The 53,001-nt window shown below is 41.6% G+C and overlaps 1 protein-coding gene across 1 annotated transcript; it reads right to left on the bottom strand.

The window, feature by feature from the left end:
* Window positions 1-26,711: 26,711 nt before the first annotated feature.
* Window positions 26,712-52,170, bottom strand: LOC146568500 (G protein-activated inward rectifier potassium channel 1-like). The gene is made up of 3 exons (XM_085284574.1): window positions 51,029-52,170; window positions 30,170-30,386; window positions 26,712-29,760 (listed from the first exon to the last, which is right to left on the bottom strand). Exons 1-3 carry the CDS (start codon window positions 51,695-51,697, stop codon window positions 29,087-29,089), a joined length of 1,560 nt encoding a protein of 519 aa, XP_085140700.1. The 5' UTR covers window positions 51,698-52,170; the 3' UTR covers window positions 26,712-29,086.
* Between the last annotated feature and the right edge of the window lie 831 nt (window positions 52,171-53,001).

Raw genomic sequence — 53,001 nt, 5'->3', positions numbered from 1 at the left:
CACAAATGGGTTCTTTCACCTGTGTTCATTTGCAATGCTTTGCAAGTCTGCCAACAGAGAACTAGATGGTGAATCTCTCTTTGAACTTATCTATTCTCTTCCCGTCCATTAGGAAAAATGTAGTGGTAGAAAAAAAAGACATGCTTTAGGGTTTCAGAAGGGTTTACGATGAAGATGCACCTATGTTGCAGAATCATAAATTCACCATTAGCCCTGTGATTGACTGTCATGGCTGGGTGGCCGGTGTGTGGCGTGGACCCAAAATGCACACAAACTAAGGCAAGACTGAACTTAACAAAAAAATCAGGCTTTTTTGGTGCTTGATACACAAACATAAACCAAACGAGGGGAGCAACTAGAGGAAAAACTAACATAAAACCTAAACTGGAAAAAAACCAAATGCATGAAGCCTAGAATACCTGGAATGTCTGGAAATACCTGAATGCATGAGACAAGGAGACACAAGATGATCTGACAACGATCACAGGGAAACAGGCACAATCAAATCAAATCAAATCAAATCACTTTTATTGTCACATCACATGTGCAGGTACATTGGTACAGCACATGTGAGTGAAATTCTTGTGTGCGAGCTTCACAAGCAACAGAGTTGTGCAAATACAATAATGTAAACAAGCAAAATACAAGAATGGCTAAATCTGAAACGAATAAATATATGTACAATATATAATAGTATATGCATTTCTGGATGTGTATACTAATATTTTTCTACGTGTGTGTGTGTGTGTGTGTGTGTGTGTGTGTGTACACATATTTTACAAATTAAATAGAGTAAACAATAAATAAAATATATAAAAATATACAGAGTTGAGACATGTGCAAAACAGTGGCATTACTGTACAGTATGGAGTGCATAATGTTAAAGTTCCAGTAGTGAAGGTGCACAGCAAATTCAAAAGTGTTAAATGTTTTGGTGTTAATAGTCTTCTTGCAAAAGTAGAGTTAATTTTACTCTAAGCAGAGTCACATTCTTTTAATGTAACTCTGAGGTGCAAAATGATAGTAGTTAAAATCGAGTGTTAAAAATGAGTGTTTCTCTGTCAAATCTGGAGGTGTTACAATGGAAACATTAACTCTTGACCTCTTAACTCTGAACTCCTAGAGGGGCTATGACACCAACAGAGTAAATTCACAGACTCCGCCCCCAGCACGGCTCCAATCGAAGCTGAAGTGAAGCCGTTTCAGAACATTTTGCTCTACATATTTGAGTTGTTTGCCATGCTTGGTAAGTCATTTTTTTCAAAGATTGTTTCAATTATTATTATGAGCTTTTACTTCTGTGGCTCTTTGGAGTTGAGACAAAGCTGTGTGGAAGGCATTAGCCATGTTGCTCGCTGATAGCATAATATTCTGTTTTAGCTAGCTGAAAGGTGTTGTTTGCGGGCAAATACCACAGCCTTGAAAAAAAGCTTGCATGTGAATTTTCAGTCAAACTTTTGGTCAAATACACCTAAAACAATGTCTAGAATGTGAAATGTTGGTATAATGGTGCTACTTGAAGCCTGAAAACGATCGCCCATAAAAATAAAAAAAAAACGAGCAAACAGCAGTAGCAGACGTCCTGACTGGGTTCTACGTTAGCATTTAGATCCCTCCAGAGTTTTGTGCACACGGTTTAGGTAAAAATTAAAAAGGTTGAGGTTTTACATTTAGTTCAGTATTACCTGGTGCCTGTGTCTTTTGGGAAAATACTTTACACAAGTAATGGCTCAAAGAGGATTCCTTTTTTTTTTTTTTTTTTTTTACTGTGCTGCAATTGTTTACTGGATTATTTGTGCCATTAATTAGTGTCAACTAATTTTTATTCAATCTCCGCACAGGATATGCTTGTGAAGATGGAATACGGGGGGGGGGCAGAAGTGCGTTGAAGTTCCACAAAGGGATGAATGAAGGACATGCATATTGTATTGAAGAAATAAGTGATGAGATGCTGTTATTTGCATTTACCATGTCAGACCTTTTGATAAACAAAATTCTAATGAAAGTGAGAACATGTATACTGTTACATCTTTCAGAAAATGTTTTGAAATTGTGGTGCACAGTTCAGAATAAATGTTTTTCAAAAACCATTGCATCTTTTTAGTAAATGTTTATTTCCAAAAGAAATTTCTAGAAGTTCAGAACAGTAAAATTCCCACTTTTTAGAATGAATTAGAAGATAACTCTTACGTAGTTAAACTAAAATACTCTTTGAGAGTTAATATATAAACTCTTAACACCAAGTGTTAAATTATCAACTCCAGACAGATTTGGTGTTTAACACTAAATCAGAGTTAACGTACCAAAAAGAGTTAAATTAACACTCTCTGGTGTGGACCCATATAGACACTTTAATAGTGTTGAAATCAAATCCGACAGTGTTAATTTGGACATGCTGGATTTGCTGTGTGAGGTGTCTATGACGTGTTCAGCAGTCTGATGGCCTGGTGGAAGAAGCGGTCTCTCAGTCTGCTGGTTCGGGACCGGATGCTGCAGAACCTCCTTCCTGAGGGAAGTAGTCTGAACAGTTTATGGCTGGGGTGACTGGAGTCCTTGATGATCCTCCCCGCTTTCCTCAGGCACCGCTTCCTGTAGATGTCTTGGAGGGAGGGAAGCTCACCTCCAATTATCCGTTCAGAGCACCGCACTACTCGCTGGAGAGCTTTGCAGTTATACACACGAAGGTGACAAGGGAAGTGGAAGCACACGGGAAACACAGCAGGAACGAGTTAAACATGACAAGACATGAGGAAGCAACACCTGAACACACTGAACACTGGACACGAGACTGCCAAAGTAAAACAGGAAGTACACAAAGACTCAAACTTGACACATTAGCGGGGATAAACAAACAGGGAGGCAAAAGGTGAAACACACGGAGAGGAAGAGGAAAACCGGTAAGGAAGACAAAACAGTGACAAGATTTAGACACAGAGGGCGGGGGAGAGGGAACGAGAGACATGGAGGGAAACGGAGAGAGAGGGGTCTAGGAGAACACACCTGGATGTACGAGCATGGAAACCGAAGAGGGAGACGAAACACAAAGACATGACTAAGACATGTGTAAACACAAACGACAAGACAGAGTCTCATAGGAGACACAAAGAAAAAGGCACAAAAGGGAACCTAGCAGACAAGAAGCTAAACTGGGAGCACAAGAAAACTCAGAAGCAACTTGAAAGGTGTTATGCAAAGAAATCTAAAGGTGAATGCTTTTCAAATTACCTTAAGCAGTTAAACATAGCACCAAACCAATTGCGTGAAGGAGTACATCCTTCTTTCTTTTGCTTTCCGTAGTACAACAGACACTGCAGTAGCAACTTCAGCGCTGGTGGTTGACTCATGTTGTTGTTTCAGTTCAAGTCACTCGCTTTATCAGACGGAAGTATTAGAGCTTCTCAAAGGCAGTGACCCCGACTACACTGACACATCCTACTCTACACCTCACCTTAGGACCTCGCAGAAATCTGGCAATGAGCTTACAAATAGATTTTCTTGACAGAAAGAGACAAAACCAGTGTCAGCTGAAATGGTGCTGTACCCGCTGATTCGCCTGAGCAATCTTCTGTTATCTCCTACAGGGCCAGAGCAGCACCGCTGGCTCTAAGCTCTCAGCAAAACACGTTTTCTTTCTCGGGGCCAAAGCTACAAAGGAACATGTCTTTATGGGTAATCCATTTTTAAACAGCACTTCTTGTATTTAGTATAAATGTCTCCATTTTTAATATCTCTGGTTTAATCTGTTTCCCGTGGCCTCAGCTGTTTCAGGCCTTAAGGGTAGAAGAGTGGAGACGTCTTGTGTTACACCTCTCACCCAGCGTTGTGTAAGAAGCATATATGTGCCTTTTTAAATATTTATATGCTACAGCACATGCACTGTGCTTATGCTTTTTCTCTTATAGTTTGGTTTTCCAGATTCTTGGGTATATGAATACCTCACCTTTAAAGAGGATAAATTGCTGTGCATCTATACTTAAGGAATTAATCAGTAAAATCTAATATTTTAATATTCTGATTGCAAATAAGCCAGTACAAACCTGAGGTTAAGCATGCTAGCTTCTCGGCTCAAGGGGATGCAGAAATTTGTAACTGAAATACTGCTAGGATTTCTAACAATCCAACAAATGAATTTTGAAAGCATTGTAAGTGTTTCTAGTCTTCCCCGTCTGTGCCTCTGCTTCTTGTTTTTCAATTCTCGTAATGGCAATTACCTCATCACTTCTAAACATGTTCCCAAACTAAATCTTACCCTACAAAGGAATCAGCAACTCTCTGAAACTCTCTGTTTCAAATCTAATAAATAAATTAAAAATCTATAAATGAAATAAAAAAAATATATATATATATATAATTACATTGTGTTTATATTTCAGAGTCTTCCGATCTTCTCCTGCCTTGTCCTGTCTGCCAAAGCAGCTTTTCTCAAGGATGTCATAAGGTCTGCTTGCTCCCTGGTATAACGATGAAGTTATTAGCATGCTGCAGCACATCAGCTTATGGGACATGAATATTGACCAGAAATCACCAACTGTCTCCGAGCCTACGGGTAAGACGACCTTTCATTCTTTTCGCTGAACCGGGGGATTTTTACCTTGAAATACTAATGGAAATATGCTATGTGAGCACATCTAGAAGGTCAAGCTGAGGCACAAATTCACTGCAACCAAAATTCTAGAAATTTCCCCATACGATCGGCAGACTGTGGTTTTTATTTAGCAAAGGTTGTTTGTGCAATGAGACAGTAAAGAAGTGTTTAATGTTTTGGCTGCTGTGACAGCATAATCTCCCTATTTTTGCAATAAATAAAATATATCTTTAAATCTTATCTCACATTCGCTTCACAAGAAAACAGATGGGTTTTTTCATCACAAAAAACATACAAAAGCCTTTGGAACTGTGGCTAAATCAGTCAAATCATGTGTGACTTGTCGACCTTGAAGAAGAGTGCTTGAATGAGTCAAGATTAAGTAGTGCTCCTTCAGTTTTAGGAGCAAGTCGTGCTTTTTCTTCGGAAAACTACTTCCAGACTGGCCTCCGAGTCTGACCCCATGTTATTCATTAAGCCTCTCAGATTCTCATTTTTCCTGGGTTGTGGCTTCATTTGACCCGTTCTCACATCTCTGTAAAAAACAAAGTTGTTGTGAAAAGATTGTTATAGCTCACCCAGCATAGGAAAAAAAAAACCATCTGAATAAAGGTGGAAATCACAAATAACCTTGCACTGTTTCAGTTCACTTAATACGTGTAATCACTCATTTCTGTCCCTCTGGCATGAACTTTCTCAACTTCTAGATGGATTGAAACCCTGGCATCATCTCCCTGGTCAAAACTATGAGACTATAAAAGCTGCAATATAGACGGATGCACATCAGCACTGTTTCTACCTACAATAGAAGTCTAGTCAGACTGTCTCTTACCACCTGAGAAGTACAGCTCGGTCTTTGTCCGTCTTTGTTTCTTTTTTCTTTTGAAGAATGTGGTTAGACATGCTTATGAACAGATGGCCCTGCAACATCTTCCCCTCATACAAAGACTTATTTTACAGTTGTTTTTTTGTTTTCTTTTGTTTTCTTTTTTTATTGAAAATACACAACACTTTGTCATGTTCCCAGGTTTTTCTGGATTGTTTGTTGTTGTTTCTCCTTTAATCCTCACCGCCAGGGCAGAGTCTGGCCCTGGTCCCCACCTCAGTGTTCACCTGTGCAGCCTCTTCACCTGTCACCTATGATGAATAATTACTCACCTGCTGTCCATTATCAGTGACTGCTCCCACACTTGGCCTGAGTGAGTGAGCGTGAGTTTGGACTGGATTAGTGTGTAGACTGTCGTGAGTCACAGACTGTGTGAAGAGGAGTTTGGACCTTCCCCTGGTTGCCCTGGTCCTCCCCCCAGCACTGTATATATGTATATATCTCACCTGGTGACACCTGTTTAAATAAACCACCTTTTGACTTTTCATTCAGAGTCCTGCATTTGAGTCCTGCACTTGTAATAGTGATAACTTTCATCAAATCTGAATATTTTACCAGTAAAGATGATGACAGACATATAACTGCCAGAAGAAAAAAGCTTTTAACAGGTTAACAAAGGCTTAAAGGGTTAATGCAATGTTTCAAGGCCAATATTTTAAGTGATTATTGCATTTAGATTTCTCTTCAAATAACTTTTGAACTAAGTGCCCAGAAATAGCAGGACCTGGAGGAATCAGTTTGTATGTAGGCTGATGATCTCCTATGGTAACATCCTTATACTAGTTGAATCCTGGCTAGTTGTTGCAGAGCAGTCCTTATATATCATTTCATATATCACATAATGTAGTTGGCTTAATGCACAGGGAGCAGTAACCTCAGAAGCAACATAGGAGAGCTATGTGACTTATTACTAAATGAGCAAATTCCCCATGGTGCACTGCTATCTTAAGAATCTTGCTTTTGTGCACTGCATGTTGTTTGATTTTCAATAATGCTACACTACCATAATTCATTTTTTCTATACATGATTACCCATGCTGCATCACGCTGTCTCAAATAATCACTTGCTCATTGTGTCTGTAATCTTCCCATATTCTTTTGTTCACACATGAAATAATTACATAGAATTTAACACTTCTTACTGATTAAGAAAACAAAACATACAAAAAACATGCACCAGGTTTTATATATATATATATATATATATATATATATATATATTTTTTAGCAGGCATAATTTTCTAATGCCGCGATTTATTGGAATGTGTATATGTATAGTATGTAATGCAAAATAGAGTTTGTATAGTTCTAATGAACTCAAAGTCAATATTTAACATGGCCATCCTTATTCTTCAAGACAACTTGAACTCTCTTAGTTACGCGTTCTTGTGAGTTCTTTAAGCGGCCTTCAGGAATGGCTCTCCAGGCTTCTTGAAAAACGTTCAAAGCCCTCCTTTTTCTGATCTCACACTGATCCAATAATGTTGAAGTCCTCACTCAGGGGAGGCCAATCCATGACTAAGAGTGTTTTTCTATCCAGGCACTGGTAGTGTGATTGGGATCGCTATTATGCTCAAAAATGAAGTTGTTCCCAATCACATGCTTTCCAGATGGTACTGCAGTGTTGATCAAAATCTGCCGGTAATTCTGTGCCTTTATGATTTCATTAATTTTAAGATTTTCAACACCACTGGCAGAAATGCAGCCCCCACAATATGCAGAAATGACATTTTTTCATCCCTTGATTAGAGTCGGCTTTTTATGAGGGTTTGACTAAAAATAAGTCTGAAGAACTATTTATCGAAACCACTTTTGAAATATGACGGGAAAGTCTTGCTGCTTGGAAAACAAATTTAAAGAAACTTTTGCGCAGTACTGCATTACTATGAATTTGTGATTCTGAGGTTGATTTCAGGTCATCATAGAAATGTAATTTTTGATCAGATTTGAAACACACACAAAAAACTTGTGTCTTTGAACAGTTTTACAGTAAATAGACTCGAGGTCACCTGAGGACAAGACGATCAACAACAATCAAATTATCCCGCTCGTGAAAACATCCTTAAATCTCTCCTTCTGCTTTTCACTTTGTGAACAGTTCATTGTCAAAGAATTTTAATAAATCTGTTTAGTTTTTGGTCTTTGAAGGTGATCAAATATCAAGAATTGGCAATAAATATGAAAAGACGTGATTTTTTTTTTGCTTTTTAAAAAAACCACTTTCATAAATTTCCTTCTGTTACCTGCCCTAGTCAAGGACAGTCTTAACAAGCTGCAGCAATTTTCTTAGTAGTTACTCTGTTGATTAAATCAGAGTAATCAAATCAATCAAGTAATCAAATCTAAAAATTTCACCCAGCTGATGGAACACAAGGTTGTATAAGAAACCACAGACTTCCACAGAACACACAATCTGATTAAGTCCCTCCCAAACGTAATTTGTCCGTTCTTAATGAAAATGAATGTAACCTGTCTACACACACAGTCTCAGCAGTCAGAAAGTGAGGATGCAGAGCGGTGTAGTTGGTCTGGTCGCTTTTACTTCCATTTAAACGCATATCTTTACTCTCAGCAAAGTGCTTCAAGTGTCAGTATGAATTTATTTTCATTTTTGTCTTTAAGAATTAAGCGTCTCATCTTGACACGCAGTTGGACTTAGGTAGGAGACTGAGTGTGCAACACATCTGGAAACAAAATAAAAACCTCTGGTTATTGTAGAGACGTTTGATATTAGACTTATATGATTTTTAATGTAAAGTTTCCCTTAAATAGTTTAATTTTAGTGTGTTAGAACTGGAGGCACCAAAAAACTCCAAAAAGGTTCATCCTTAATGTGTGCAAAAAACCAGGGACTCACAAAACTGTCACAGTGTTGATGACACACTTGCTAAACACGAGTAACAACACCACAGGACGAAGTCATAGACTTAGCAAACTGTGATGTTTGCTAAGGCTACGTCCACACTAGCCCAGATAGATTTGAAAACGAAAACGCCGTTTTCGTTAGAAAACGCTCCGCGTCCACACTAGCGTTTTCAGGCGTTTTCACAGAGTTGCGCGTCCACATTGAAATGGTTACGTTCCAGTACTGCGCATGCGTGAAACGCAAGAAGATTCAACCCGCCTCATTTCTGTCTGCCGTTTATTTACAAAATGTAGAGGAAAGCACTGAGTTTTTTAAATGGACTAACAATGAGGTGGAGTTGTTGCTGCGAGTAACCCAAAAGTACAAAGTTGCAAAAGTGAGTGAGAATTAAAGAATTTGAAGAAAAGCTATCTGGAGCACATACAGACTGATATTAATCTTTAATAGGACTGTCATAAATCAGAGCAAACAAAACAACTGCTGCATAATGCCCTCCACTATCCTAGTTTTATTGGTCACATGACTGCATCATATGACTGACATGCGTCATCGTTTTAGAAGGTCTGCGTTTTCGCTGTCCACACTGCGACACGAAAGCACCATTTTCAAATGTATGCGTTTTCGAAAGCGTTTTGTAAATGCTGTGTTTTCAATGAGTGAAAACGCCGTCTCAGTGTGGACGGGAGGCCAAAACGGAGAGAAAACGAAATTTTTTTAATTTGTGTGGATGTAGATAAGTCAGTCAGCAAACATCACAGGTCTTGACTGTCACAGATTTCGCTGACACTGTCCTGAGCTCTGAAGGAACCTTTGACATGAGTGATTACCTCAGTCGTGAAAGGCGGCCTGAAATATGAGTTGAGAACACAAACCAATAAAAAACATGATACTCATTCAATCTTCGTTTTTGTACAGCTTGCACTCTCTGTGAAACAACACTTTACACCCTTAGGAGAGGACAAAGGTGTAAAAACACGGCTTATTTCATGCATATACTATAATGTTTCTGCAGTGGCTTTATCACAGAGAAGGATGCTATGGATTTCATAAAAAGCACTGTGAATTCAGCAATTATGTAGATGTGATCTTTCATTATTATTTTTTGTTAGAGGAAATACTTGCTATAAACTAAAGTCATAAGCTGCTGATCATGTGGAACAAATTAAACACAACCCTAAAACCAAAAGGCTCTTTAAAACTGCAGCAATTTCTGAATTAAACACTGAAAAACTCGTAAACAGCCTCTTAGCCAGTGTGCTGCACTTGAGCACTTTATTTCTTTGTGCATCCAAACAGGTTTCACATCTTTTTTGTTAAAAGTTCAAAAGGTCAATCTTGGAAAGAAAGAAAAAAATCAAAGTACCAGGCTTTTTCTTGGAATATTGATTTGTCATGGGAATGATATTCTGAGGAGCAATTTCGTTTGCCTGTTTCCCCTCTATGGTAAATTAGAGCGTGGCAAGTCTTATCAAGTGCATTTCAGGACACAGGAGACGCTGTGAATACTGATGAGAGCGAAGGAGTTGCAGCGTCTCCGTGCAAAACTGGAAGTGAGTCAGTTAAAGAGTAAATCCACTTAGTGTTGGAAATCATCAAATGACAGCGAATGTCTGCTTAGTATCTCCTGTGTAGATATTTCGTGTCACATTAGCCACTGTTTTCACTTCCTGTGCCTCTGTTGGATCTCATTTTGAGATCAATGCATTTAAAAGTTCTTCTCTTGCTTACGTGTACCTATAAATATGTACCTATTAAAGTTTGTGTGTGTGGAGCGGTGTTGGAGAGTTTTCAGAGCCCACCCATCATCAAACTTGATTTTTATTTTGATGTCTCTAGGACTGGGTTTTGCAATTGTGATACACAGAGAGACTCGGGTTAAAGGGGAAACCAACACCAGGTGGTAGAAATCTGAAGTACAGTCCGCAGGTAATGAACAAGAGCTCATTGTGCCACTTAAAAGCCTGTCTGTGTAATGCACAAAAATGCTTGGCTGTTGAGGGGATTTCATTGTAAAGTAAATTAGTGCTTTAGCCTACCCTGTCAGGCAATGCTTCTTTCAAACAAGCACACATGACATTAAAGTCAAGTTTTATGTTCGTATCTCCATGGTGATGAGAGTGGTTATGAAAGATTTGTGTTTTTATGAGTTGTACCTTGAATGTTTGCTTGTATATGGTTGCAAAAGTCACATTTTATAGCCTAAAAACATCACATCTGCCATTCTGTCATAGCATAAACCGTAAATGCATGCTGTGCATTTTAACATGCGAGCCATCCATGTCCACTGTGAATGATCCTCTTTGAACAGAGGCGGTGGCTTACAACACCAACTGTCTGCCATCTATAATGCAGTGTAGAGATCCCTTCCCAGACACCTTAATGCCCATTCACATCCTGGGACTTTTGACCTCAAGACATCACATGATAGGGTGGGGCAAAGTCTCACAATGGGGTCACCTGAAACCTTGGCTGATTGTGACCTACACCCGTTTTCACACCTTGGCTCGTGTGATTAGGTTGAGGATCATTAGGGGGTCCATGTCCCTCTTGGGGGCACACTCCCATAGAGCTTATATTAGGTAAAATAAATAAAAAGGGGGTAGTTGGGTCATTTAGTTATCTTTGACAGTCTTTGAAAATGGATCTTGTCACGACTAAAAGCCTTTGATTGCAAAACTGGGAACAGATTTGCTATTTGTGCTGCAGAATAATAACCAATACAACACTGTCTCACACATTTGCCAGTTTCAAGGGAAAAAATGCCCAAAAAGCAGCTGAGCAAACAGGCTCTCCAGTCTGCCAAACGCATAAACGTTGAGTGCACATGTCCCAGACTGGCCACAATGCCAGTCTGTCTTCTGGGAAATGATGCAGCACTAGCAGACGCTGCATACGTATGCACCCTGAGCCTTAAACGCCTGCCAGTCTGATTTACAGCCTCTGGGTGAGGTTAATCACTGCATGGTTTGGGGACAAATTGGTGAGGCAGGAAAATGAGTCACTTGCACCATGAATGCTGACCTCACCTCTCACCATACTTCACAAGCAGATTATTCTGGTTTCAGGGTAATAGCTGCGAGCAGAGCAGCAGCACTGCACAGCCAGCAGCATTTGAGGGGGGAAAAAACCTCATATGAATCTGGACCACAGTCACGGTTTAAATTAACCTGAGAGAGAATGGCACATTAGGCCTATATATATGTCTAATATAGTTTTTGAAAAGATGCAACAGCTTCTATTAAATGTCTTCTTCTCACATGGCAATGGCAGTGACCTCTGCAGTGTTTTACACTGGCACTGGCATCCCCAATCAGTTGGGAGTAGCTCAGTCAATTAGTTCTGCATTATTTACCTTGCAAGTCCCTGTGGTGATCACTCAGAAAACAGCAGATACAGTAGTGCTTATTGACTCTCCAGTGCTCTGGCTGGAAAGCTGATTTCAAGCTAACAGATACTGTACATGTCTCCCACTAGTTACAACTGATTTATATAATTATTATGGCATCACTTTATAATACAGCCCATGACTAAGGGTGTAACTCCACTATTTACTGACTGATATTTCTTATAATACTATTATGAAGAGATAATGAGTTTTTATTGGACAGAAGAAATTATAAATTATGCATACTAAGTAATGAGTAATTTCCAGGTAAAACCAAATGTCCCCGTCTTAAGCGGCATACATGCTGTAGTTTTAGGGGTACGGGCTTATCCTTGTCTTTTCCATTTTTATTATGCATTATATAAGTGTGCATCATTCATCCACTATTGAACTCTCCTCTTAGATTATTATATAAACCACTGTTCTTCTTTTCTTAAAAATAAACAGCAAACAGTGCAGCAGAATTTTTAAAGGAACTATAAGAAAAGTACAAAATAATTGGATTAATGTGAATGAAGAAAGACTGCTATAGAGTAATTAGTTTTTTTTATTTATATGCAAAACCACAACTATAGAAACTGTTCCTAATTGCTATACTACCAATACTTTTATTGGTACAGTTTAGTTTTTTTGTTTTCTTTTTCATCAGAGAGAATTCATTCGTCAAAGAAAAAGGCCAGAGAACCTTCCTCTTCCTCCTCACGTTCATTTTCACACAAAAGGTAAACATATGACAAAAAGCAAAAATAAAAAAAATACAAATAAAAAAATAAATATCTAACAATTTCAGATAAAATACATGGAAATTCTCTTTAATTACACCCTTAGTCATTGACTAAATGTAACAGTACTCCTTTTGTCCAGATGCAGATGTTAAACTAAAAAAAATGAATTAAATTGCCTCCTTTAAAAAAAATGTTAAAAATTTTATTGAATATATTTGCTTTAATTTTGATTCTTACCATTTATCATTTACATAATCCTCCTCTACACTTTACATTGACCATCTGTGACTAGAGTGCCAGCAGCTGATGGGCATGCTAAAACAGCTAATGCACTGACAAGACTTGCACTTGGGGGAATATCATTAGTCTCCAGTTAGTGAGGGAGATGGCCATCCGTGATTACAAAGCAAACCCGAGTGTTCCTTGTCTTCTGGTGTAAAGGAACATTTGTTACAAAATTATTTGTGGGCATAATTTGGAGTAGTTTTTGCTCTTCACTTTTTACTTTTATGAAAACTATGGCACAAAAGAGTGACTTCTTACCTCTCCAATTAGCACAACTACTGCATTTGGTCAGTATACTTCAAACTAGTCACAGAGCCATGATAGATAATAAGATCGAAAAACAGTGTAATAATATTGGGAAATCTACAGCGTATGCCATTTTCCTTCACCGTGTACCTACCACCAAGGTCAAGCAAAGTCTCTTACAGGGCTTAAATGAAATGAAATGAGCATTAAAGGTATCCACCATGGGAGGTTTGGTGACCTAGTGCAGTGTCTCAAATCGTGTGCCTTTGATATGGGTCAAGAGACCTGTTCACACCAGGATTTGTCAAAAAGTCTTTTCTCTCCTCCTTTCTTTTGTCAGTGTTACATCAACGTAGACGTTCAAGGTAACTATCATTCGAGTAGAAGGGTGGCTTCTAGTCTAAGGATCTTGGAAAGACAAGCATCTGGACTTTAAATTGCTTGAAGACGTTTCACCTCTCATCCGAGAAGCTTCTTCAGTTCTAAGGTCAAATGGTGGAGAGTCCCAGATTTAATCTTCCTGTCGTGATTCGGTCAAATCGCCCCGATTTACAACTTATAACACTCATAAATATTGTGTTTTACATCTGATTGCCTCAAGGCCTTATGGGATCCTCTACACTATGCACTTGAACATATAAAAGTGATGAGCATCTCTTTCATTGAACTTTGAGTATTTTAATCAACCTTGTTACATCTGTGGTGTGGTGTTGCCTCCATAGGAAATGAATGGGAATTCACTCAACCCACGACCCACTGAACAATCCACTGATCGACCCACTGAATTATGTGCCTATCCCCATGTGAACCACACCTTCCATCATCTTCACACAGACCCCATATATATAGGGGTCTGTTTGGAGTGTTTGCCTTGCACTCCTTTTACTCTGACCACAATGAGTAGGCGTCTGACCAAGTGGTTATCTGTCAAAGAGGTTCTGGTCCGGTTTCTGGACATGAAGAGGGCCCTGAAATTAAAGTAGAGATAAAGAAGGATGGATGGACCCAACCTTCAAATCACAGATAGCATTTCAGTACGAGACTTTTCCTAGCAGAGCTGGGGAAAGCTTTGGTGACTCCTCTTATTCAACGGCGCCAGCACATTCCCCCCACACCAGCCTCTGCTAGCCTGGTTAAAAGGGTGCAAGCCCCAGCCCCAGCCACTGCTCTGGCTCTCCCCCAACAAGGACATGAACAGGAAGTGGTGTGAGCTCTGTGCCCGTAGAGACAACAAAACAAGCCTGAGATGCTGCAAATGTGATGCCTATGTTTGCAAAGGCCACTCTCATCTGAGTGTCACATGCCACTCATGTGGATGAACACACACACATGTTGAGTTTGGTCTTTGGTTTTCCATTTATTTCCATTTAGTTTTTTACATTACATGTTCATTTTGTAATACATTCTCAGTGTCTATTTGTATTTTCACTGCAGTTATTTTATGTCTAATTCTATTAATTCATGTGAAACACCACTTGGAGACATTGTTCACAGCTAAAGAATATTGAATAAAAATTTGGTGGTGATAAATGGGTATTGTGCTAATTTAAGAGCAGTTAAAACGGACTGGTCGATTCTGACCGGGAACAGTAAAGTAGGGGCACAACAGGCCTTAATATAAGACTGTGGAAAAAACATTGATTGTGTAATATAATCACTGGAATAATGATGCTCCTCACACTGCAACAGTGCCTGTCATGAATGTCCACAGAAACATGACAACTTCAGGCCTCAGTCACACAGATTTAATGAATAGTAGTCAGTGAACCCCCAGTAGGTATATGGCGCTGGACTGGTTTGCACCAAATGTATGTGATTGCTTTAGTCACTAGCAAACTGCTGTGGGTGGCTGTAGTGGGTGCCAAGTTGTCTGCAAATACCCTCTATCTACTTTCTAAGTTGTTAACTTTTAAAAATAAAAGTTGCAGCTTTTGAAAGATGCCGATTTCCGCAGTAATGGACAAATTTCCCTTGAAGGTGAGCAGTCGGTTTCTGGTTTGCATTACAGTATTTTCAAGAGTCACTACTGCTCGGTGATTACCTCTGTGACAGAGGTACATGTGAGAACACAAATATCAGACACAGCTGAATCAGGTATTAGCCGGTCTTTAACAAGTTCTGTGATGTATGCACATATACTCCTGCTGCTACTATGCAACTGTGTAAAATTGCACTTAAAAAGCATCAATAGAAAGTTTAGACTATGGCCTGTTTTAATTACCTTGGTGTAACCCGTATCTGCAGTGATCTCAAGAGATTGGGGTTATGTGTAACGGAGAAAAGCAGAAAAATCTCTCGCTTGGATGGTTTTATTTTTTGTTTATAATTTGAATATAAATAAATGACTTTCAACCGCCTGTCAAAACAGTGATAATTTATTCATTTCACTAATTAGTTTTTTGGGAGTTTTTTGTCAGGTTAGTTCAATAAAATGTGATTTGAATGTATTTCACACAATATCTCCTGTCTTAAAACTGCACAGTGTGTATCTCATAATTATCAGACTAGCAGGGGAGGATGTTGTGTGCTCTTTTTGAACCAAGTCATGCTTCCCAGGGCACCCCTGACTAAAATCTGCTCGCAGGGAACACTCACCGTGTGCCCGACTTATTACCAGTCCTGTCACTCTATTACAGGGTGGCAGAATCTGATTACATGCCCCTTCTTGGCAGTCTAATTGGGTTTTCCCACCAAGACTTTTTCAAACCCTTTGAATTACAATCCCACCACTGTGAATGCAAAATCACTCAGCGCACATTAGCAGATGATGCACCTCAGGAGCAAATACAGTTCTGAATGAATAATTGTCCTTCAGTTTTTCATGGGTTTTTTTTTTCCTGTTGAATGACGGACTATTAAATCTTTTACAAAATTCAGGGAAGAGTTAGTGAAGCAGACAGAATCATTTATGGTCTTTGTCAAACTAGTTCAAGGCTGAAAATTCGTGAGCACTTTCAACTCTCTTGTGTAACGCGCGCGCTTGTCTAATAAATATTTGATTGATCTTTTAATAAGTGAGAAGCACTGCTTGGGGAAGACCCTCTTGTTAAATGTGTGACTTCATCCGGATATGAAGAGCACTAAATAAAAAACAATTACCTAAATATTTTAGGTTAAAAGCTACGCCTGGGAGCCATTTCATTACAAGCTTCAGAGGCTTGGTTTTTTATCATGTTTCTTGTGACAAATTCAGTAACTCAGAGGAGTGGATCTTCATTTGCTTTTGATCCATGCAAGGCTGAAAACTCAATTTGTTTCAAGGTGCACATTGTTCTACTGTTATTCAAATCAAATTAAAGTCCTCTGTGCTTCTCCCCCACACACTGCTCCTTCATTTAGATGAGACCTTCAGCGAGTGACAAAGACATCACTGCCTGTCTGTTTTGGCTTTGATATGGGAGAAAAGACACAAAAAAATCCCACTCCGCCATCCCAGTCCGAGGAACACTAAAACCTTTGATCTAAAAAGGCCTTGTACTACTCACACAATTTGCAGTCTTCGTCATTATAATTTATCTTCCCCCTCTGGATTACCTAAGTAACACATCCAGTAAATACCATATGGGCTAATTTAGTAATCTTCAAAGAGAGGCTCGAGAAAGATTTGTTCACGACCCAGAAAATTTGCATATTTCCAGAAGAATTTGCATATTTTCTGACGTCTCAGATCCTCTTCTTGATTTCCATCAACCTCACATCTTTTAGATTGGAAGATTATCTCCAAACTGCAACACATGAGATGTGTTCCATGTGAAACGTTTCTTTTCAACTCTAATAATTTCAATCCACTACAGGATATTGGCTTTATTATTCTCTATTGGGTCAGTATTTTCAAGCTTTGTTCAAGTGGATCCTATCAAATAAAACTGCTTCCAACGCAATTAAATCTGATGAGCTGAGCACACAGAGTTAGTCTGTGACAACTCTGTGTGACAGAAAGTGCTGTGGTGGCTGATTGAGTGATAAATAATTCAAATGTTTATTACATGCAGATGCTAGGGCGCAATTCCCAGAGAAGCTCAGACGCCACCCAAAAAGTTGATTCTGTTCATTTGGACGTAGCGTTTTCAGTGGGAGATACGTTTCATCACTCATCCAAGTGACTTCTTCAGTTTCAGCTCACTGTAGGTTTCCCAACCTTAGTGTTTAGAGAAAATCCATCTCAGCTGTTCCGATACCCTTGACACAAAAGGAATCCCTGGTTTCACGTAAACACCAGTTGTCCTTCTTCTCTCCTCGATCGGCTGGAGCTTTCTTTAGGTGCCTAACCACATTTACTCAGGGCCTTCTTGATGTGATGTTCTTCTGCTTCCCTGGCCACTCTGTCTGTGGGGATGGTGTTCGCTCTGTGTTGTAGCGTCCTGATGACACCCAGTTTCTGCTCCAGTGGATGATGGTGTCAAACCTTAAATACTCACTCGTATGCGTTGATTTATGGTACACATCAGCTTTTACAGTGGCTTGCAAAAGTATTCGGCCCCCTTGAACTTTTCCACATTTTGTCACATTACAGCCACAAGCATGAAGCAATTTTATTGGAATTCCACGTGAAAGACCAACACAAAGTGGTGGACACGTGAGAAGTGGAACGAAAATCATACATGATTCCAAACATTTTTTACAAATAAATAACTGAAAAGTGGGGTGTGCGTAATTATTCAGCCCCCTGAGTCAATACTTTGTAGAACCACCTTTTGCTGCAATTACAGTCTCAAGTCTTTTGCAGACTCCAAGAGGTTTTATATCAAAAAAGGGTTTATATCAAAATCTTAGATTAGTTTAGATGAAACTTTATTAATCCCTCGGGTGGGTTCCTCCGGGAAATTCGGTTTCCAATAGCACAGCACCGACAGAATATACAGAATGTGAGCAGAAATATACCATATATACACATCTATAAATACAGAGTATACAAAAGGGATAAATAGAATAAATAGGAATACGAATACATGGGCAGCATGGTGGTTAGCACTGTTGCCGCACAGCAAGAAGGTCCTGAGTTCAATTCCACCATCAGGCTGGGGTCTTTCTGTGTGGAGTTTGCATGTTCTCCCCGTGTTTGCGTGGGTTCCATCCGGGTATTCCGGCTTCCTCCCACCATCCAAAGACATGCAGCTTGTGGGGATAGGTTAATTGGATAATCCATATTGCCACTAGGAGTGAATGTGAGTGCGAATGGTTGTCTGTCTCTGTGTGTTGGCCCTGCGACAGACTGGCGACCTGTCCAGGGTGTACCCTGCCTTTCGCCCTGTGACAGCTGGGATAGGCTCCAGCGCCCCCCGTGACCCTTAAAAGGATAAGCGGAAGCGAATGGATGGATGGATGGAAGAATACAAGGGAATTGCACATTTCAAGTATGTGAGTCGCCGTTGGATATTATCTGAGGATATTAAGGCAAAATCTTGCCTATTCCTCATTTTCTCAGTAAAGTGGTCCCTTCAGATCTGATGTTTTCACAGTCCTGGTCATTAAATACAAGAGATTTCAGTCTTTGTGTTTTTTCTTATCACTTCTCAATGATTTGAAACATTACTGTATCTGCACACTTTCATTCACAGTTTTAAAGAGTTTGAATAGAAAACCTGACGCATTAGAATCAAATGTAATCAAGCTGCAATCATATAGTCTCATCAAGGCAGATTATTTCCTTTCCTAATTTCAAATAATTACGTAAAAATAACCAAAGCTGCTATTTTCCACTGATAATAGCAGCTTTAATGTTACTGAGAAAAACCAGTGATTTGAAGTTTTACAGACTTTCCAAAAAATAATATTCTTAAAGACAAATTTCATTTTAAATAATTACAACTGAAAAACTAAACAACTAAAAATATGTATTCATTTGCCTCTTCTCTATAACAGTTTGACTTATCAGCAAAATGGTGCATTAACTTGACGTGGAGTCATTCTATTCATGTGGTTCCTTACAGCATAAGTCTGATGAATAGAGACCTATGAAATTACATTTCTGTAGTGTGTAGTGAAGGGGAAACCTTCAAGGGAAAAATTACCTTGAGACAGTCATTTTTCAGGTGGACGCTTTCTTGAGTTACAGAAACAAGTAAATTTTCTTCCTTCCCTCTTCTGGAATCACAGTAGATAGGACACCATGGCAATAAAATGCACTCGAATTGTGAGTCATGGAAAAAGTAAAGAAAGAAAAGCAATTGAGATTCTGCAAGGGAGAGCTGAGCACTATTTACCTATGCTGCCCAGAGTGAGCCTGTGGGCACATTATACAGATGGCAGCACAAATAAATGATGCCTTATATTGATCAAAAGGAAATGTTTTAAAAAATCTGCTTGATTTCCTCATTGCTATTCAGGCATAATTTCTGTTGTGCAAAATATTTTGGAATTGTAAGGTTTTGTCTTTGATATTTTCATGAAATTCTGAATTACATTATATATGTCTATATATAGGTTTTTTACTTGTGGTATTTTTTCTTTCTTTTTCAAAACCGAGTCAGTTTATTTGTGCATTTTAGTGGAGTTTGAATCATCTGGATAGTACAAGAAACTCCCAGTTAACATTATACTTTCAAAGCAGTAGTAGCCCCAAGGTGCAGATTTATTAATAGTTCATGCATGTAAATGGCTGTATTTGTGTCAAGAGGCCAAAACGCAGTTGAGCTGTACCACCACATCCCAGATGATCTCTTATTTCACATGATCATCCAGTTCATGAAGTTAACAGTGTAGAGAAGCAGCGATTTTTGTACTCATTGACTATGCATGAGCATCTGGTCAATGTGGATGTGTGATCATGGTGCTCCAACCGAGAGCTTCTCGCTGTGTTTCCCTACGCAAAAGAAAAACATGCAGATATATGGGGCTCGTGGAGTCACGTCCTACTTTCACTTCTGCCTTTGTGGTTGCATAAAAATGCTATTTGAGACAGACATGACAATGATTCAAAATGAAATCTAAATTGGTACAAAAAGGACTACAGTCTACAGTCAAACTTTAGAAGCCTTACTGTCTAGGACTGGTAAGATTTGTGAAAATGTCTCTTTTGGGGGTTTAAAAAAGCAATGAAGCTGGAAGTAATACAGCTGCATATCTTTGTTTGCTTTACTTTCGTAATAAAGTTCCCTTTTCACTGAGTACATACTGTGGAAATTGAGTTTTATTAAAGGATAATCATAGTGGAAACCTTTCTTAATCACTGTAACTAGATACAGTGCTGATATACTTGTTTTGTACTCCACTACAATTCAATACAAAAACAGTGCTTCTTAGCAATAACTATTTGCTTTTTAGATTACTTTTAGATGACTTGATATGTCTGTAAAATATTAAAAACCCAAATGTATACACTCACATTTAAACTTGTAAAAGTAATGAAAATAACCAGTTTAAGTTCAAACCAAGCACCAGAAAGGGGAAGAAAGGTGATTTAAATGACATACTATGTGGCATGGTTTCTGGTGCCACACACAGTGGCCTGACATCTCTGGGGTTTACAGAGAATGGCCCATACGAGAAAATATCTAGAGAGTGGTAATTTAAAAAATACCTTGTATACCAGAGGTTTGAGGAGAATGGTCAGATTGCTAAAAGCTGACAGGAAGGCGACGGTAACCAAAGAAAGAAAGACACTTGTTGAAGTCAAGGTATGCAGAAGATCATCTCTGAATGCACAGCACGTCAAACCTTAAAGCAGATGGGCTACAGCAGCAGAAGACCACACCAGGTGCTGCGCCTGTCACCTAAGAACGAAGAACTGAGGTTACGGTTCGCAGGGTCTTACCAAAATTAAACATTAGAAGGCTGAAAAAATGTGGCCTGGTTTGATGAATTTTGATTTCCGCTGCCACATTCAGGGTCAAAATTTGATGTAAACATGAAAACATGGATCGATTATGCATTGTATCAACAGTTCAGGGTGACAGTGATGGTGTTTACTGGTGTAATCTTATTGGCACAGATTGGCACCCTTATACCAATTGAGTACGGTTTAAACACCACAACCAACCTGAGTATTCCTAATGAACATTCCCATCCCTTTATAACCACAGGGTACTCAGGGTCATCATTGAGATGCAATAGAATGGGAGATTCACATGGATGTTTGTTCTAACAAATCTGCACCAAATGTGTGATGTTATCATCTCAACATGGTCCAAAATCTCAGAGGAATCTTTCCACCAAATTGTAAATATTTTGGATTCAAAAGGGGGGTCATGGCCATGAGTGTATAACAATTTATACACCCAACTCTTCCTCTTTGATATACAGAATCAAAATATGACATGCTTAATATGACAGCATTGAATGTTGATGTGATAAAACACATATTACTATTAAAGTAACATTTCTGTTTTTGTTTACTTTTTAGGTGGTTTTCACCTGCAGGGCCATTTTCAGTATGTGCATATAATCTACAAACTACAAAAAATAAACCATTTATGCACAATGAGTCAAAATAATATGATAACTATCAACACATAAACACTACTTTAATGTTACAGCTAGGTGAGAGCTTTTAATTCCTTGAGATAGTCAAATTAAGTGATAAAGCGCAGTAAATGTATAAAGTTTCCTAGTAAGTTTCCAAGTAATGCTGTTCTAGAAGAATTAAATGCACTTAAAACAGTCTCAGTTATATTTATTTAGTTGATCAAGTTTGGGAAGCCTTCTTCACACATTAGTTAGTTATGGAGTTCCACAGGGTTCTGTACTAGGACCAATACTTCTTACATTATACATGCTTCTCTTCAGTAATGTTATTAGAAAACACTTTATACTTTTTCATTCACATACAGATGATACCAAATTATGTAATCATCTTTGATGCCAGATTACACAAATTGATTACTACAATTACAGGGATGTGTTAAAGACATGAATGGCTGGATGACCTGTAATTTCCTGTTTCTGAATTTAGACATAACTGAGGGTATTATAATTGGCCCTAAACAAATTTTCAAAACATGGTACCTAACTTACTCTGGATGACATCGCATTGGCCTCCAGTAACACTGTGAGAATTCTTGGTGGGTTTTTGTGATTAGCATATGTCCTTCAGCACATATACTAAACAAGTATGTAGGACCATTTGATCAGAAACGCTCTTTCTAACAGTTATATTGAAAAGCTAATTCACACACATTACATCTAGGCTGGACTATTGCAATTCTTTGTTATCAGGCAGTTCTGAAAGCTCCCTGAAAAGCTTTTACTTATCCAGAAATACTGCTGTGAGAGTGGTAACAGACGGGAGAAAGATCATATTCTCCCATATTAGTTTATCTTCCCTGGCTGTCTGTTAAATCCTAAATAGAATATAAAATCCATCTTACAATAATCAGGCCCCATCACATCTTAAAGACCTCCTAGTATTATATTACCCTAATAGAACGTTTCAGTCTCAGATTGTAGGTTTAAGTAGAATGGGAGGCATAGCTAATCAGACACTGTCCTATAGAACCAGCTCTCAGTTTGCTTTCCATTTTAATAATCATTATATTTAGGGCTGGATAAGTCACTATATATTACTCCTCCACTACCCCGTTTTTATTCCCCATATATACAGTGGGGCAAAAAAGTATTTAGTCAGCCACCGATTGTGCAAGTTCCCCCACTTAAAATGATGACAGAGGTCAGTAATTTGCACCAGAGGTACACTTCAACTGTGAGAGACAGAATGTGAAAAAAAAATCCATGAATCCACTTGGTAGGATTTGTAAAGAATTTATTCGTAAATTAGGGTGGAAAATAAGTATTTGGTCACCTCAAACAAGGAAAATCTCTGGCTCTCACAGACCTGTAACGTCTTCTGTAAGAAGCTTTTCTGTCCCCCACTCGTTACCTGTATGAATGGCACCTGCTTGAACTCATCATCTGTATAAAAGACACCTGTCCACAGCCTCAAACAGTCAGACTCCAAACTCCGCCATGGCCAAGACCAAAGAGCTTTCGAAGGACACCAGGAAAAGTATTGTAGACCTGCACCAGACTGGGAAGAGTGAATCTACAATAGGCAAGCAGCTTGGTGTGAAAAAATCAACTGTGGGAGCAATCATCAGAAAATGGAAGACATACAAGACCACTGATAATCTCCCTCGATCTGGGGCTCCACGCAAGATCTCATCCCGTGGGGTCAAAATGATCATGAGAACGGTGAGCAAAGATCCCAGAACCACACGGGGGGACCTGGTGAATGACCTGCAGAGAGCTGGGACCAAAGTAACAAAGGTCACCATCAGTAACACACTACAACGGCAGGGAATCAAATCCCGCAGTGCCAGACGTGTTCCGCTGCTGAAGCCAGTGCATGTCCAGGCCCGTCTGAAGTTTGCCAGAGAGCACATGGATGATACAGCAGAGGATTGGGAGAATGTCATGTGGTCAGATGAAACCAAAGTAGAACTTTTTGGTATAAACTCAACTCGTCGTGTTTGGAGGAAGAAGAATACTGAGTTGCATCCCAAGAACACCATACCTACTGTGAAGCATGGGGGTGGAAACATATTGCTATGGGGCTGTTTTTCTGCCAAGGGGACAGGACGACTGATCCGTGTTAAGGACAGAATGAATGGGGCCATGTATCGTGAGATTTTGAGCCAAAACCTCCTTCCATCAGTGAGAACTTTGAAGATGAAACGAGGCTGGGTCTTCCAACATGACAATGATCCAAAACACACCGCCCGGGCAACAAAGGAGTGGCTCCGTAAGAAGCATTTGAAAGTCCTGGAGTGGCCTAGCCAGTCTCCAGACCTCAACCCCATAGAAAATCTGTGGCGGGAGTTGAAAGTCCGTGTTGCTCGGCGACAGCCCCAAAACATCACTGCTCTCGAGAAGATCTGCATGGAGGAATGGGCCAAAATACCAGCTACTGTGTGTGCAAACCTGGTAAAGACCTATAGTAAACGTTTGACCTCTGTTATTGCCAACAAAGGTTATGTTACAAAGTATTGAGTTGTATTTTTGTTATTGACCAAATACTTATTTTCCACCCTGATTTACGAATAAATTCTTTACAAATCCTACCATGTGGATTCATGGATTTTTTTTTCACATTCTGTCTCTCACAGTTGAAGTGTACCTCTGGTGCAAATTACTGACCTCTGTCATCATTTTAGGTGGGGGAACTTGCACAATCGGTGGCTGACTAAATACTTTTTTGCCCCACTGTGTATATATATATATATATATATATATATATATATATATATAAAACACCCAGCACGCCCCTGCGGGCGGTTTATCCTTCAAGCTTGGGTCCTCTACCAGAGGCCTGGGAGCTTGAGGGTCCTGCGCAGTATCTTAGCTGTTCCCAGGACTGCGCTCTTCTGGACAGAGATCTCCGATGTTGTTCCCGGGATCTGCTGGAGCCACTCGCCTAGCTTGGGAGTCACCGCACCTAGTGCTCCGATTACCACGGGGACCACCGTTACCTTCACCCTCCACATCCTCTCGAGCTCTTCTCTGAGCCCTTGGTATTTCTCCAGCTTCTCGTGTTCCTTCTTCCTGATATTGCTGTCATTCGGAACCGCTACATCGATCACTACGGCCGTCTTCTTCTGTTTGTCTACCACCACTATGTCCGGTTGGTTAGCCACCACCATTTTGTCCGTCTGTATCTGGAAGTCCCACAGGATCTTAGCTCGGTCATTCTCCACCACCCTTGGGGGCATCTCCCATTTTGACCTCGGGACTTCCAGGTTATACTCGGCACAGATGTTCCTGTACACTATGCCGGCCACTTGGTTATGGCGTTCCATGTATGCCTTGCCTGCTAGCATCTTGCACCCTGCTGTTATGTGCTGGATTGTCTCTGGGGCATCTTTACACAGCCTGCACCTGGGGTCTTGCCTGGTGTGATAGACCCCAGCCTCTATGGATCTTGTACTCAGAGCTTGTTCTTGTGCTGCCATGATTAGTGCTATATATATATATATATATATATATATATATATATATATATATATATATATATATATATATATATGTGCTGGATTGTCTCTGCAATCCAGCAGAGACAATCCAGCACATAACAGCAGGGTGCAAGATGCTAGCAGGCAAGGCATACATGGAACGCCATAACCAAGTGGCCGGCATAGTGTACAGGAACATCTGTGCCGAGTATAACCTGGAAGTCCCGAGGTCAAAATGGGAGATGCCCCCAAGGGTGGTGGAGAATGACCGAGCTAAGATCCTGTGGGACTTCCAGATACAGACGGACAAAATGGTGGTGGCTAACCAACCGGACATAGTGGTGGTAGACAAACAGAAGAAGACGGCCGTAGTGATCGATGTAGCGGTTCCGAATGACAGCAATATCAGGAAGAAGGAACACGAGAAGCTGGAGAAATACCAAGGGCTCAGAGAAGAGCTCGAGAGGATGTGGAGGGTGAAGGTAACGGTGGTCCCCGTGGTAATCGGAGCACTAGGTGCGGTGACTCCCAAGCTAGGCGAGTGGCTCCAGCAGATCCCGGGAATAACATCGGAGATCTCTGTCCAGAAGAGCGCAGTCCTGGGAACAGCTAAGATACTGCGCAGGACCCTCAAGCTCCCAGGCCTCTGGTAGAGGACCCGAGCTTGAAGGATAAACCGCCCGCAGGGGCGTGCTGGGTGTTTTTTTTTTTTTATATATTTACACTGCAGCCATGAAATTGAATTTTATCTTCTTTCTCACATACTACGTGTTTTGTCCTCTCTATGATCTGTTTTTTTTTCTCTTTTATTTTCCCTCAATCCCTAAGTGATCAAGGCCTATGTCTGTCTTCAGTTTTGATGGAGGTTTCTTTCTACTAAAAGGATGTTTTTTCCTCCCTGCTGCTCCAGTAAATCTACCAATTTTAAATTAAAATTTTCCTGTTGAAGGTTTTTTCTTCTTATGATATTCAAGGTAATGATAAGCACTTATTGTGTGTTTTATTTTTGCTTGATTAAATGCAATTTCATTAGTTTTTTAGCATAACCCAAATATGAAATAAGTCAGTGAATACAAATGATGCAAACTGTTTATATATATAAAATTTTTATCAAGGAGGTGCCTTTGAATGAAAATTACACTAATCTTTTTTCCCCAAGCACATTTGAATGATCACTGAATAATGAATGCATATTTCAGTTGGTCCATCATTATACAGCATTATGTCTTTGATTTATTCTTTCCCACCACCATTTATCTGAGTTAATTTTATCTTAAGCTGGACGGAGGTCATTTCTTACTCTCAACTAGTTACATAATCACATTTCATTCTTCTGCTATTCTTTGCAGCATGACTAATAAACGCTTGACATCCTCTGATGTTTAAGTCTTATCTCTGCAAGATTTTCTGCGTATGGAGTACATGTGTCAGCAGCAATTATGCCACTTACCAAGCTCCTTTAACCTGTGATTTTTGGCAGCTTGAAAACTAAAATATAAGTAAATATATATAATATAAGTTGCAGCCAGAGGAGAAGGTTGAGGGCCTAGATTTAACTCGGTTAACCTTCCAGCCAGGGGTAACTACCTGAAGATTTTGTCTGAAGGATCTTGCTTGTCGTTCTAAAATTTGCTTCAAAACAGAACAAACTCACGCTCACGTTTAAGGCTTTAATATTTGATGAATGCTGATTTAGCCATCACAGCAGGTGACACATGAGCCGCTGATAGGTTCTGCAGGATGAAACTGCTCTGGATGTTGAGTACAGTGTGCAAATATACAAGCTGAGTCAAACAGAAAAGGCAATACAGCTTTTTTTTCATAGGGAAAAATCAGTGCTAACAGGCACAGTTGTGTTTTCAAAGAATTTATTATTTAGCAGTTGCAATATGAAGTAATCTTTCCTTTATATTGGCAATAATACACAGATCCTCTGACGTCATCTTCCCTGCATTCCTACATTGTTTTTTTTTTGTTGCTGTTGTTTTTTTACATTTTGATAAACCAGTTAATAATGACAGAAAATCTGCAGTCTAAAATTGATTTGTGATTGCATTTGGCACCCCATGTGTAATGGTCCAATGCAAACAGTGCACCAAGAGGTAAAAATTGTTAAAATTGCACAATAGGTAATGCAGTTGCTCATGTGAGCATCCAAATAAATAGTAGTCCCTAAAACATATTAATGTAACATGTGTATCAGGGATCCACTTCAGGTTAAATTGTGTAAAGTTAAACCCTGTCCCCCTGTTGCTTTCTTGTATGGCACTCATGCAGTTTTTCTACTAAATTGTAGATAAGCCATTGATTTTTTGTTAGCTTTATGTTAACTAGCTAATTAGGCTAATGTAAGCTGTGGATGTGGGATGAAAGGTCAATGTTAGCAAAAAAAAAAAAAACAATGCCTAATCTTGAAAAAATTATCTAAATATGCACTGGATGTCTTCAGACATGATACTGTGCAAAAAGACTGAAGCTAAAGCTGCTGGATTTTACGTAAAAATAAATGTAATTAATTAAAGATGATATAGTCTTAGAACCTTACTCTCTTTTTCCATCCTCTGATTAGTGTTTGTGATGTCAGGCAAAAAACCAAATAAAAACTCAAATCATTGTTAGGCAATAGGTGATAGTTATCTGATGTGTTTTAGCTAATGCATATTCCTCTATTGTTCTACAAAATGACTATCAACCAAAGTTAGTCAATAATAGGGACACACCAATCCTGCTTTTACCAATTCTGATCCAATACTGAGATCTTGGCATTGAGTATCTGTTGATCCGGTACCAGAGATAAATCAGTAAACTGTAATCCTCACTGTGAGGAAGAGTATCATTCCTTATGCTTTAGCTAGCACCAGGCTCAACTTAAATCATGCTTTCCTAACAAATACATGCATCCAAGAATAGAAATGTACTTGATTTTATATTTATTAATAAAATAATAAACAACAACAGGAAAAATTAATTTTATTATTTGTCTAATTTATTTGCATTAGTCCGAGCTCAGTGCAAGCCTACTGCACACTGCTTTCATTGACAGTCATGCAAGTGTCTCCTTTACTTCCTCTCAATCTGAGTTCACCTGCTTTTACTGCTCCTCAATATATTGGTGTGAAGTTGAGCTGGCACAAGCACATTATGTAACCAAGAGTGTAATAAAGAGTAATAAAAGCTTTCAAACAAATGAAGGACCAAGAAAGAGAAAGCATCAACTGCTGCTTTGCTGTTAGCTTACTTAGTACTTTGTTAGCTTGGCCAATAGCAACCACTGTTGCTGCTGAGTGAATCAAATACAGTAAAAATGAATAGATTGGTCATAGATCATCTCGTTTTAAACAATATCCAATCCAGCCTTTACAATTAGGCTCGGACCAAAATCTGATCCAAATATCATATCGGCGCATTGCTAGTAAAGTGCACCTGGACTACAAAAAGACTACAAAAAGAAACCAGAGTGTGCCTGGTACAGAAATGTTGTGTCTTGCCTACAGATTGTACATATTCATATGCAAAATCTGTTTTTAGAGATTAGGTAGTATTTGACTACTACAGTAGGTTGTCCCGTAGCAAACAGCATCTGCTACAGATAAATTTTACATTGATACAAATGAGCAAACCTCTAAAACACTTTCTTATATTTTTGAACATTGTTTTATGTTTGGTAAAGGCTTAATTTAAACACCACTGCACACTTATTATATGAGAAATCAAGAATAATAAGTGAATCCAAAGCTTGACAGACTTGCCGTGCCTGGTTATCTTTGCTAAGAAGCCACTGGACAGTCACTGTTTTAAGGGAGCTGGTTTAGCAAATGATCAGTCTGATTTATAACTGCCACTTTGGTGCTTGTTCAATTTTTAAAAGTGGATACAGCAGTTTGAGGGCATAAGAAAGTCTTTGATGCAACTTCTGGGAAAAGAAATGAAAGGAACAAGCACAAGGACATAAATGTTAAAAGTCAGTGGGGGGCACAGATGGTGATATATCAAAACTGAGTCACAGTATGAGCGGATGGATGGCTTATTGGTGTTGTCCTTCTATTTGTGGCAATGGACAACTTAGTAAAGAGCCTGATAAGAAATACTGAAAACTGGAGAGAATCTGCAGAAATTACAAAAAAACAAACAAAATTAGATCACAGTAGACTTTACTTATATGCAATGCCCATCAAGCCTGATAAATTTTTCAAATTAGTTTTAGTCCTGAAGGTAGTTTGCAGATGTCAGCGGTCAGCATTCATTCTGCGCAGTTTGGGAGGCAGGTTGTCCTCTGGCCGACTCCCTACCAAGGAGATCTGGACTGGTGCTGGGGTTGGAGCAGCAATGGTGCTAATGGCTGTGGGCAATCTGTGCTTCTCCAGCTCACTCTCCTCAGCTTCTCCATCCAAAGACAACAGCTGGACCTGCTCCTCCGGATGTCCTTGCCTCACTACAGGGATGGAGCTGGACCTCAGCCTCTGAATACTAAGCGGCAGATCTCCTGTGCTGGAGGCCTTCCCCCCAGGCAAGGCTGACCCAGTCTTCAGCCCCCTCCAGAGATGCTCCTCCCTGCTGGAGCTCATGCGCTGGAGTTTGCTGGGCAGCCTGGAGACTTGATCGTCTACATGGTCTGCATTGTCAGCTGACAGGAGCCTCTCCCTGCGGCCTACTCGGCTGCTGTTCTTCAGCAGAGGCGAAGGGGGAGTAGGCGCAACAGGCAGGGGGTTGGGTGACGTCGGGGAGGACTTCTCCTCCTGCTCTTTGACACTGTAGGGAGGTGTGGGGACTTCAAAGGTGTTGTGGAACTGGGAGTAATCAACTCTGAAGAAGCCCTCTTCAAGAGACATGACAGGGAGGAAGCGATGACCCCACAAGACTTCATCTTCAGTGTAAGATGTCCTTGCCTGGCATGTCATACCTGAGATGAAGAGAAAAGACAGAGTAGAAAAAAATTTCAAATACAGACAGGGAAAAGACAAAGAGGAGATGACTAACACACTGTAACGTTATGAGGAAAACTGAATTAAATAAAAATGGACTGACAGCCAGACAGGAAGCTGATATGAAAGTGGTGAACTGCTTCAGGGACAAGGGAGAGGGAAACATGAAAAACTAACAGAGATGGAAGCAGCCTTGTGTTTTGAATAATTAAACACCATGAAATTAAACATTGTGTTAAATATTTCATTTTATATTACTGAGAAGCTCCATCTAACACCTGCTAAATGATGATGAGACAAATGATAAGGGACAGCGATGCTTACACAAAGTTAGTTGTTTTTAAACAAGACAGCAAAAGGACCTCAGAAATAAGAATACGTTCTTACCAGTGGTCTCCACGATGCCCTCCAGAATGACAACAATCTCAAACTGATCGTTCATGAGCGAGCGCTGTGACAGGTCGAAGAACGGGCTGTTGCTGTTGATCTCATGGCAGATAGTCAAAGGTGACACTAGGAAGAGCTGATCCGCCCCCGTCCCGAAACCTACATCCAGTTCACACTGATCCAGAGGCAGGAACTCGCCCTCTGGGGTCTGCCGAGACTGTGGACACAAATGAACAGGACATTTTAGCACAAACATTGAAGTTTATACCAACACTCCCACCAAGGCAGTGTAAGGAAGAAAAGATGTACATTAAATGGATTTTCTAATCTTTCATAAAAGGGGTTTTGAGGGTTTCTACAAAGATGGAGTCCTTCTGACTCTGAGGCAGATTGCTCTGCAGCCTCAAGTCAGAACTCCTGAGATTTTGACTCGTGAGGGACCTAGCCACATAAACTAGAAAGCCTGACTGAGATAATGCTGGTGATTGGCATTTAGCAACTTCATAAACTAGCAAGAGAGTCTTAAAATCACTGATATGAAGTGGACACTTTAAAACCTGACATTATTGTTACATTTTATTTGATTTAAAACAAAAACAAAGCAGAAAGCAAAGTGTAAAAAAATTCATGCCAATTCACAGTTCTGTACTAGGTTGTGGTCAGACTATGCTGGGACCAGTTGCCAGGCAACCAGCATAGACTCAAAGAAGTTACCGGTCATATCTGCCATGCAGACATGAAAGTGTCGAGAATCTTCTTGTCACCTAAATTATCTTTAGGACATTATCAGTGTGGTGTTTGCTGTTTATGGAAGTGTATTTCCAGCTGAGGAAAACACATCTGACAAAATGAATTAATTGAATCATATTGTTGTCATGTTAAAAAAAAAAACCCTCTGAATTTCAAAGTACTGTTTTGCTTTCATGTAGAACATGCAAATGACTCTACCTACACAGCTAAAAGGTTTTATGACCCATTTTAACACACATTTTAGAGCCCTGAACTTTCCTACACATCACCCGAAAGAGGTGCATGTGAGAGTGAAAGGGTCCAAAGCCACTGAAGCATTAACCAGTTTTTAGCCTGGAGTCTCATTGGTTCAAAGTCAGTGTGTTTGATTGAAGCTAATATTCCTGCACAAAAATAGCTTTTTACAGGCTATAGTTGAGTTGATGAGGACAGATTGTCAATCTGTCAGGTTTAACCTCTCCTTTGCAGTACCTACCACTTGGTGAGTACTTTTCATGTGAAACCCAACTACTGCTACTATATATATGCACATATTCTTTATCCTTGTGTTACGGCCCTAGCAGGGCCTCTCTCTCTCTCCTGAGGGTGCCTGTGTGGGCGTGTCCCACTACCTCCTGCCTGAGGTGCCACCTTGCCCTCCTGTACAGCTGACTCCCATCAGCAATTAAGGGTATTTAAGCCCAGAGCAGGGTGAGCTCTGGGCCAGAGTGCCATTTTGTGTGTTGTCCAGCTAGTGAGCTGTGTAGTGTGTTGTCCAGCTAGTGAGCTGTGTAGTGTGTTGTCCAGCTAGTGAGCTGTGTAGTGTGTTGTCCAGCTAGTGAGCTGCGCTTTCCTTTTGACTTTTTGCTTTATTTGACCAACGCCTGAGTTTTGTTTGTTTTGTTGGTGTTTTATGGTGATAACGGCTTGTCCGTCTCTCTTAGTTGAGCTACTTTAATAAAACTCTTTAATTTAACCCTTTTGCCTCCTTGACTCCTTTTTCTGACCTGGACACCTTTTTGTTACTTCCCCCTCACCGCCTAGACCCCTCAGGGGAACGTAACAAGTGGGGGTTCGTCCGGGATATTTGAAAAGGGAGTTCTGTGTTGGATTTGGTTTTTTGATTATCTTGCTTTGTCACCTTTTGGAGATCCATAACTTCCCAGTTAAGGTAGGTGAGTGTCCAGCTGAGCTTTAAGTTCCTCCTTCGGGCACTCTTTTGTTATTTTGCCTTTGTTGTTTTTGGAGTAATCCTGGGTGGGGATTAATTCTCTGTCGGGGGTAGGCAATTCAGGGCTCCGGTCGCTGAAGTTCTGCCTTTAAAGTTGCCTCGAGCCCAGCACGCTCCGGAAGATGGGTAGGGCAAGGTTGTCGTGTTTAGGAACTGGGTAAGTTGTTTTTGTTAAGGTGGGTGTGGCGAGAGGTAAGCTGGTCAGCCAAAGTACATTGTGTAGTTGTCTGTTAATTGTCTTGATTAGGTTGTGTTTTCCTAACCCTTCACCATCCCCAAAATGGTTGACACAGCTGCTAGTGTACAGGTGTCTAGAGGCTCGTTTGTGAGCAATAACATTCACCTGGTTCCAGACTTCTGTGAATCCGGTGTTAACAGCTTTTTCAGTGTGTTCGAACGCCTGGCAACTGCACTGCAGTGGCCTCAAGATGTGTGGGGGGTGATGTTGCTGTGTCGGTTGACAGGTAAGGCTCAAGCAGCGTGTTCTGGTCTGTCTAGGCAGGACGGCCTGGTTTATGGAAAGATCAAAAGTGCCGTCCTCCAAGCCTATGAACTGGTACCTGAGGCCTATAGGCAGCATTTTCGAGGGTTGGACTTGGCGCAGGGACAGTCCTATCTTGACTTCGCCAGGGAGAAGGCGAGGCTCTTTGATAGGTGGTGTGCGGCAAGCCAGGTTAATGATGTGGGGTCCATACGTGAGCTTATGCTGGTGGAGGATTTTAAAAACTCTGTTCCTAAGTCTGTGGCCCTTTATTTAAGTGAACAGAGGGCTACAACTCTACAGCAAGCTGCCACCCTGGCAGATGAGTTTAGGCTGACTCACAAAGCAAGTGCTGTAGGACAGGATGTCCCTCTGCGCTATAGCGCATCCTGGACAGGTGAGAGTGGGCCAGCTAAGAAGGAAAACGCAGTTATGGTGTTAAGACCTAGGCCCAAACTGTGTTTTTTCTGTCACAAGCCTGGCCATGTGGTTGCCAATTGTGTCAAACTGGCACTCAAACAGAAAGCCCACTCAACACAAAAGGGGCCTGTTTTGAGAAAAGTCAGTCGTGGCTCTCAAACTGACAAGCTTGCCAGGCCTACGGAAAGGCTAAACCTGGAGCACAGTTGCTCGGTAGCACCCCGTAATCAGTGTACGAGGCCAACTAACCCTGAGCTGCCGCTGGTTGATCCTTTCTCCGGTTCATGTTCAAAACCACCCTTCAGCTCTGCACCCCTTGCTAACAAGTCTGTCTGTGTTTCAGTGAAGCCCGCTAGCTGCCTGCTGGGTTCTCAACACGTGATAGTTCGAAGCCCTGGCTATCCCATGGGACACTGTTTCGAGGGTTTGGGGCCAGTCTCTGGGAATGTTGTGAACCCACTGAGATGGGATTGGCAGTTTCCGCAGGCAATGCCTAACCGGTGCTATGGGGTTTGGTAGGTGGAAAGCCTGCAATTTCTTCATGAAACGGCTATGGACTCACTTTGTGTTATCGTAAATTTGACAAACCATGGGTTTGCATTTATGGGAGGGGGTGTTACGGCCCTAGCAGGGCCTCTCTCTCTCTCCTGAGGTTGCCTGTGTGGGCGTGTCCCACTACCTCCTGCCTGAGGTGCCACCTTTCCCTCCTGTACAGCTGACTCCCATCAGCAATTAAGGGTATTTAAGCCCAGAGCAGGGTGAGCTCTGGGCCAGAGTGCCATTTTGTGTGTTGTCCAGCTAGTGAGCTGTGTAGTGTGTTGTCCAGCTAGTGAGCTGTGTAGTGTGTTGTCCAGCTAGTGAGCTGTGTAGTGTGTTGTCCAGCTAGTGAGCTGTGTAGTGTGTTGTCCAGCTAGTGAGCTGTGTAGTGTGTTGTCCAGCTAGTGAGCTGTGTAGTGTGTTGTCCAGCTAGTGAGCTGCGCTTTCCTTTTGACTTTTTGCTTTATTTGACCAACGCCTGAGTTTTGTTTGTTTTGTTGGTGTTTTATGGTGATAACGGCTTGTCCGTCTCTCTTAGTTGAGCTACTTTAATAAAACTCTTTAATTTAACCCTTTTGCCTCCTTGACTCCTTTTTCTGACCTGGACACCTTTTTGTTACTTCCCCCTCACCGCCTAGACCCCTCAGGGGAACGTAACAAGTGGGGGTTCGTCCGGGATATTTGAAAAGGGAGTTCTGTGTTGGATTTGGTTTTTTGATTATCTCGCTTTGTCACCTTTTGGAGATCCATAACTTCCCAGTTAAGGTAGGTGAGTGTCCAGCTGAGCTTTAAGTTCCTCCTTCGGGCACTCTTTTGTTATTTTGCCTTTGTTGTTTTTGGAGTAATCCTGGGTGGGGATTAATTCTCTGTCAGGGGTAGGCAATTCAGGGCTCCGGTCGCTGAAGTTCTGCCTTTAAAGTTGCCTCGAGCCCAGCACGCTCCGGAAGATGGGTAGGGCAAGGTTGTCGTGTTTAGGAACTGGGTAAGTTGTTTTTGTTAAGGTGGGTGTGGCGAGAGGTAAGCTGGTCAGCCAAAGTACATTGTGTAGTTGTCTGTTAATTGTCTTGATTAGGTTGTGTTTTCCTAACCCTTCACCATCCCCCAAAATGGTTGACACAGCTGCTAGTGTACAGGTGTCTAGAGGCTCGTTTGTGAGCAATAACATTCACCTGGTTCCAGACTTCTGTGAATCCGGTGTTAACAGCTTTTTCAGTGTGTTCGAACGCCTGGCAACTGCACTGCAGTGGCCTCAAGATGTGTGGGGGGTGATGTTGCTGTGTCGGTTGACAGGTAAGGCTCAAGCAGCGTGTTCTGGTCTGTCTAGGCAGGACGGCCTGGTTTATGGAAAGATCAAAAGTGCCGTCCTCCAAGCCTATGAACTGGTACCTGAGGCCTATAGGCAGCATTTTCGAGGGTTGGACTTGGCGCAGGGACAGTCCTATCTTGACTTCGCCAGGGAGAAGGCGAGGCTCTTTGATAGGTGGTGTGCGGCAAGCCAGGTTAATGATGTGGGGTCCATACGTGAGCTTATGCTGGTGGAGGATTTTAAAAACTCTGTTCCTAAGTCTGTGGCCCTTTATTTAAGTGAACAGAGGGCTACAACTCTACAGCAAGCTGCCACCCTGGCAGATGAGTTTAGGCTGACTCACAAAGCAAGTGCTGTAGGACAGGATGTCCCTCTGCGCTATAGCGCATCCTGGACAGGTGAGAGTGGGCCAGCTAAGAAGGAAAACGCAGTTATGGTGTTAAGACCTAGGCCCAAACTGTGTTTTTTCTGTCACAAGCCTGGCCATGTGGTTGCCAATTGTGTCAAACTGGCACTCAAACAGAAAGCCCACTCAACACAAAAGGGGCCTGTTTTGAGAAAAGTCAGTCGTGGCTCTCAAACTGACAAGCTTGCCAGGCCTACGGAAAGGCTAAACCTGGAGCACAGTTGCTCGGTAGCACCCCGTAATCAGTGTACGAGGCCAACTAACCCTGAGCTGCCGCTGGTTGATCCTTTCTCCGGTTCATGTTCAAAACCACCCTTCAGCTCTGCACCCCTTGCTAACAAGTCTGTCTGTGTTTCAGTGAAGCCCGCTAGCTGCCTGCTGGGTTCTCAACACGTGATAGTTCGAAGCCCTGGCTATCCCATGGGACACTGTTTCGAGGGTTTGGGGCCAGTCTCTGGGAATGTTGTGAACCCACTGAGATGGGATTGGCAGTTTCCGCAGGCAATGCCTAACCGGTGCTATGGGGTTTGGTAGGTGGAAAGCCTGCAATTTCTTCATGAAACGGCTATGGACTCACTTTGTGTTATCGTAAATTTGACAAACCATGGGTTTGCATTTATGGGAGGGGGTGTTACGGCCCTAGCAGGGCCTCTCTCTCTCTCCTGAGGTTGCCTGTGTGGGCGTGTCCCACTACCTCCTGCCTGAGGTGCCACCTTTCCCTCCTGTACAGCTGACTCCCATCAGCAATTAAGGGTATTTAAGCCCAGAGCAGGGTGAGCTCTGGGCCAGAGTGCCATTTTGTGTGTTGTCCAGCTAGTGAGCTGTGTAGTGTGTTGTCCAGCTAGTGAGCTGTGTAGTGTGTTGTCCAGCTAGTGAGCTGTGTAGTGTGTTGTCCAGCTAGTGAGCTGTGTAGTGTGTTGTCCAGCTAGTGAGCTGTGTAGTGTGTTGTCCAGCTAGTGAGCTGTGTAGTGTGTTGTCCAGCTAGTGAGCTGCGCTTTCCTTTTGACTTTTTGCTTTATTTGACCAACGCCTGAGTTTTGTTTGTTTTTGTTGGTGTTTTATGGTGATAACGGCTTGTCCGTCTCTCTTAGTTGAGCTACTTTAATAAAACTCTTTAATTTAACCCTTTTGCCTCCTTGACTCCTTTTTCTGACCTGGACACCTTTTGTTACTTCCCCCTCACCGCCTAGACCCCTCAGGGGAACGTAACACCTTGATCAAAAGGTAACCGAAGCTATAGATCCAAAGGGCAGATTCTTAATCATTAAACTATCTATACGTGATAAAAAGCTATGTATTGCAAGTGTATATGGTCCAAATGTTGATGATCCCTCATTCTTTCACGGTTTTTTCAGTGCACTCTCTGAACACTTAGATGGCACACTTGTTCTTGGAGGTGACCTCAACCTTGGACTAAATGAAGACATGGATAGGCTCAATACAGCGGGAACTCAGCGTAATTGGCAGTCCACAAATATAATCAAACAGTATATGAGCGACTTTGGTCTTTGCGATGCATGGCGCTCCCTTCACCCCACCAGTAAGGAATATACTTTTTTCTCACATGTCCATCACTCCTACTCTCGTCTGGATTATTTTTTGGTCAGCAGCTCACTGCTGAACGACATTTCAGACACTGAGATTCACCCTATAGCTGTCAGCGATCATGGTCCTGTATCTTTAACACTAATGCACAAGAATAATACTACGCCAAGAAAAAACTGGAGATTTAATATATCACTACTTAAAGATGAAGACTTTATTAAATATTTTAAAAAAGGGTGGACTTCATATTTGAACTATAATGACACTCCCGAAACATCAGCTTCTGTTCTATGGGAAGCAGGGAAAGCTGTGATGAGAGGTAAAATAATTTCTTTCTCATCACATAAAAAGAAAAAAGAAAACAAAAATATTCAGGAATTAGAAAAAAACATCAAATCACTAGAAGAAGCCTACGCGTCCCACCAAGATCAGGAAACATTGAACAAAATACGCAAAACAAAACTAGAATTAAATGAGATAATTGATAAAAAAAACAAAATTCTTAGTACAAAGACTACGCCTACAAAATTATGAACATGGTAATAAATCCGGTCAATTTCTAGCAAACCAGCTAAAAATAAATAAAGAAAAAACAACTATATGTGCTGTTCAACATTCATCTGGGAACACAGTATATGAACCGATACAAATAAACAACATTTTCAGGGATTTCTATAAAACGTTGTATTCACCACAAATAAACCCATCTAAAAAAGAAATTGATCAGTTTTTGGACAACATAACTCTTCCAAAATTATTGGACACTCAAGCAATGGCACTGGATTCACCACTGACACCAGGTGAACTCCAGGAAGCCCTGATAAGTATGCACAATAATAAGGCTCCAGGTCCAGATGGCTTTCCTGCAGAATTCTACAAAGAATTCTGGTCGATTCTAGCACCAGTTTTCTACAGAACGTTGTTGGAAATTAAAGAAAAGGGCAGACTTCCATCAAATATGAATTCTGCAAACATTAATCTCCTGCTAAAACCAGGCAAAGACCCTGTATATCCCTCAAGCTATCGTCCAATATCCCTTATAAATGTAGACCTTAAAATAATCTGCAAAGCTCTCTCAAAGAGACTGGAGAAAATGACCCCCCTCTTAATTCATCCTGACCAAACTGGTTTCATAAAAGGTAGGCACTCATCAACAAATACACGTAGATTACTTAATTTGATAGACTACTCATACAGTAAAAACCTAGAAACTACAATATTCTCTTTAGACGCAGAAAAAGCATTTGACAGAGTTAACTGGAAATTTCTATTTGCAACTTTACACAAATTTGGTTTTGGATCCTCTTTCATAAACTGGTTAAAAATATTATATAATTCCCCAACAGCTTGTGTTAGAACAAATGACCAGACATCCTCCAGCTTCTGTCTCTTGAGGGGCACCAGGCAGGGATGCCCACTCTCCCCTTCACTATTTGCAATTTTTATTGAACCACTAGCAGCAGCAATTAGACAGAATTCAGTAATTAAGGGCATAAAATGCAAGAACGTGGAACATAAAATCAGCCTTTATGCGGATGATGTGTTACTCTTTCTCCAAAATTCACAAACCAATATCTCTGGGGTGATTGAATTGATAAACTCTTTTGCAAGAATATCAGATTACTCAATTAACTGGTCAAAATCTACAGTCCTACCGATTAATTGCTCCTTCCATAATTCCTCTTCTACACCACTGCAATTGGGAAATATAAAATATTTAGGTATTAATGTTTCTCCCAAGCTTGCAGATCTAACTAAATTAAACCATATCCCACTTTTAAAGAAGGTAGAAGATGATCTGGCTAGATGGAAATGTCTACCCATATCACTCATGGGAAGGGTTGCCGCTATAAAAATGATGGTCTTACCAAAAATAAATTATTTATTCTCAATGATCCCAACTAAACCGCCACAAGATTGGTTCAGATCTCTAGATTCATGTATGTCCAAATTCCTTTGGAAAAATAAACCCCCACGTATAAGCTTAAAAACACTACAAAAGACCAAGGATAAAGGAGGACTAGAACTGCCTAACTTTCAGCACTACTTCTTAGCCAACAGGCTTCAGTTTATCTCAGGATGGCTAAAACACACCCTCTTAGATGAACCTTGGCTAGATGTAGAACAAGCACTCTGCAATAATCTAGAGATCTCAGACCTACCATTTATCAGCTCAAACATCCAACGACATGAATGCTTTAAAAGCATCAACATCAGCTCTTCTCTGACAGCATGGTGGGAGTTTCTAAAATTGACGGCGTCTTCATTAATCCCATGCAAACGTACACCTATCTGGAACAACCCTGACATATTACAAAACAATAATATGATAAACTTTTCACATTGGAGTGATAAAGGAATCAAATATTTAGAACATATACTAGAAGGAACAGAATTTATTTCATTTGACGGACTAGTTACACAATATGGGATCAACAAGAAAAGATTTTTAGAATATCAACAAATTAAATCCATAGTAAAAAAGAAATTTAAACCGGGTCAAGTTGAACTACAAACACCACCAAGTGTGGTTCAATTTCTTACTCTTAAACCCCCCAAATTACTATCCAAAATATACAGAATGCTTTCTATAACAGATGAATCAATATCACTTCCTATTGCAAAATGGTAAGCGGATTTATCAGTTAACTTAGACCTAAACTTCTGGTCTCAGATTTGCTTAAAAACCTTTCATCTAATTAGAAATCCCAGTCTTCAATTAATTCAATACAAAATATTACATAGAGTGCACTATACAGGTCATCGGATGTTCAAGATGGGCTTTACGTCTACCAACAACTGCTCACACTGCCAAACCAATTCACCGGACAATTATATCCACGCTCTTTGGTTCTGTCCACCAGTTCAGAAGTTTTGGCGTGAGATATGTGAAGACCTATCGAAGTGTCTGAAATGTAACATTCCAACTTCCCCCTTAGTGTGTTTGTTGGGCAGCTTAGATAATGTCACTTCAGAAAAGAATATCGCCCATATGGTTTTCACTGCCCTATGCATAGCCAAGAAAACAGTCCTCATGAACTGGATTGGTTTGATTGATTGATTGGTAATTTATTTCAACATGTGAACAATATACAAGTACATTTAGAAAAGAAATGAGAGAAAAAAAATATACTATACAAATTACATACAAAAAAACATTCTGATTAATTTACATGTTGAAAGGGAGTGGGAAGAAGTATACACTTATTTAATCCCACCCCTGTCCCATAAATTATCAGTGAATATTTAGTCAGCTTCCTTACTGATATAATTTGTAATAAAAATAGTGAACAGATTTCTGATATACTATATACTATAATATCACATCATGAATTTTTTGTTTGTTTGTTTTTAAATAGAGACATTCACTTAATTTAAATATTTTCCTTTTCTTTATAGATCGAGAAGATCATATTTTTATAACTCTTTTTGAACAGTTTTATGTTTGGACATTGCTTTAATTCCATATTCAGTTTGTTCCATAGTTTCACTCCTTGAACAGAAACACAAAAGCCTTTTTCTCCTGGAAAAATAAAAATAATCTTAATTCTAACCAATATAGAAATTATCTATTAGATTACATTAGTCTTGATACAGCCTCTGCCACCACATCAGATCAATTGCTCTGGGCTCCTTTGATCAGCTCCATCACCTAGTGGGGGTGGGGGGTCATAGTTTGGTCCCGCCTTCACTGTTGTGATTGGTGTGGGGGTAGGGACAGGCTTAGGGCGTCGGGGGGTTCCCCGGAGGCATCTTCCTTGGGGGGCTCAACCCGGGGTAGCGGTCATGTCCGGTTAGGGGCTCTGTTGGCTCTCCGGTGACTGTTTCCTCGCGGCTGCGTGCAGCGGGGCTAGGGGAGGGTCTGTGCTGACGGACGTGGGTTACTGACCTGGTAGCCTGGCTGCCCCTGGGTGGGTCCGGGATGGGCGTGAGGTTCTGGGGGCGCTCCGTCTCTGGGCTGGGACCCGGACCGGGCCTCGGGGGCTTGGGTCCTGGTTGGTGTGTTGCCGGGGTTGTGGGCGGGTGGGTGCATGGGGGCTCAGCCCTGGAGCAGGGTGCCGCCGGTGCGTCGAGCCACCTGGGGGGCTCTTCAACTGGTGGGGGAGATTGTCACATCTTGCAGGAGCTTTCCTCTCCTCAGGAGCTCCCTCTGCAGGAGGGGGAGATACAGGAGAGGTGGAGGAAGATCTCAGTCTGGGTGTTTATTGTCTTATGTAGTCTGGAAGATGAGTGGATGGTGGGGTGGGTGCAGTTTTCTCTGTGGTGGGGTTGGGTGGACTGTCCCGGGCTCTGTGGGGCCGGGCGGCGCTGCTGCACTGGGCCCGGTCTGGATGGGCCTGGGCCCCCTTTCCCTGGCGGGTCGCGGAGTATGGGGGTGCCTACTGGGGTCAGCGGGGGAGCTGGCCCCAGGGAGGGGTCACCTGCCCCTCCCTTCCTTCCCTCCCCATCTCCAGCTGCCTCCCTCTTCCCGCTCCACCACAACCACCCACACATGCAGGGCCTTGGAGTAGGGGTATGTCACCAGGGTGCAGAGGAGGCTACCCCCCCCCCCCCCCCCCCCCCTCTGTCCCCTTCTGGCTGCCTCTGCCTCAATTTTATCCCACAACTTAGACATTCACATTACTCACACTCTCATTACACATACATATAGGATCTTGGGGGTGGGCACGATACACGGAGTCCAAAGTACCATCAGGGTGTACACCCCACCCCTGGCATCGTTGCCCACCTCTCAATTTTAAATACACGTAGACATTGAGGGCTAGCAGGAGGGACCATGCGCTTACCTGCTGCTCTCTGGCAGGTAGCTCCATGCCCTCCTGGGTTTTAAATGCACCTTAGAACACACATGCATCAACATTACAATGAGCGGGTGGAGGGAGGTTTGGAGTCTTCTCTCACCCCCGTTCTCTGCGACCTGCTGGAGCAGGGGGGCTAGGACTAGGAGGAGGAGTTGGCCGTCCGACTGCGGTCTGGAGTGTGGAGCCTTCCTGCTGCTGCGGAGTCGGGGCGGTCTGCCTCCCCCCACCGCAGGGAAAAGGGAAACACCACCTGGGTCTGGGTGCAGTTCCCCCCTCCAGGGGCGGGGGCACCTAGACCCGGTTTGTAGAGTACGCTTGGGGAGTGTGATCGTGTGTACAACGTCTCTTTATGTCTGTCTCCACGTTGGTTGAGTGTGGAGTAAGTGCATATGAGAGCATGAGGGTGGGAATGGATGTTTGTATCTGTGTGTGCCTGTATTTCTGTGTCTATATGTCAGGTTGGGTGTCAGGCGCCACCTCTCTGGGGACACCTCAGGCCCTCCAAGGTTTGGAGGCCTATCTCCCCCTACCACCACTTCCCCTGCCAGTGGCGGACCCCCTCAGACATCGGTGCGTTGGTGGTTCTTTGTGTCCGGGGATGGGCGTCCAGGTACACACCGGCTCACTCCTTGGCGGCCGCTTATTGGGGCCTGGAGCCTGGGGCTCGCTCGGGCCACTTCGGAGGTGGGGTGCCCCCGGCCTCTCGGCCTGGGGCTCGGTCACTCAGGCGCAGCTGGCTGCCGGCGGAGCTCACGGGCGCGTCACTGCAACTCCCCCTGGCTTCTGCTCCGCGGCTGCTGAGTGAGCCCTCATCTGGGACTCTCCTCAGCTCTTTCCGGGACAGTGGCGCAGCTGCCCCTCTGTTGGTCTTCCTTGGTCTCTTGTGTTCTGGGGGCCTCTGGATGTCTGGAGTTTTGATCTCCTCCACACCTGCTTCATACCCTGGAGGACGGGGCTGTGGCCCCCCCACACCCTCTAGCAGATTATTACATGAAGGAACCTTTTAAAAAAACAAAAAACAAGCGCGTCCATGCTCACAGGTGTACACACGGGTGATCACACCCACAAACTACACCCTTTTTGGCTCCTACCTCAAAGCACACTGTGTTCTGTTGATCTTATGTGCTGCACAATAATGTTTAACATTTAGTATTTACTGTCATATTCCCATATATCATTGTGATGTTGTTTATTCTATTACTCTTGTTCTCTTCTGCTTGCTTTCTTTTTTCTTTCTCAGCAGGTGATCCAGGTGATTGATATATGCATTTTTTTTTCTCTGCCCGTTCTGTTGGTTTTTGTCTTTTGCCCTTCTCCCCCGTCCCTCTTCTCAGCTGTTTCTCTTTCCCTCTTTCTTTCTCCCCTTCTTTCCCCCAGTCAAGTCTGTCCCGTATTCAGTAAGTGAAAATAAAATAAACAATAAAAGGTGAATCAAATGGACCATTACGGCAAGGCTGGGATGGTCAGTTTGGTAAAGTAAATCCGTTGGGCATCTTTCTTTGCCTTTAGACAACAATTCTGATGGCAAAAGAGCCAAACGGGACAGGCCAAAAAAAAAAAAAAAAAAAAAAAATTGTTATATTGGAAGAAAAGACCACCAGCTAACAGCTATTCAGTACTGAAATTTCTACTGGGTGGTTTGTTGAGCACAACAATGAGTTCACTGTACTCAAATGGCCTCCACTGTCACAGATCTCAGTCAAACACAGCCTCTTTGGGATGTGGTGGAAAAAGAGATTTGCATCATGGATGCGCCGTCGACAAATTTGCAGCAACTGTGTGAAGCTGTCATATCAATATGAACCAAAAATTCTGATGGTTCCAAATCTATGATGAATTAAAGCAGTTCTGAATGCAAAAGGAGATCCAACACAATGTAAGCAATGTGGACCTAATGAAGTGTATTTTTGCTGTATAGTGGTAAAAGCAAGAACAACTGACCTGAGGAGGCAATAGCACTGAAATGTACTTGTCACACTGACTGGCAGACATGCAGGGTAAAAGTGAGAATGAAGGTGTTAAAACAATAGTCTCTCACCTTCCCAGCATCTCGTTCTGACAACCCAAGCACCAGTAATCTTTATTTCATTTTTTTTTTCATTCACTGTGTACACACCTCATAATTTCCAGCAGATTAGACCCCATTGAAATTCTCAGCAACAGTCTGGCCTTAAAAAAACCAACATTGTTGACCAAATGTAGACCAAATAGGGCAAATCTAAATAAGTAAAGTATGTGTTAAATGAAAATATCAAGAAAGAAGCTCAAAGAAAAGGCCAAAAAGAAAAAATACTGATAATACCCATATGAGTTCTAACATTTCATACATAAACAGAAGGGTGAAAATCATCTTTCCCCGTTGTTAATGTTTATTAGTAGATTAAATAGATTATATCTTCTTCCCGTCGCCTACTGTTAACTTTCATGAAGAGTGGCCTCCCCGGCCCTTTGAGCAAGGAGCCAATCGGTTCACAGATGGCAAACAGCCTGTCATTTGTATTCACCGTGATGTTGAGGACAGAAGGGTGTGACATTTCACAGGAAGACGTCTGTGCCCACAGATCCCCGGCTCGCCTTCTTGAGGGAAAGTGTCACCCATCATGCTGCATCAGTGGCTGCCGCTCACTGAACGCGCAGACGGGGAGCCGATGTAACATGTCCACTGAAGTTAAGTCGAAAAAGCAAGAAATGCGGATGTTTTTTATGTAACAGTGAGAACTCTACTTAAAAGGAAACAAGCAGAAAAAGCTGTAAAAAGCTACACCACCCACCGCGCCTTTGATCTGTCAGTCTACGGGGTGTATTCTCGTAACAAATAAAATAATGTTACTCGATTTGGGGATTTCATCAAGGAAGAGATGTAAAATCTCCTCAGTCAGAGTCTGATCATGCCTGGAATGGAGGGGTGCCTGCATAGGGTGGCTTTGCCAAACCAAACAAACTGCTTCTGTTTACCTTTGCCATTAAAGATAAAGTAATTCCATCTTTGATGCCTAAAACAATCAGGTCATGTCCGCTGTAAAGTGTTTTGGCAACTGTTAAGCCATTAAATGCATTAATCTGTTTACTCCAGCTGGACTTCCTGGATCGATTGTCTTACCGGTAGCCACTATAAATAACAGACACCCTTACAAAAGCAGCCCTTCCTTTTGCTTTTGGTCTAAATCCCAGCTTATAGGATTACATCGTCTGACATTAAATACTTTTCACTTTATTGCTGAGAGCTTGGAGATATTACTCTCACTCTGCATGATAAATATAAAGTGGCATTCATCGGGCAGTTTGCTTAGCTTAGCAGCACAAAGCTATCATTTCAAAGCAGCAACCTCCAGGGCTGAGAAATGAGTAGCAAAAACAGTAGTTCCTGCATTGGCTACTTGTGGCTGGCTTCAAAAGCAAGACAGTCCCCACTGACTCCTGTGGGGAAATACCCAACTTCAGCAATGAATTTAACACTTTTACAGCCTTTAATAAAAAAAACTTTACAGTAGCTCCTTTTAGAGCACACCCATTTTTATGGTTTTTTTTTTATGTTTGTTTTTATTGTTGATGTCATTATCTGACAAATATGACCTCCTGCTTGGTACAGACTGTATGCTACAGAACTTGTCCTGTCTCCAGCCCCTCACTCCCAAACTGGCTGCAGCACATGGTTGTTTCCTGTTAAAAAGGAGTTTTTCCTTCCTGCTGTTGCCAAGTCTTTGCTCATATGGGTCTTCTGATTGTTAGGGTTTTCTCTCTGTTATTATTAAGGCTTTACCTTACATTACCAAGTGCCTTGATTATTGAGAACTGAACCCTCTTGTCTAACTATGGTATAGATAAGAGGGTGGGAAAATGCTAACATTGAGGCTCTTCAATTATGCCTCTGATGTTTTCATATTTACACTTAGTGAACAGTAAAATGCAGTCCAGTGTGGTAATAGGTATTGCTGCTTAAATCCTTTTTATCCAGCTTAATTATCCATCTAACTGCCCTTCTTTTTAGCAGCAATCTTTATGACATCAAAAACAGGCAAAGCTCAAGATTTCCTTCTATTTAAATATAATAATGGTGCTACTGCACTAGATTTTCCCATTTGGAAACCAGTGTACTGGTAAGTCATTTATTTCTGGGTGTAAAGGTAAAACTGCTGATTTTAATAAATCCTCACTGCTTGCCTCACTAGCGCTGTAGTGCTACAACAGAGTTATACCCCTGCCAAGGACGCAGAAAGCTGCTGGATGGCTTTAACAATGTAAAAGCCTTGTGTGTTCTCTTAGTGCTGCTAAACAGTCAGCGCCACAGGGGGGGAAATTAATGGCCTTTGGAAGAGGTCCTGATATGGAGGGGGTGCTTAATTTACCAAGCCACCTGAGATTCAAGTTGAGTGAAGGCAGGCCCTCTCCCTGGTGACTCACTTCCCCTTCAGTGAGAGTTTGTGTGGACTGTGTGTGCAAATGCATGTGTTTGAGAAAGATACTAAACCCAGACATCAACAATGCAACACAAATGTATTACTTTTGTGTTTGACATGCAAATGTGGACATGTGTCCAGCTACTGGGCTTTGAGCGGGAGATAAAATGTGATTCTCGCACAGACGTTGCATTCTATCTCTCAATCTGTCTGCCACAACATTATCGCTTTTGCCTCTTCTTCTCTTCTTTCTTCTGCTTTCCCTGCTTGTCCTTCAGAGTTAGACGGTGGCAGATGTTGCGAGTCATGCCGGCATATCTGCCGGCCTGTCTCGCTAAGCTCCTGCATGCATGCCTGTCTCTCTGCTTCTCGCCCTTATCACTTATCTCCTGCTGTGGACCAACCTACTGAGACAAGCTTCTGTTGACACTGACGAGCACCGCCCAGCTGTCACTCTCCCCCGCTGCATTTTTGTTCAGTCTTGTTTGCCACACTTGCTGCTGTCTACTGCTTCCATCTCCTTTGTCCTACCAATTTTTTTTCTTGCCAAGATAAGCTCGTTACGACCGCGCTCTGACGGCAACCCACATGCCTGCATGTTTCCATTTTAATATTATATTTCACTTGTGCTGCAGGGGTCAGAGCACCTCTGCATTCCACTGGTTTATTAATTAATGCTGCATCAATATTAATGGAATTTCAAGGACTTTTATGTTTTTACATTAACATGCATTGTGGATATAGGGTGGGCAGTACTGCCAGAGAGCTGTGTTTCTGCTCATAATTAAGTTTGTTATGTGTAACCATAAAATTGGGATCTACTATTATATTTCACCAGGCACAAGTTAATTACTTGTGTCTGGTGAAATATAATACAGCCTAAAGCTGCATTCTTTCTAGTTCTCTTAAAAGTGGCTATATGTATGTACACTATGCCAACAAATGCCTTGAAATACACTTGTCTAACAGCAGTATTGAACTGGATGCAGTTGAATGGGTTCATGAATTCACATCTAGCACTGCAAACTGGTTACTTGAATCTTACATTCAGGACGAATAACCCGGTTTTTATCCTGGTGCCATAACCCATAACTAACTCTTCGTTCTTGTGAGTATTTTTGAATCATTCTAAAATGTGTTTTGTGGACTTAGAGAGGGAATTTCACTGCAGCCCTGTGGATGGTAATCCTGGTATTACTGTAGTTGGAATTTGATTTGTATTGCTATCAGCAAGTCTGATGTTTTCCATTGCTGGACTTCCCTACTCCTGCTCTTCGTCACAAATGCTGTGGCAGCCAAAGGGTGGAGGGTGTCACATTTGGTGTTCTCAGGATCTGCTTTTTCCAGCTGATTTAGTTCTGATAGCTCCTTCAAGCCATGACCTCCAGTTTGCAATGGGTTAGTTTGCTTCAGAATGTGCAGCAAATGTGTAAAGCGCTTTGAGTGCTCAGAAGAGTAGAAAAGCGCTATATAAGAACCAGTCCATTTACCAAAATTAGCACCTCCAAGTTTAAGGCCATGGTTTTCAGGCAGAAAGGATGGAGTGCCCACTCCAACCTGGGAATAAGTTGCTAGCCCGAGTGCAGAAGTTCAGGTATCTCCGAGTCTTGGTCACAAGTCACGGAAGAAGGGAGTGGGAGATTGAAATAAGGCTACAATGTTTAAAGTAAATTTTTTATATTCTTATCGCATCTTCTAGACAAGTCCCACATGTCACTGAGCTTGTCGATAAAAGAGACATGTGAAATGGAAAGAGGCACGCCCACCATCACCTCCTACTTTACATTTCTACTTGTGCTTCAGTCCTCTAAACTTCTACTGATGAAACTCAGTAAAATTCACATCCAGCAGTTAGAGGGCAAACTCAAGGAGATCAGTGTTGGCTTTAATGTTCATTAATTCCTCCTTGCAATGTTCATGCAAGGGGGAATTATTTAGGACTCCAGTGACAGTTTCTTACATCATTGTGTAAAAGAGTCAGAAAATACATAGCTGAAGAGTCCAAATACTCCACCAAGTATTCTTTTCTGTAATAATTCACTGACTGCACACACACCAACTTTACTTTTTCCCAAAAGTCCAGAGTATCCAGGTCCCACAGCATATTTATGGCCCATGCCTAGGTATCTCCGTGCCACCGTACATTTGCACTGCTCCATCATTAGGATTTACTGCAGCATGCCTCATTTCTTCAGCCAGCTTTGTGGGCAAAAAATCTGACAGTGACCTTGAGTGGCGTGCTACCTGAACATGAGCCATGGCATCGTTTGCACAGTGCAGCTGTAGTACTAGAGGGCTATGTTGAATCAATCTACTCTACAATACACCGCTGTGCAGTCTGACAACACAGTGACGTACATGGGCAGGAAAAAAGGAACAATGCAGCAGTGTTACAATCATACCCTGCACACAGATTTCACAGCACGATTAGTCCAGGATCCAAAGATGATGAAGGCTTCTTCTTAAAATATCACAATCAGCTAATGTGGACAAGACTTATGAATTCATCAAACAGGTTTTGACCCTTTACTGCAGGTTAATTGAATATTTTTATTTTTATTTTTATTTTACACGTGATTCATGTGTCCTGGACATCTGACCTTCCATTAACACATAAATGATTGTAGCTTAAAAATATCATTTAATGATCATTACTCACTGGCAGAAATCCCAGGTCAGGATCATCACATAAATTTAATCAACTGATCTTAGAAAGGAAGCCAAGGACTGTTTAAATAAAGTCTGAAAAAAAAAAGCTGATGGATGAAAGCACTCTAAACAGCAAATGTTTACCATGCAGTAATTAAGCAGCACTCCAGGCTGGCACGTTCACTTAAACTTGAGACGTGAGGCAAGACCAAGAAAGCTACCTGCACAGCTAAAGTACTGGGTCTCCATTATGTATCTAATCAGCAACAGTAATGCAGCATTTGTTCCAGTACGTTCTGCTGTGAATGCTACAAATCACACCTGACTGATGAATTCAGTTCCAGTATCAGGAACCGAATACAGCTTAAACTTTCATAACAATTCCTCTTTAATGATAAATCTACAGTGGCTCTGATTGAGGCTGAAATTTTACAGCGTGTCCCGTGGGTGTTTGTTTTACTGCTTTCACTCTGTTATTTCAAACAGGACAGAATGCATTAGAGGTGACTATGCAGAGTGTAAAACGGCCTGAAATGAACTGCTCTCCTCTGCAGAGGGAGGAAAGTTGATGATGGTGCATTCTGTGTGATTATTCATCTGTGAGACTGGTGATTAAGTGCAATCAAGACACTATATTTTTCCTTTGCCTTTCTCAGCTGTTAATTAAAGGACAATTGATAAAGTAATGAAAGAAAAATGGGAGAAAGAGCTGAAACAGTGGCAGTAATAAGGCTTTTAATAATGAGTGACTTTTATTTATTATTTCTTTCTTTTTATTGAAGTCAAATGAAAAATAGAGGGATTAAAACATTTTAAAAGGACTTTAAACATTTTTTTTCTGTTGACTTGGTTAAGAAAACAAAATAAACAACTAAGTACAATCAACTCGTTGGTGTGAGTTCATAAAAGTGAGCCGTCACTGAAGATCACCTCACAACTCCAAAGGAGTAACAAAAGCACAGATAACTGTCACAACAAAGCGCTGCCGGCTATTAAGGTTTAAACTGATGAACACTGCTACAGGGAGCTTATGCGGGCTCATACAAAGTCCTCAAATTGTGATGAATTGTTGTGTTTGGACTTTTTTCAGCACCTGAGATACACAGACACTGTTGAGCACTGTCCATCAGTCATAAGGTCTGCAGGCCAAAAAGAAATGTTGCTTAGAGGACTTGAGAAAAGCATTCCCCTGGTGAGAGACTGCTGTTTGAAGCTGCAGTTTCAGTCTATTTCAGTTGTGAAATTGCATGACACAAAATGTTTTCCTCTTCCCTTTTATCATAGCCGACAGCAGCTGCCTCAGCTCTCCTTTCATCCTCCGGATTTTTATTTTTATTTTTTGCAGCACTGAAAGGCAGCAGTTGCTCTGGTAAAATGCCAAATCACTGTCACGTCTCAGTATTTAATAGTTACATTTTGTCCTGTCTTTAGGAAAGAGTGGCCACAGGAATTACAGCCATTGTAGCCGGTTAACTTTAGAAATGATCTTTTAACCAAGTGCTTGTGCTGTAGTTGGCCACAAACTATTTCCTGGGGGAGGCATTCATCTCATCTGTGGACAGCTTAAGTTGAGGCTGAATTTGAATATACAACCCACTGACAGCCATACTGCTGACTGAAGGAGGGGTGGGGGGCAGTTTGTGATGACCCTCGCTGAAGCAGGCGGCTCACTCAGCATCTCAGAAATGAAGAGAGGAGAGCTGATAAACACAGAGCTGAAATACACAGCCTGTAGCTGTAAGTAGGATGCTCCGGGGAGTAAATGGCCACTTATTAAAGCACAACTCACGATGGAGCCTCGCTATAAAAGCAGAGCCCCTACAGCAGGGATGCTAAACTCATTTCAAATCACGTACAGGCTGATCTTAAACCTCTGGTAGTTCATTGTCCAGACTGTTCTGTACCTATAAAATATAAATCTTCCATTAGGTCAGAAAAAACGTACAATTTATCTATTACTTAATTACTTTGGTGTAGTGTGTGAATGGAAGTTGTTGTTTATATATATATATATATATATATATATATATATATATATATATATATATATATATATATATATATATATATATATATATATATAGGAAAAGCTCTAACACTTGGAGAGTTACAGTTAAAAGTTCTAAGTCCATGCTTTCCTTCGTATATTCCAGGCCATCCAGTGGGAATCTTTGCCCTGAAATAGTCAAATCTGGGAATTAACAGAAATTCGGTGCATGGCTTGAAAAACGGTCACAACACTTAACACACACTTAACAATTTGAGAGTGTATTTTATTCAGACACAACACGTTCAGAGTTGAGGTGGCGCAGGAGAAACATCCTCTGGCTATTACCCAGGTAACGCGCGTGCTTACCTTTATGAGTTTGCACCTGATCTGAGCGGACACCATGTGGCTGTTTCGCAGGTTTCCCACTCGGAACATGAGGCATAACTTCCCGTCCCGCTGCGAAATGACCGCGTCCTGGCTGAACATCAGCGTCTCCGCGCGCTTCTTGGGCTGCGACATCTTGATGAACATGCAGCCAATCAGGAAAGCGTCCACGATGGAGCCCAGCAGCGACTGGAAGAGGAAGAGGATGATACCCTCAGGACACTTTTCCGTGATGTACCGGTGGCCGTAGCCGATGGTCGCCTCGGTCTCGATGAAGAACAAGAACGCAGAGGGAAAGTTGTAGACGTTGGCGACGCACGGGGTGTAGGACGAGTTGTGGCCGCCGTAGCTCAGGTCTCCGCGGATGTAAGCGATGACCCACCACATCGAAGCCATGACCAGCCACGCCACCGTGTACGTGAGGATGAAGATGAGCAGGTTCCAGCGCCACTTTAGATCCACCAGCGTGGTGAATAGATCAGAGATGTACCTGCTGGTTTCACTCCCAAGGTTACCGTGCTGGACATTGCAGCGGCCGTTCTTCTCTACAAATCGCTGCCTCTTTTTCTTCACCGGCGCGGAAAAAGTCATGATCCGGTTGGTGTTTACAACCTGGTAGTCCTCGCCAAATTTCCGCCGTATGGCTGACATTGTGTGCTTTCGGTCACCTTACTGGCAACGATCAGTTCTTGTGCAGAATCGGGCTCTTTGCGCAAGTTTGGCACCGTCTAACCAAAACCGTGCAACAGCATTCAGCCAAGACATGCCCCGCTCGCATCCCACGAGATGGAGATGCGCTTCTCTCCGGTAAATTAATCGTAGGCTAAATGAGCCGAGATTCTGCGCAATACATCATTCATACTCGGTCCCTTTTTCGGTCCCAAGTGATAACTTTTTTTCTTTTTTTATTACGATACCATCCGTTTAGGGAGCCGTACAAAAAATGATGTCAGTGTTAGCTGCTTTTAATCAGGCTAACTAGATTCAAAAGTCTGTGTCCTTGGGTCCTTTGTAGATCCAGTGCTGTGTCAGTAAACCTGTGCGTTAATAAGACGGCAGGCTCCAGCGCGCGCTTGTGCCCGAGGAAATACGTCCTGGTAGGAGTGACTTCAAATTAAAGACTGTAGAGGAACTGCAGCACGGATGGCAGATTTCACTTTCACGGGGGGTGGGCTTACGTGGGGATACAGACCAGGGAGTGCTTTTTTCTTTTTATTTCATTTTTCCTTTTTGCCTGTTTCCAATAATTCGAAAGCATAAACATTCAAATTCACCATTGACCGCATTACTATCCTTAGTCTGTGTTTTCGACTTGTTTTTTATATGCTTTGAAATCTGTTTGTTATTACTAAATTATCGAGGTGCCCATCACCAGAGAACATTGTGCTGTACTATAAAATCGTGTCATTACGAGTATGGCGCCTGGTGGTGGATGTTTATCTCCACCTAGTGTTTCTACAGTGGAAGTAAATGAAATCGGATGACAGTGGTCGTTCATTGTAAAGTTCCAGCTTGAGAGCGATGAAATGTTTATTTAAAAGGGTTTATTCAGAATATGAAATTCATCGGTTGATATTGAAAATGGAATTATAATCTATGGTACTGATGTTTTCGGAGTAATGAGATGAGTCATGTCATCAGCACATGTTATATGTGCATATATTCTGTGTGTGTGTGTGTGTGTGTGTGTGTTTTAATAGACTCAAAACGGTGTTTTAATCTATTTTCACGTTATAACGTGAAAATAGATTAAAACACCGTTTTGAAGACGTTTCATGCTTTAAAGTCTTTTGCACCAGCAGATGGCTGCCCCTCACTGAGCCTTTTTTTTTTTTTGTTAAAAGGGAGTTTTTTCCATCCCACTGTCGCCAAGTGCTTCCTCAAAAGGAGTCTTCTGATTGTTGGGGTTCTCGGTTTTGTTGAAGGATCTATACTTTGCTTTATAAATGCAATCA

Source organism: Mchenga conophoros, linkage group LG8, assembly GCF_057382185.1.
Source record: "Mchenga conophoros isolate Kocher_MC1m ecotype Shallow Benthic linkage group LG8, M_conophoros_male_GT1.1, whole genome shotgun sequence".
NCBI classification, from domain to species: domain Eukaryota; kingdom Metazoa; phylum Chordata; class Actinopteri; order Cichliformes; family Cichlidae; genus Mchenga; species Mchenga conophoros.
The sequence above is the reverse complement of the archived record's forward strand: the minus strand, read 5'-3'. Positions and strand labels throughout refer to the sequence as shown.

Coding starts and splice junctions, on each gene's coding strand:
- LOC146568500 (XM_085284574.1), bottom strand. CDS start 51,697: ATGTCAGCCATACGGCGGAAATTTGGCGAGGACTACCAGGTTGTAAAC. Junction 30,387..51,028: donor TCAGGTGCAAACTCATAAAG/GTAAGCACGCGC, acceptor TTGTGTCCACAG/TCTCGGCAGACCCCAGAGGG. Junction 29,761..30,169: donor GGGCATCGTGGAGACCACTG/GTAAGAACGTAT, acceptor TCTTCATCTCAG/GTATGACATGCCAGGCAAGG.